At 39.7% G+C, this 64,045-nt stretch overlaps 1 protein-coding gene and 1 long non-coding RNA gene across 6 annotated transcripts; one reads left to right on the top strand and one right to left on the bottom strand.

Annotated features, from left to right (window-relative positions):
- Nucleotides 1-25,864: 25,864 nt before the first annotated feature.
- HAS2 (hyaluronan synthase 2) lies at nucleotides 25,865-55,206 on the bottom strand. Of its 3 annotated transcripts, XM_055116892.2 has the most exons (5): nucleotides 52,009-52,348; nucleotides 50,161-50,343; nucleotides 42,461-43,087; nucleotides 30,868-30,969; nucleotides 25,865-28,774 (listed from the first exon to the last, which is right to left on the bottom strand). In XM_055116892.2, the coding sequence occupies exons 3-5, from the start codon at nucleotides 43,085-43,087 to the stop codon at nucleotides 27,845-27,847; spliced, it is 1,659 nt and encodes a 552-aa protein (XP_054972867.1). In that variant the 5' UTR covers nucleotides 50,161-50,343; nucleotides 52,009-52,348; the 3' UTR covers nucleotides 25,865-27,844. The 3 variants fall into 3 exon arrangements, with proteins under 3 accessions (XP_054972867.1, XP_003820540.2, XP_054972866.1); XM_003820492.8 differs by lacking the exons at nucleotides 50,161-50,343; nucleotides 52,009-52,348 and adding an exon at nucleotides 54,632-55,206; XM_055116891.2 differs by lacking the exons at nucleotides 50,161-50,343; nucleotides 52,009-52,348 and adding an exon at nucleotides 52,785-52,940 and having other exon boundaries at nucleotides 42,461-43,110.
- On the top strand, nucleotides 53,073-59,170 carry LOC103786421 (uncharacterized). 3 transcript variants are annotated; one of them, XR_004673056.3, is made up of 5 exons: nucleotides 53,073-53,144; nucleotides 54,963-55,220; nucleotides 56,352-56,499; nucleotides 57,121-57,265; nucleotides 58,014-59,170. It is a non-coding gene; the product is annotated as an uncharacterized LOC103786421 (long non-coding RNA). The 3 variants fall into 3 exon arrangements; XR_612151.5 differs by lacking the exon at nucleotides 53,073-53,144 and adding an exon at nucleotides 53,482-53,984; XR_010113017.1 differs by lacking the exon at nucleotides 53,073-53,144 and adding an exon at nucleotides 53,482-53,928.
- Nucleotides 59,171-64,045: the final 4,875 nt, after the last annotated feature.

The following is a 64,045-nucleotide window of genomic DNA, read 5'->3' on the forward strand; positions in this document are numbered from 1 at the left end:
GGAGATTTCTAAAACCCTCTTCAAACAGGGTGGGGACACACTGATTTAAAACCCTTCAAATCCTGGGGATTGAATTGCAGAAAAGGTCAAGAGCAGGGATATGGGAATCTCTCATTTGCCTTTTGAAGCCTGGGCTCAGCTGGAGTTTTAAAGAAAAGAAAAAAATGACGCTTTGCCTTCTCTTTTCTCTTGGGTTTGGTAGACTGGACCTGAGGACAGTTTGTTCTGAGTGTGGGTTGGGAGTAGAAGTTAGACACCCAGGGTGGTTTAAGTTGCTCAACTGAATGTGGAATCTATCTCTCTGTCAGAGACAGCCAGTGGATGGACTGCCCTGCCTGGGTAATTAGCCAGGTTGTTGAAATAAAAAGCTACATCCAGCAGCAATTCGCATAATCCCAACCCAGGTACTCACCTCCCAGGTATCTCTCAAATGCATATAGCAACAGCTGTGGCTGAGTTTTGATACTGAAGTTTGATGATAAATAAAAACACTGACCCCACATTTTATAAGAACACACTCACACTTTTTTCCTCTTTGTTATTTTTCATTACGTGCATAGGCTTGAGCCAAGCTTTTCTGGGCTTCAAGAGTGTTTCTTGTTTTGCTTTTCTTCTTTTCTTTCCACCCCTCCTCCCCCAAACCTGGCACTCTGAGTATTGCATGACAGAGTTGATTCAGAAGCAATCTCCAAGCCTTCTACTTGGGGGGCCTCACCAGGCCTAAATGAAAACAATCATGGCAAGCCCTGGGGGAATCCTAAAGTTTGGGAACAAGCTTTTAATGAGGGCAGGCTTCCAGGGAGCCTCCTCTTTGTCATAAGGAGCTTCGGGTACTCAATTAGGTGTCCCAGAACGCTGTTTTCCCTGCTAAACCTCCAGAAAGCTGTAGGTGTTACATATGGCTCCTTGATTCTTTTTTTTTTTTTAATCCAGAGCTTTATTTTTATTCCAAAAATGAAGACTGTTAGATATCTTTAAGAAACCTCTTTTACCTAAGCAGTGAGCTCTGAACAAATGGAACTCTTGACTGCAGGAGCTAAGACAGACAGCGTTACTCCCTTCCACAGATCATGCCTCACTTACTTCCACTGGCTCCTTTTTCCACAACTCCTAGGCAGGGACCAGCCCGTTTGGCTCTCTGTTCAGAGACCTGGCTTAGCGCTGATGTTTGTGTACTGCTTCTAGCCTTCTGACACGCAATTCATTTTCAGGATGCTCCGACCATGTCTCAGGCTCACAAAACAGCTTGGCATTAATGAGAATTGGTTTAAGAAGACTCTCATGTATGTATGTATGTATGTGTGTGTGTATATATATATATATATATATAAAGATTTTATAGATTACCTCATTCATTTAAGCTTTTATTCCCAAAGCTCTCTATATAATTGATAAAGACCTATGATTACAAAATATCCTTTACAAGCCCCTTTTCTTGTCTGTTTCAGTTTTTCTTTTTTTTTTTTAACCTCAAACATGGGTATTAGAGTCAATATTTTCAATGTTTCAATGTTCCTTTTTTTTTTTTTTTTTGAGATGGAGTTTCACTCTTGTTGCCCAGGCTGGAGTGCGATGGCGCAATCTCTGCTCACTGCAACCTCCAACTCCCGTGTTCAAGCGATTCTCCTGCCTCAGCCCCGCAAGTAGCTGGGATTACAGGTTCCAGCCACCACGCCTGGCTAATTTTTGTATTTTCGGTAGAGACGGGGTTTCACCACGTCGGCCAGGCTGGTCTCTAACTCCTGACCTCAGGTGATTCGCCCGCCTCAGCCTCCCAAAGTTCTGGGATTACAGGCGTGAGCCACTGTACCAAGCCTCAATGTTCCTTTGAACCCTGAAATGATGTTTTTATGATTGATAGTTTAGTGCCTCTCTCCTACAAAGGAATTTCCCTAATCCCATGGGAGAAGTATAATAATATAAGCAAACACAGCAAGCAAGGCAAAGTTCTTACAATTCTTCCTGATTCCTGACTAATGATCAATTTTATAGGACTTTTTAACTTCTAAAATATCAGGACAATTACTCAGAAAAATATGACCATAAGAGTGCACAATGTTAATGTGTAAGATGAACAAAGAAGAATATTTGGAATTTTATTATGAAATCCTGGTCATTAATAGTGGTAGGCAGTCTGTGACTTGAAGAACAAGGATCTCTTCCTTGTTCTTACCCCCTTTCCAATTCTCTCCTCTCAGTGGGTACCTTCTTTTCCCTTTCTCCCCATATCCTTCAATCCTATCGTTTCTTTTCCCATCCTTCAATGATAGTTTTAAACAATACTATATCTAAGTGTTGGTGTGCTTAGCACTGTTCCTGAATAAGATACTTTACTGGCCACTGATTTATTGCCTATCAGCTCCAAATTCACCCATTTTTTCCTGCTCTGTGAAAATGGATGCAGGACCTCTAAATATTTTTTCTTTGCAGACTGGTATAATTAAGCTCTGTCAGTAGAGGGTGTTATGCCTCAGTAGAGCCATTCCAGGAGGATGGAGGTTGGCTTCCTGGTTGCAGCGTGGTCCTCTTGGAAGGTCCCTATACAGGACTTTTTTATTGCTACATGTTCTCAGTGAGCATCTTCTCCAGTGCCCAACTCTGCAGCACAGGCAACTTCTCCAGCATTTGGCTGCTACAGAGCATGTGGTTTCTCCAGCACCAGGCTCTAGCATGCTCTCTAGTATCCTTCTCCTACAGTGCATGTCAGCCAGCAACACCCATCATCTAGCAGCTTTCCCTAACATGCCTGTTGGGTGGTTTCATAGTGGGGTGGCTTTGGGGTGATACTTTCCTGTGAACAGCTTTTTAGAGCACCCTAGAGCAAAGATTTCTGGGAACTTCTGGAATTGTGATTTCTAGCAAGTCCCATAGGATGGCATCACGGTGACTTTTGAGCCACTTAGTGAAACACAGTCATGTCCTCTCCAATAAGAGCAGGGCCTGGTGGGTGAGGGAGAAATGCTCTTTCTTGGGCTCTATATGTGACTTTAGGAGAGATTGCTCTGAAATGTCTATTGTTTACAGTTTTATTTAACTTTCACTAGTCTATCCCTCATTATTCCAATCTCCAGTTATAGCTAATAGTCATTTACATTAATTTTTCCCTGTTTAGGCTGGGCATGGTGGCTCATGCCTGTAATCCCAGCACTTCTGGAGGCCAAGGTGGGCGGATCACCTGAAATCGGGAGTTCAAGACCAGCCTGACCAACACAGAGAAACCCTGTCTCTATTAAAAATACAAAATTAGCCAGGCATGGTGGCGCATGCCTGTAATCCCAGCCACTCAGGAGGCTGAGGCAGGAAAATTGCTTGAACCCGGGAGGCAGAAGTTGTGGTTAGCTGAGATTGTGCCATTGCGCTCCAGCCTGGGCAACAAGAGCGAAATTCCGTCTCAAAAAAAAAAAAAGATTCCTGTTTAAATATTTATGTGGTTTCTTTCTGGTTGGACACAGTCTGATACACATATCCCAACCAAAAAGAGGACAAATTTCCCCAAAGTAAATTTTAGTCTTATGCAGTAAGTAAGAAATACATAAAGTAGAGACATGTATATAAGAAGATAATGAATTATAGAACTGAATACATAGTTAAGTCAGCAAGAAAAAGAAAACAAAAAAGATCCCAGCCTTCTTTCTCAATTGGTTATTCTCTTTTTGGGACAGGTTCTAGCTCTGGCACCCAGGCTGACATGAAGTGGTTCTATCTCAGCTCACTGCAACCTTTGCCGCCTGAGCTCAAGTGATCTTCCCACCTCAGCCTCCTGAGTAGCTGGGACTACAGGCGCATGTCACAACACCTGGCTAACTTTTGTATTTTTTGTAGAGATGAAGTTTCACCATATTGCCCAGCTGGTTTCAAACTCCGAGGCTCAAGCAATTCACCCACCTCAGCCTCCCAAAGTGCTAGGATTATAAGCATGGGCCATCATGCCTGGTCTAATTCATTTTTCTTCATCTACCTTCATTGCTTTGATAGTCTCAGATAATCCTATAACTTTACACAGTCCCTATAGAAATAACCCCCAAATTTATATCCCCAGCTTCAACCTATTTCCTAAACTCCAACTGCCTACTAATGTTGAAGTCAACATTTTTAAAGTTAAACTCTTCATTTTAAAATTATTATATATTAACATGTCATTGGAGGAAATAATACAGAGAGATCTTGTATCCCTTACCCAATTTTCCACATTCCCCCAATGGCAAAAACAAGCAAAACAGTAGTACAGTATCACAAACAGAAAATTGACATTGATACAATCTACCAATCTTATTTAGATCTCCCCAGTTTTAATGTGAGATGGTTCTCTACCTGGATGTCAAATGGAAATCACAAAATCAACACGTCTGATCATCTCTCCAAAATAGAATCCCCACGATCTGCCCTGTCTCCACTAACAGCAACTCCATCCTTCCAGTTGCTCATAACAAAATCTTAGGATCATCTTTTTTTTTTTTTTTTTTGGTGGAGTCTTGCTCTGTCACCCAGGCTGGAGTGCAGTGGTGCGATCTCGGCTCACTGTGAGCTCCGCCTCCCGGGTTCACGCCATTCTCCTGCCTCAGCCTCCCGAGTAGCTGGGACTACAGGCGCCCGCCACCATGCCTGGCTAATTTTTTTTGTATTTTTAGTAGAGACGGGGTTTCACCGTGTTTGCCAGGATGGTCTCGATCTCCCGACCTTGTGATCTGCCCGCCCCGGCCTCCCAAAGTGCTGGGATTACAGGCGTAAGCCACTGCACTCGGCCTAGGATCATCTTTGACTCATTTCTTTCTCTCACAATCCTCACGCAATAGGTCAGGAAATACTGTTGATTCTACTTTCAAAGTTTATTCAAAATCTAGTTTCCCCCACTTTGATACAAACATCTTACTCTGACCATCATCATTTGTCAAGTAGATTGCAGCAACAGCCTCCTAAGTTGTCCCCCTGCTCCCATACTTGCCGTTCTGCAGTCTCTTGTCTACACAGTAGCAAGTGTTGTTGCCACAGTTAGGGAGTCAGTGTATTAGGGAGGTGAATATGGTAATAAAGAGGCAACACAATGGATTCTTGAGCTGAGACTGTTCTGCACCTTGACTGGGATGGTAGACACACAAACTTATATGTGTGATAAAATTTTATAGAACTAAATATACAGAGACACAAGACACACACACACACACGAAAAAGTAAAACTGGGGAGGTCTGAATAAGATTGGTAGATTACGGCTGGGCGGGGTGGCTCACATCTGAATCTCAGCACTTTGGAAAGCCGAGGCGGGTGGATTACCTGAGGTCGGGAGTTCAAGACCAGCCTGGCCAACATGGTGAAACTCAGTCTCTACTAAAAATACAAAAATTAACCAGGCACAGTGGTGTGCACCTGTAGTCCCAGCTACTTGAGAGGCTGAGGCAGGAGAATCACTTGAACCCGGGAAGCAGAGGTTTCAGTGAGCTGAGATTGTGCCACTGCACTCCAGCCTGGGTGACAGAACGAGACTGTCTTAAAAAAAAAAAAAAAAATTGGCAGATTAGATCGCGTCAATGTCCATTTCCTATTATATGATAACTCAAATTTTGCAAGTTTTTACCATTGGGGGAAGGGCAAAAACTAAGTAAAGGGAATGGGATCTCTCTGTATTATTTCTTCCAGCAGCATGTAAATCTACAATTATCTTAAAATTAAAAGTTTAATTTAAAAAACGTTGAGTCCCCCCAAAAATATTTTGTGGATGACAGGTGATCATTCCATTCATCCCGTTATTGACTCTCAAATTACCTTTTTTTTAGAAAAAGGATTTGTCTTGTCGGAGGAAAGAAATTTCTTGACTTTTCCGAAGTAAGAGAGATGAGAATTGATTGATCTATCTTGCTCCACAAAGGATTTTTCTGCTTTATAATGAGGGAATTTGCCCATGTTTGGTTGGTTGTACTTCTGAGTTATCCTTGTTTAAACTTGCCTAGTTTCATAGAAAGGATTCTTAGATTTGTATTCAGAAAACCTGAATTCAAGTCTAGGCCATGGCACCAATTTGCTTTGCATCGTTGTTCAAGTCAAGGGTCCTCATGATCCTTAGTTTATTCCTCTGAAATTCAAGAAGATGTGGAGATAAAGAATGACAATGGTGGCCGGGTGCAGTGTCTCAGCCTGTAATCCCCGCACTTTGCGGGGCCAAAGTGGGTGGATCACGAGGTCAGGAGATCGAGACGATCCTGGCCAACATGGTGAAACCCCGCCTCCGCTAAAAATACAAAAATTAGCTGGGCATTGTGGCAGACACCTGTAATTCCAGCTACTCAGGAGGCTGACGCGGGAGAATTGTTTGAACCTGGGAGGTGGAGTTTGCAGTGAGCTGAGATCACACCACTGCACTCCAGCCTGGGTGACAGAGTGAGACACTGAATCAAAAAAAAAAAAAAAGAGAAAAAAGAAAAGAAAAAAAAAAAACAATGGCATGACAATCTCTCTGGTCCCTCCTACATAGTCCAAAGGTTATGACTCTGGACTTCTCAGCCTGGCACAAGCATTCTAGATGGACACAAATAACCCTCCACACCTTGGCTTTGAAGAAAACAGCAGGAGGTACCATGCTTTACTTTTGAGATATAGCACAAATTTTTACAGAGCAGGGTTGAGAATATCATGTCACCCAAAATTTTTATTAAAGTATACCTAACAGTTTCAGTGAAGTAACTGCAGGAGACCCTGAGATTTATTCCCAAGGCTTGGCTACAAAATGTCATATTTTGTTGCAGGTTAAGGAGTTTTAGGTTTGTTGCCTTTTGGAGTAATTAAAAATTAGTATCATAATATAACTTCTTGAGAAAAGAAAATTAGGAAAAATTATGGCCGAGAAACAATTTAAAAAAGAATGAAATGGACATTGTGTTTATAAACTTTTGAATGTTGGATAAAGTCCTAAATATACAGAGATAGCCTAGAAAATCTTATAAGGAGAAGATCTGCTGATGAACAGAGGAAAATTCTGTCTGAGAATAGGAAGACAGAAAAAATATTAAGAGAAGGTCTCTTTCAGGAGAGAGCAATTTTTATCAAAATATAGATATGATACAAACTATATATGAGAATATATGAGACGAAATATGTGAGAATCACGTGGGCCACCGTTAAGATGCACAGATGCCTGAGGCCCATCTGGGATCTATTGACTGAAAAACTCTAAACACTGGAGAATTTGCACTTTTTTTTTCTTTTTGTGACAGAGTCTCTCAGTGTTGCCCAGGCTGGAGTGCAGTGGTGCGATCTTGGCTCACTGCAACCTCTGCCTCTCGAGTTCAAGCAAATTTGCACTTCTGATGAGCACAGTATATTAGATGCAATTTCTATTGCCCTGCTTTAGGACAGAGACACTCACTCCCCTAGCTGCTAAGAGTTTGAGTGTTTTTAAAAGACAGTTGAATGACTCTCCAGGAATTCCCCTGGGCTGAAGAGAACTGTGTTGTTCAAGGCTGAGTTTTTCCCCTGCTCTCCACCCCAGAATAGCCTTTGTCTAATTACTAGTTGTTACAACAGGTGGGGTACAAAGACATAGCACCATTGTCTAAATTTAAGACAACTCTAGAGGGCCATTTCATCTCTAGGACCCCGGAGGGATAGGCTGAGGCCTCAGTTGCAACTGTATCATAGCTCAACTTTTTCTTCTGCCTGTTACTGCTTCCCTCACTATCTTAAAGGTGTTTTTCCCAAAAGCAATTCACAGTAAGCCATCTGCCAAAGAGTCTCCATCTCAGGGTCTGTTTCCTGGGATACTGAATGCAAGGTACACTATAAATATTTAGCACTATTGCAGGTGCTCATGTCTAGACTTCAGGAAAAAAAAAAAAAAGCAATGGCAACAAAAGGCCTTAGTCCTGAACTGTGTTATAAAAGGCATTTTTAATCTACTTGGGCTGCCACCTACACTCTTGGGTTATAAAAAGGGAGCAGCAGCAGAGCCAGTAGAAAAGAACACAAAGAGCATGGTGACTGCGCCTGTGACAGCAGAATGATTGGCTACAGGAAGCATCAGCAAGAGCAAAGCGACTGAGAAGGACGCAGAGATGGCAGCCTTAATTGAGCAAGAGCACAGCATCAGAGATAATCCAAGGGGCTGCCCTGCATAGCATCCACCTGACATAGGAGGAAGGGATTTGGGCAAAATCTGCAGGGCTAGAGTGCTGTAAGGAGTAGAGTTAACAGAAGACAGAGGGAATTGGCTTTCTAGATGTCACACGCACTGCTTTACCAAGAGACTCTTGTTCTTTTTTTTTCTGACTGTGGGTTTACCCATAGAGTCTGTGATAATATGTGAAATTGACATATATGCAATTGTCTGCTCATCCTACCTCATCTTCTATAATAGATTCTGCTCCCCCATGGAGAAGAGGGTATTCCTACATCATAGGCTACATCTGCTCAGATGGGGATGGGGAGGGTTATTGAGCTGAGGTGGGCCAACCACACTTTCTTCTTCAATGTCTTTAAATTTCCCTCTGTTGTGCTGAAGTCCTATTAACCTCAATAGGAAAGGCATCAGGTTGAACAGGCCAAAGAAGAGGTGCAGAGCCAGCAAACAAGACATAGGGTTTAATTAGGGGCTTACATACAGAAAAGAGAGTCCAGTGGCAGCAGCTGGACAGGAAAACCACCTTATGCACAGAAATTGTCTACTGGCCACAGGCTGGACCACATATCTGCCTCCCTACAGATCAGCGGTGGCAGGCTGGATGATATAATCGCATGGCCCAGTGGCGGCAGGCTGGGCAGGGAAACTGCAATCACTTGCAAACAGCATGCAGTTTATATAGTATTTTCACTTGACACCCTCCCTTTAACAACCTCCACCTGGCAACCTTCACGCATCCCAGAACTCAGGGCCCCAATCCACTGTATGGCCCATGTTCCACAAGAAGAAACAGGAGCTCAGATGTTCCTCATGGACAAGGAATGAATCGAATCCTCAGGTTGGCCATGCCTGGATTCCCTAGCTCAGAACACACATTCAAATGCCTCTGCCATACAGCATCATTTTCAGGGTATGCTCAAGCTACTGCTATCAGGTGCATTTACACAACACTCTCTTTATATAAATTATTTGTGCTTTGTTTCCTCTAACTTGAAACCAAAGGAATTCTGATAATATGCTGGGGTCGAGATACAGAAGGAACGTAATATTCATGGAGCACTACTGTGTGCCAGACATTCAAAAGGGATTAAATTTGCTAGCTAATTATAGTCTAAAGTAATACTAAGACATCTGACACTGAAAATAATCATATTTGGAAAACATGGCGAATGAGCAATATTAAATAATCCCAGCTCAGATCAACTCAACGGGGGAGTAAGTTTCCGGATTTGTCATCCTCACTCATTAGGATGCATTTCAAAGCTCCAGCAAAGCTCCTCACTGAGGTTCTTTCATGATCCAAATGAATGATTGTAAACACCTGCTCTTAAGATTATTCAGCCCCCAAACATCCTTTTAGTTCTTTGTAAAGTGAAACTTCAAATCTCAGTCTAATTGCCATTCACATCTTTGAACAGATCTACAGCACATTAAATGAGAAACCTTTTGGCCCTACAGTGTGTCTCCTGCAGCTTGTTTTCTTACGGAAATGAAATTGTTGAAGTAACAAGTCTTATAAAATGTTAGCCTTGCCATTTAAATGTCTGCTGTCTAAAACGCACAGATCCCTTAACCAACAAGGCAGAATATTGTGAATTTGGGCACTCAATAGAAAAACACAGCCGAGAGGCTGGGCGCAGTGGCTCACGCCTGTAATCCCACCACTTTGGGAGGCCGAGGCGGGTGGATCACGAGGTCAGGAGTTCAAGATCAGCCTGGCCAAGATGGTGAAACCCCATCTCTACTAAAAATACAAAAAATTAGCCAGGCGTGGTGGTGGGCACCTGTAATCCCAGCTACTCGGGAGGCTAAGGCAGAGAATTGCTTGAACCCAGGAGGTGGAGGTTGCAGTGAGCCGAGATGGCGTCACTGCACTCCAGCCTGGGCTACAGAGCAAAACTCCATCTCAAAAAAAAAAAAAAAAAAGAAAAGAAAAAGAAAAACACAGCCGAGAAATCCCTATGATCAAGACTTGACTAAATTTTATTTAAAATATTTAACAACAGTAACAAATCTTTATTTTTTGCTCTTTTGTAAAATAAAGGGTTCGGGCCACTAGCTAACATTTACTAAGCACTGTTTACAAATCTCATGTAATTACTGTGGTAGACTGTTGAACATGTCAATGAACTATTGTACCCTAAACTATGCATATCCTGTGTGTAGTCCTTGCACATCAATTCTGAACTTGGTCATATTAATTTATTTGGTTAGCTGTACATGAGCAAGCCTGAGACATGCAGAGGCTCAATAATTGCTTGTGCACTAGGTCTTTTTCTCTTAAAATCTTCTGTCCCCCTCTGAGAGTCCCTCAAAGCTACCCTGTAAAGAAGTTTGGCTACCGTGATGTTATTATATATTTGTAGGTTTTTGTCCACAGTTCCTGGCTCATAACTCCCACAGCCCTTATTACATTCTTTTGTTATAATGTTGGGTGTCTTAGGCCTCAAAACACAGGATTACTCTGACCTTCCTCTATTTTTATTTTACCTGCCCCAAGACAGGACTCTAATCTTCTCCCACTTTTCTGAGTATGGATCTTAGGACCCTCTCTAGAGAGAGTCCCGCCCTATACACTGGAGAAAGGAACGCTGACATCATGAGATTTCCTTAAAAATCCAAGAGGACGGTTGGGCATGGTGGCTCATGCCTGTAATCCCAGCACTTTGGGAGACCAAGGCAGGTGGATCATGAGGTCAGGAGTTCAAGACCAGCCTGGCCAAGATGGTGAAACCTTGTCTCTACTAAAACTACAAAAATTAGCCAGGTGCGGCGGCAGGCACCTGTAATCCCAGCTACTCGGGAGGCTGAGCCAGGAGAATCCCTTGAACCCAGGAGGCGGAGGTTGCAGTGAGCCGAGATTGCGCCACTGCACTCCAGCCTGGGCGACAGAGTGAGACTCCATCTCAAAACACAAAACAAAACAAAACAATCCATAAAGCCTGGATTCAGAGAGCGTCTGGATAGCTGAGCACATGGAGGTTTCTGGAGGCTGGTATCCAGGGAGGGCGTGGCAGCTCTGTGCTCCTTCCCTCATACCTCACCCTACATATCTCTTTATCTGTAGCCTTTACGATATCCTTTGTAATGCACTGATCAACATAATTGTTTCCCTGAGTTCTGTGGGCTGCTCCAGCAAATTAATAGAACCTAAAGAGGGGAGGGGGGCATAAGAACCCCAACTCAAAGCTGGTAGGTCAGAAGTTCTGGAGGCCTGGATTTTGACAGGTGTCGGGGGAAGGGGGGCAGTCTTGGGGACTGAGTCTTCCACCTGTCGGATCTGACACTATCTCTAGGTAGGTAAGTGTTGGAAAGAATGAGAGAACACCAGCTGGTGTCCACTGCTTGGTGTGTGTGGGAAAACCTCCACACATTTGGTCACAGAAGTCTACTGTGTTGATTGTTGTGGTGTAAGAGCAGAGGAAAAACACAGTTTGGATAGTTTTTTTCCGACTCAGCTACTCTGCTGGAAAGAGCACAGAGAGGGGAGAGAGAGAAATGATGCTGATGACGCCTGGCTAAGAAATCACTGTGATCAAGACTTGGCTTGATTTGTTGTGAGAAAGAATAAATTGTTTTTGTTGTAAGCCTCTATGTTTTGGAACAATTTATTCTACACAATAGACCCTTAAAATAACCTTCATTATCCTTGAAACTAATACTTTTATGGTACCTTTGACAAATGCAGAAAGTGCAGCAGAGAGCTTACTTAGCTTGCCAGTGATAACACAGGCCGTAGGTGAAACAACCAAATTTCACACATAGGCATTCTGCTCCAATCAGTGTGCTATATATTATTTATCTAAAATAAAGATATTTCTATTCATAATATTTAAAACATTAGACATTTGCGAATACTTACTATTAGCCAACACTGTCGTACATCTTCTAAAACACACTTAATCTTCACACTAATCCTGTGAGGGAGTTTTTTATAGATGTTCGTTGTTTTGAGACTCCCATTTTTTGAAAGCTTTTTTTTTTTTTGGTAAGAGGACTCCTATTACCTTTTGGAGAATTGTCTCCTTTTTACTGTATACAGAATTAACAGCAATGGCTATTAAAGAGTCCTGCCCTCCCTTAGGCAAAAGTTGGGCACGTGACCTAAGCTGAACCAGTCAGAATCTCCCTTGTGAGAATTTGAATCAGGAGTGCAGAACAGCGCAAAGACAGAAGCACAGCTGAATCTCATTCACTGTAGGCGGCAGACGTGGGAAAGCCCCCAAATCAGAACACGAATCCTCTTTTAATTACCCACAGCTACAGTATTTCCAACCCTCTTATATTCCTGCCTGGTTCTCTGATCTTTGCTCTTCAGTACAACCCTTCTCTGCCTTGGTTGGTCAGTTTTGCTCTGTTGCATTCAAGAAATAAATTACTTAAAGATGAGGAAAATCAGTCTCATTGAGCCTACATAACTTGCTCAGGGTCTCACGTCTTACAAATGGCAGAGTTGGGATCATAATTCATCTCTTAGCTCAAAGCCAATGTGTTTAACCACACTAATCTTAGATGCATCAGCAGTCTTTTAGATTTTCCAAGCCACGTATTGTTGGATATATAGATCTGTATGTTGTTTGATAATTGAAAAGTAACATAAATGAATTTCATTATTTTAATACCCTGTAAAAATGTGTTTTTTGAGATATGATTTAATTTAATGCTAGTAGCATTTATTGAAGAAAGCATTTGTTTTTTGGTGTGTGTGGGGGGCGGTTTGTTTGTTTGTCTGTTTGTTTTTTTGAGATGGAGTCTCGCTCTGTTGCCCAGGCTGTGCAGTGGTGCGATCTCGGCTCACTGCAACCTCTGCCTCCTGGGTTCAAGAGATTCTCCTGCGTCAGCCTCCTAAGTAGCTGGGATAATAGGCACCCACCACAGCACCCAGCTAATGTTTGTATTTTTAGTAGAGGCGGGGTTTCTCCATGTTGGCCAGGCTGGTTTCAAACTCCTGACCTCAGGTGATCCGCCTGCCTTGGCCTCCCAAAGTGCTGGGATTACAGGTGTGAGCCACCACTCCAGGCCTGAAGAAAGCATTTGTAAAGATGGTTATGGGAGATTGGAAAAAGTGTCAGAATGAAAAGAATAAATCTTTTTTGAATTCTGCCTTTATGTGTTAATGGACTTTGGGAAAATCTAATACTTCCAAATGTCAATTCCTTCATCTTAAAATGAGGTTATTTATACTTAACTTACAAGCTTGACGGGATTAAATGAAATCATATATTTAAAATTGCTTGTCATTTGGCAGTCACCCAACCTACTTGATATTTACTTGTTATTGACTTAGAGAGCATTTTTCTATTTTTTTGCTAATCCATCATAAATGATAAGATCACTCATTCGTTCACTTGATCAACAAATATAGCCTTCACTCCGTGAAAAAGCATTTCATGTTGATAAAGTATGTTTACAAAGATGAATAAGACATAGACTTCCGCGTTGAGCAGATCACAGTCTATCAGAGAGGGAACATGAGAAAGTTTTGAATAATTAAATATAATGTATTAAATGCATTACTGGAAAATACAAGTGATGTTTGGAAATAAATAATGGAGTTACTGACTCTTAGTGACCACCAGAAAAGCGTCTCAGGAGAGGTTGATGTTTCACCTGGGCTTTGTAGGATAATGAGATAAGGTGAGTGAAGCTTAAATAAATGAATTAAGCTTGGATTAGAGTGATCAGCTGCTAGCTAATGTTTACTCCAAATCTAAGCCTCCCTTCACTCTACCATTCACATCTGTTGACTTAAACAGAAAAAAAAAAAAAACTAATTTGTTTTATCAGTGGGTTTAGAGTGAAAAAAAATAAGTTATTTTCTTATTCACAATGGTAGAAGGGAAGAGGGAATAAAGCTATAGTTGTGAGGACCCGTATTTATCTGACTTCAGAAGCTCAGCTGGGTTAGATCAATTCTGGAGAAATATTTCAACCTTTACACATAGATTCTCACCCAGTCACAGTCTGTAGACTATCCATTATCTGCTCTAGAAAGGAAATGACTCAAGCATGGGAAGGAAAGATGGAAAATACCTATGGCATCATTGGATTTGTCCCTTGCCAGATACTATAATTTCTGTGGATACACTTTCTTAATAAGACCTTGTTTAGGCTGGGCTTCTATCCATATAGTGAGATATGAGCTCTATATGCCCAGAAGTCATGTTCTGAACAGTTTGGAAATTGGCCATCTAATGGGGTCATAGCAACATAAGCAACCTCCGTCATGGTCCTGGAAGGTCAATGGAAGTTCTCAGCTCTCTTTGTACTTGCTAATCTCTATGTTCCTTCTGCCAAAATTCTACTTAGAAAAGGTTATTGCTGGCTACAAATCACCATCCGGTGCCTAGATTACTGGCAAAGTGATGTGGGACTTCTCCCGGGTAGTGCTTAAAAATGAGCAAGCAGTAACTGTGGCCATCAGTACACAGAGAATTAGTGTATTTCTTTTCTTTTTTTTTTTTTTTTTTTTTGAGACAGAGTTTCTCTCTTATTGCCCAGGCTGGAGTGCAATGGTGTGATCTTGGCTCATGGCAACCTCCGCCTCCCAGGTTCAAGCGATTCTCCTGCCTCAGCCTCCTGAATAGCTAGGACTACAAGCATGTGCCACCACGCCTGGCTAATTTTTTTGTATTTTTAGTAGAGACGGAGTTTCTCCATTTTGGTCACACTGGTCTCGAACTCCCGACCTCAGGCGATCCTCCCGCTTTGGCTTCCCAAAGTGCTGGGATTACAGGCATGAGCCACTGCACCCGGCCCGAAATTAGTGTATTTCTTTTCCTTACAGTATCTTCTCCCCACCAGATACTCAAACTTGAAAAATATTATCAGATATCAAAGAGAGTTACAACATTTAAAATCCTGGGTGTGAGCTTAAATAAACATTCATGTAGTATTGATTAAAACATTTTTAAAAAAGAACAGATAAAGCTCCAGTTCCACAGTCTGTACATAACTAAGCCATACATTTTTAAGTATTTATTATACTTGGGTCTAACTTGTAGGGTAAATTGTTAATTTGTGGAAATGAATATCGGGGAAAGGGAAAAAAAAGGCTTCCTTTTTCCACTTTAAAATAACAAATAAGCCATTCTTTAAACCCTTGATGTCCTCTGTGGCCTGTCTTATGATTCAATTTGAGGTAAACAGAAACAAGGCTTATCAAAGTGAGGTATTTGGCACCAATATTTTATACCTGCATATATTCAGCCATATTCAGTTAGTATTTTCTTCATGTCAAACAATGTTCTGGAGCTCTTTGAGATGTCCCTGTTCTCTGAATTTTATACTCTGGGAGCTCAAAGAGACAATAATCAAGCAAACAAATAAATAAATATACTAATTTCCAACAGCAATGCTTTGAGAAAAATAATATGATGATATGGTAGAAAGTGAGTGGGGGACAGGATGTCACTTTAGACTGCATGGCCAGGAAATAACTCTCTGAAGAGGTGAGCTCAATAACAAGAAGAAATCAACCATGCTATGTTCTTGGAGAAGAGCACTTTAGGCAAATACATAGCAATGGTTAATGGCCCCTGAAGCGGGAACAAGCTTGTCTTGGCTGAGGAACAGAAAGGATGCCAATGTGTAATGTAATAAGGAAGAAGGAGAGAGGTGCAACAGGAAGTCATGGAAACATACAGAAGGCAGATCATGTTGGACCTTGTGGAATATGGTATTCTAAGATAAGATGTTTGAAGGCTTCTAAGCAGGTAAGTCAGATGCTCTCACCCTGGCTGTTAGAAAGGTGCAAGAGTGGGAGAAAGGATAGATGTCTGACAATACAAACAAGATGCTGGTGGCTTGTCTGAGCATGGTGAAAGTGATGAAGAGAAGAGTCCACCAGGACTCAGCCCTTATCTGACCTTCATAAGGTAAAAATCTTGATGTGTCCTAATGCTCAGAACAAATCATCGTAACTCAAATGTGCAGAGTTTTTCTGAATTCTCAATGGCCTTTTCCTTCTATTATTATTACTAATATTATTATTTAGTCTCAATAGACTCCCTATGAGGTTTGTAGCAGGGGACCTCTTATACTTTTCAAATTGAGAAATTGAGATATTCACCAAGAGTCAACCAGAACCCAGTGAAGCCAGGACTGAAATTCAACTAATGCCAACATCATGCTTTTCCTACTGACCCACCTACCATATTTTAGACATTCCAAAGCGCTTATTTTATCAGATGTAAAATTTTCTGTATTAAGTGTTATTCTGGATGTCAGAAGATACTAGACAATTACATGAGTTTAACAGTTCTGTGTCTGAAGAGGGTGGCCACCTATGCTGAGAAAAAAAAAACAACAACTCTGTATAGAAGCCTAGAAATGGGTGACTTAACATGCAGTTTTGAGGCATGGGCGCGGTGGCTCATGCCTGTAATCCCAGCACTTTGGGAGGTTGAGGTGGGCAGATCACAAGGTCAGGAGTTCGAGACCAGCCTGGCCAACATGGTGAAACCCCGTCTCTACAAAAAATACAAAAAATTAGCTGGGCATAGTGGCGGGCACCTGTAATCTCAGCTACTCAGGAGGCTGAGGCAGGAGAATCTCTTGAACCCGGGAGGCAGAGGCTGCAGTGAGCCGAGATCACACCACTGCACTCCAGCCCTGGCGACAGAGTAAGACTCTGTCTCAAAAAAAAAAAAAAAAAAATCAGTTTTGAGAGGTCAAATTGCTTAGTATTTGAGTTATATATCCAAGCCCTCAGTGTGGTGTTTTGATGAGTAAAGAAAGCATAGGAAGAAAGGAATATTAATGAAGTTAGTTGTTTATGAGAGAAGGAAAAAGTAAAATTTTATTAAACTCCTATGACATGGTAAGTATTTTTCCTATGTATTTTTCATAGGATATTTTGATTACACAATAACTCTGAAAGATGAGTGTCATTTCCTTTATTATTCAGATAAACTAAGGCTCAAAGTGGTGGTGTAGTTTTCTCAAGTTTATACAACTGAAAAACAGCAGAGCAGCAGTTTGAATGCAAGTCAATCTGCAACCAAAGCCCAAGTATACAGTGAATCAGAGCTCCAAACTTGTCTGGCCTTATACACTTCCAAAATGGGTAATATGGCAGCAATTTGTTTTGGAGCAAGAACTTTAGAATCTCCACTTTTTTAATATGTTATGATACTTCCTAATGGAGCTGAATATTTTAGGTACTGTACTGTACTACTCAGAGTGGCCTTATATTTAAAATCTAAATATCAAAGACCTGTAATCCTGAAAGCTTATAATTTACAACTCCTTTTGAAGGGAATGGATTTAAGCATAGCCTCTATATGTCAGGTTTAAGATTAGAGAAGCTGCCCAGAAATTGCAAATTAGAGGTTTTCTGCATTATAAAGCAGGCCTCAAACACTTATCTGGATGAAAGAGAGCCAGATGCTGGCTCCAGGGTATGTAACCCGTAGTGAAGTTAGAACCCAGGAGCTAAAAATCAAATGGATTGCAGTGTACTTACTTGAGATACTTGCAGTGTACTTACTTTTTCCTCTCTCTCTCTTTATACCTTGCTTCATTCCTGAAACCTTTGAAGCAGCTGAATTGGACCAAATGGCTTTTAAGTTATCCACCTACGATGATTCCACTAATAGCTTCATAAAACAGCCATTCATTTTTGATTCCCAAAGATCCTTTTTCCAGGATTTTTATTTTTGTAATACTTGCATCTATTTTTTTTAAATTAGAGACACATTACATGTTGTCTGGAGAGACTAATTGTTTACTTATATGACATACCAGTGCCTCTGTTCATTCTGAGAGTAAGGCATATATACTGTGATTCTAGCCTCACCTCGTTAAAAAAAAAAAAAAAAAAGATTGTATTTGATTTTGTTACTCAACAATCAACACAATCTAAGACAGAGAATAAAAAGCAAATTTTCCCTTGGTTTATAAAGCAATAGTGCTTCTTTTCCATCAGTGCTCTCATATATTGCGAGAGTTGTTTCAAAGACTAGCTAACCCACTAATTGTACATTTTCCCAACATATAAGGATTAAACTCCTTGTTGCCCTGAAAAGCAGAATTGAAAGAAATCACTTAGATTTGCCTAAGCTATAGTGTGGAGAGCTTTCTGACAACAGGTGGGTACGTTGAACTCTTTAGAGAAGAGCCTGTTTCTGTAGCTGGTAGGCTAAGCCAAATGAACCTGAAGGTTTCTGTCTCTTAACCCTGTGGTCCCCACACCTGGAGCTGATTACCCAAATAAGTAGGAGGTTAAGCTCTGAGTGAAAACAAACTTTTCTTAATCCAGTCTATCATGAGAACATTTGGACACAGGAAGGGGAACATCACACACTGGGGCCTGTCATAGGGTAGCGAGGGCAGGGAGGGATAGCATTAGGAGATATACCTAATGTAAATGACGAGTTAATGGGTGCAGCACACCAACATGGCACATGTATGCATATGTAACAAACCTGCAAGTTGTGCACATGTACCCTAGAACTTAAAGTATAATAAAGAAAGAAAACAAATTCAACTTGTGATGTCAGAAAATATATGCCAGTGTCGCCTGAACTATGTTCTGCAGAATAATAATGTTAATCCAGATGTTAACCGACATCCCGGTGGAAAGAGTATCATAGTCATGTAAGTGTGGGGATTTCTGTATGTGATGGGCCTTTCTTGTAGATTCATAAAGCTCATCAGCATATTAAAAGTTTCTGAGAATTTATACAGCGAAGAAATATGTGGTTTCTTGGGAGAGATAGCATTATGAGATATACCTAATGTAAATGATGAGTTAACGGGTGCAGCACACCAACATGGCACATGTATACATATATAACAAACCTGCACATTGTGGACATGTATCCTAGAACTTAAAGTATAATAATAAAATTTTAAAAATGTGGTGTTTCTTAAACATGCCTGAGATTAGAACTCTTTTAATTAATGAATGATCTTTCAATATCTTGGAGCACTGATGTTGCAAGCACTCACTGAAGCAACAGTTTTTCCTTTTCCAAGCGCAAAACCTAGTATATAGTAGACACCTAACAAATATTTGTTGAAGATCAAATAAGTGCATGAATGAACGAAATCATATAAAGTAAGGATATATATTTATATGCATACACTTGTAGTGTAAATAATTTTTTTTCCTATGGAAACAAATAACATGATCCAACCCATGATTACTGAACTCCTGCTTTTGGGGAGATCCTATGCTAGGTGTGGGGGGGACCAGGATCTAGGACAAGATGATGATCACACCATGTTACATGTGGAAGAGAGATCACCAGGGGTAAAGAAAACATGCTATGCAATACAGGTGGGACGGGGGGTCAGGGAAGATTTCTGGTGAAAATGGTATCGAATTGAGTCATAAATGACAAGGTAGAGTTAGCTATGTAAAGAGGTGATTTCATGAATCTATATGATATGCATGTATAAGAAAAGCTTCAGATGTACTGCATTGTAATACAGCTTAATAGCATATAAAATACACATTAGTATTTTATGATTTGAAGGTAAAACATTGTATCAGAAATGCCTTTGTTCAATGAGAAGGCTAGGTATTCCAGGAAACCAGATAATATGAGAACATGTGTCAACAGTACTTGTCCAAATTACGTCAAAGAAAAACATGAACCATTAAACAATATAGGAAATGTAGCACTTGGCATTTAAATTAGTAAGTTAAAAAAACAATTTTTGGAGTGGGGGGAATCTGTCCATCCTCATTATAGAAGTTCTAGTGAACTCTACTACTTCACCTTTCTCACAAATGAAGAACAGCCTCCTGCCCATACTTTTTTCTTTTCCAACACTGATGTATTTCTGTCTCTAGCCTCTCTTCATATCGTAAGTTATAAGTCGACCCAGGGATGAAGGAGTTCCTTACAGCTAAAAAGCTAAGATTTTGACTTAAAAGAAAAAATAACTCTGACTCTGTGGGCATTTCCCAACCTGTATTGGGAGCTTTATTCCCTCACGCTTTTATTCTGTTCACAAATTTATTTTGAGTTCCTAATCTGTGACACACTATGTGCTCAGATCAGAGCATGCAATGCTGATACGATTTTACACAGTTCCTTTCTTTCTTTCTTTCTTTTTTTTTTTTTTTTTTTTTGGAGATGGAGTCTCGCTGTGTTGCCCAGGCTGGAGTGCCATGGCGCGATCTCAGCTCACTGCAAGCTCCACCTCCCAGGTTCACGCCATTCTCCTGCCTTGGCCTATCAAATAGCTGGGACTACAGGCACCTGCCACCACACCTAGCTAATTTTTTTGTATTTTTGGTAGAGATGGGGTTTCACCATGTTAGCCAGGATGGTCTCAATCTCCTGACCTCGTGATCCACCACCTCGGCCTCCCAAAGTGCTGGGATTACAGGCATGAGCCACTGTGCCCGGCCTCACACAGTTCCTTTCATCATCCAGCTTATCCTTTACTGAAAGAGACAGATGTTGAACAAGGAGTCATAGAAACAAAGGAGTCATAGAACAAGGAGTCACAGAAACAAAACTAAAAAATAAGCACTAAGAAATTTCATAAGAGAATATAATAGAGAAACAAACCTGGCAATGGAAGTCATGGAAGACTTCCCCGAGGAAATGAGGATTGAGCTGAGGCTGAAGGGTAGATAGGAATTCACTACACAAAGGTGGCAGTGGCAGGAAGTGGGGTCAGGAAGAGCTTCTGGAAACGACCACAGTAAAGTAAGAGCATGGCTTACTTTGAGTTCCTTTAAGTAACTCTTTGAAGGAAAGTGTAATTTCTTATTTCTGATAACTTTTAATGTGCTGATGAGCTTTATGAATCTACAAGAAAGGCCCATCACATAGAGAAATCCCCACACTTACATGACTATATTTCTTATGCCAAGCTGATCTCGAACTCCTGACCTCAGGTGATTCGCCTGCCTCGGCCTCCCAAAGTGCTGGGATTACAGGCATGAGCCACCATGTCCAGACTTCAAATTTACTGTCTATAGTCATGTCTCACTCTTGGTTAACTACAACCTCCACTTTAATTAAATTTGTTAATTCTGATATCTGATATCTTATTTCTGATATCTTATTTCTGATTTCTGCTTATCCTGCAGCCAAATGCCTGGAATACTACCAACTTTCCTAAAAGAATATTTATTACTTGGGTCCATCCATCCTTCCTGGTTCCTTCATGTGTTCATTTACTTATTCCCCATTTTTTTTTTTTTTGAGACTGTCACCCGAGCTGCAGTACAGTGGCACGATCTCGGCTCACTGCAACCTCCACCTCCTGGGTTCAAGCCATTTTCCTGCCTCAGCCTCTCAAGTAACTGGGATTACAGGAGCCTGCCACCACACCCAGCTAATTTATTTTTTTGTATTTTTAGTAGAGATGGGGTTTCACCAGATTGGCCAGGCTGGTCTTGAACTCCTGACCTCAAGTGATCTGCCCGCCTCAGCTTCCCAAAGTGCTGGGATTACAGGCGTGAACCACTGCCCGGCCTATTAACCTAATTTTATTGAACACCTGACTGTGCTAGTTACCATGGAGGATTCAAAAATGATAAAGACATAGACTTAGCCTCAGAAACCTTTTCGTCCACCAGGTTGTTATCATGTGCACTAATACTCATAAAACAAGACAGAAGAAAGTCTGGACTGCATGACAGAGATAAAAATAGAACGCTAAGAGTGAAGGTAAATAAATCATTTTAAATTGAGGTATTGGGGAAAGGATATGCTAGTAAAATGAAGAATATGGAAGAATTTTGACAAGTAGATATGAGAATGGGGGAACAGTGAAAAGCCATTTAAAATTGAGAGCAAATACCCTCTAACAAAGATAAAGGAGAAGGGCAAAGCTGAAAAGCCATTTAAAATTGAGAGCAAATGCTAACAGAGGAGAAGGGCAAAGTGTGTTCAAGAGGGAGCAAAAAAATCTAGTTTAGTAGGACATGAAAAATAGTAGGAGTAAAGGACTGCAAGGGAGAAAATAGATAATCATCAGTCTTGAATAATTTCTTACATATTTAATGCTTTTATCTTGTTGACAATGAGGTGAAGTTAAATCTTTGTATTCAGAATTGGGCCTTAGAATGATAATTTTAACAGAAATGCAAAGAATCCATTGGATGAAACAGAAATGGAGAATAGAAAGGTAGTCAGGAGGTATTTTCTTTCTCTTTTTTTTTTTTTAGACGGAGTCTCACTCTGTGCCAGGCTGGAGTGCAGTGGCGTGATCTTGGCTCACTGCAACCTCTACCTCCCTGGTTCAAGCGATTCTCCTGCCTCAGCCTCCCGAGTAGCTGGGACTACAGGCATACGCCACCATGCCCAGCTAATTTTTGTATTTTTAGTAGAGACGGGTTTTTGCCATGTTGGCCAGGCTTGTCTCGAACTCCTGAGCTCAGGTGATCTGCTCGCCTCGGCCTCCCAAAGTGCTGGTATTACAGGCGAGAGCCACTGTGCCCAGCCATCAGGAGGTATTTTCAACAGTTCAGGTAAGAGATTTAAAAAGTCTTAACAAGGATGAGAGATGAATTTGAATGACATGGCAAAGGTGGGATCAAATGACTATAATAACTAGCTGGTTGCGGGCTTCTTATACCAAAACAAAAGCTGAAGAGAGTGCTTGGGTAATTGGCAAGAGGCGATGACCTGAGAATGTAAAGCAAGAGGCAGCCTTGGAAGAAATACAATGAATGTGGTCAGGTGACTGGGAGAGAAATACCAGTGTATTACAAGCATGCTCAGGCCAAATCGTAATTATAAACACAATTGTTTCTGTGAGATCTTTGAAACCAAACATCATAAAGTGCCTTATTTTATGACAATGTTAGAACCCTGTCCAAAAATTCCATGGGTGTGTCATCTATCAAAAGTAATGTAAATATCTCATTCTAGTATTTCTCCCAGTTGTGTTATGGTCTTCTATCATCCATCTTCAAATTTACTTGCTTTTTTTTTTTTTTTTTTTTTTTTTGAGACAGTCTTGCTCTGTTGCCCAGGCTGGAGCGCAATGGCGTGAACTCGGCTCACTGCAACCTCCACCTCCTGGGTTCAAGCAATTCTCTGGCTTCAGCCTCCTGAGTAGCTGGGACTACAGGCATGAGCCACCATGCCCGGCCTTCAAATTTACTATCTATAGTCATGTCCCACTCTTGGTTAACTACAACTTCCACTTTAATTAAATTTGTTAATTCTGTTTAAAGGACCACATATTAAAAGCACACCACTATCGCTGTATTCATGTTCTTTTACCTGAAAAATCCTTAATTCCCATCCAAGTTTGCACGTCTTTAAAGAATCAACCTAAATACCAGGCTATCTTAAAACCTGTCATTATGAGGCTAATTGTACATGTTCACCTTCTTCTTTTTACATCCCATGCCACTCTGTATAAAGAGTATTATTCTATTTTACATCAAATCCCAGTGTAATTACCCTCTTACTTACAGTGTAAATATCCCTCTTACTCAATTGTAAGCTCTTTGAGTATAGACACAGTGTACACCACTTCATTTCTTGCCCATGACAGGAACTTTTTTGTTTTTTTGAGACAGTCTCACTCTGTTGCCTAGTTTGGAGTGCAGTGGCATGATGTCCACTCATTGCAACCTCCACCTCCCGGGTTCAAGTGATTCTCGTGCCTCAGCCTTCAGAGTAGCCGGGATTACAGGCATAAGTCCCCATGCCCGGCTAATTTTTGCATATTTAGTAAAGACGGGGTTTCACCATGTTGGCCAGGCTGGTCTCGAACTCCTGACCTCAGGTGATCCACCCGCCTCGGCCTCCCAAAGTGCTGGGATTGCAGGTGTGAGCCACAGTGCCCAGCCTATAACAGGTACTTAATAAACTTAGTTAAAACCAGATATCTGCCAACACCCATAAATTATATTAAAGTAGAAAAGTTCAATGGGAGAATACAATATTTGAATGAATAACTATCTTAGAAATGATATGCGGTTTGAAGGGAACAATATAAGATACTAGATTAGGGCAATGCTTCTCAAACTTTAATGTGTGTAAAAGTCACCTGGATGGGAATCTTATTAAACAGATTCTCCAGAGAATTTGATTCAGTAGGCCTGGGGTAAAGCTACGAACTTGCATTTCTAATAAATTACCACATGCTGCTGATGCTGCTGGACAGTGGATAAAATACTGAGTAGCATTAGTTGAAGGGGCAAGCTTCATGTCATAATGTCTGGACCTAAATTCCACCACTACAATGTACTGGCTTTATAATATTAAGTTACCAAATTTCTTTAAACTTCACTCAGCTTCCTCGCTTAAAATGGTAATAATAATGGAACTTCTTGGGACTGACATAATAACTAATCTATAAAGCATGCTTCTGGTAGTGCCTAAAACATAGTATGTGCTCAAAAATTAGGTGTCAGTGTGAGTACTTAATGGTACAAATAGGTCAACAGATTTCTAAAGAGCGGGGGTCATTAACTATGGGCTGCAGGATATATCTGGCTTGTTGCCTGTTTTGGTAATGCTGGTGAATTAAGAACAGTTTTGTGGGTTTTTTGTTTTGTTTTGTTTTGTTTTTGAGACAGGTTCTCATTCTTGTTGCCCAGACTGCAGTGCAGTAGTGCAAACACAGCTCACTGTAGCCTCCTCGACCTCTGGGGCTAAAGCAATCCTCCCACTTCAGCCTTCTGAGTAGCTGGGACCACAGGCAACGCCACCACACCGGGCTAATTTAAAAAAAAAAATTGTCTGTAGAGACTGGGTCCTGCCATGTTGCCCAGGCTAGTCTCAAAATCCTGGCCTCAAGCAATCCTCCCACACTGCTGGAGTTACAGGCGTGTGTTACCATGCCCAGTCCTAAAATGTATACTTTAAGGCTCTTTACATTAAAAGATTGTCACCAAGTGACTTCATCAGTGAATTATTAAGTTTAGAACCATCAATATTTCTGGATTATCTGACAATAATGTTCAGTGGCTATAGTTTATAATGTAGCAGTACAAAAGTAATGAAGGATTCTTAGAAAACAGATAACACAAAAGAACTGGGAAATAAGATGAATTTGAGGGATAAGAGGTAAAATGAGATAATTACTATCAAAGTTCCTCTAATCAGAAAATGCTGTTAGATGTCCCAACCCACTTTTTAAAAAGTCGATATTTATTGTCTTTTTTTTCCTGATTATAAAAACATATTTATAGTATTTGGAAAATACAAAAACATATACAGAATATAGATCAGTCATTCCCAGTATTAGAGATAATCATGTTTAAACATCTTCACTTTTATAAAATTGGGATGTTACTGTACAAAATGGTTATTTTTTTAATGTGACATTTCTCCAAAATCCACGTGTTCTCTGAGAACATTGTGTTCAATAGCTAATGATGTCCCATTTTTTAGAAATGCCATGATTTATTTAATTATTGCCCTCATCATTTGATTTTAGGTTAAGGTTTTATTATTTCTGAATAATGGTGAAATAAACAAGCTTGCTTATCATATTTCTGCATATCTTTGATTTTTTTCCTGCTATATGTTACTATAATTTTAAAAATTGTCTAAATTTGTGCTGCTTTCAAGGGAAGCAGAAGAAAGAGAAGATTATAGACAAGGGTAATGATAATTAAGCAGTCTCTCTCCTCTCTCTGTGGTTTTCCAGATTTCCAAACCACACCAGTTTTAGGGATTTCTACCTAATAATAAGTAACATTAAATGACATATTCTTTTTTACCAACCATCATTTTTTTTAAAACCCCCCTTCCTACATTCATACCATTATAATCAGGAAAACAAAGTTCCCCCTTCCCTTAGAAAAAAAGGCAATAATCTTATCAAAAATATTTTATTTACAAAAAATTAATTATACTATACATCCTATACTGGAAATACATTGAATAATTGCTAAAATAAATACAGGCAATTAATTCAACTTTTTATAAGAATGAGAGAATTTGACATTTGAATGTTATCAAAGCTTAACTTAGAACATAAATAGTTAAAAAGGCAAACTCAAGTTTTCATCTCATTTATTGGCATGGTGTGTTTTGTTTTCCACAAGCTCTCCAATCAGTGAGAGTCTTGAGTTTCAGATGTACCTTTTTGTACTCTGAAGGTAGGATGTGCAGCTTTTTCTTAGGCAGGATAGATGTAACATAGATGACTGCATAAAAAAGAGGCAGAAAGGCAGGAAGCCCATTTTTTTTTAACACTTCTCCATGTGTCTCTGCCTCACCATAATGCTGTTTATTCAATTATTCATATATTCCGATTGTGTTTTCAACACAGGTCTACACAGCACCAGCTACAAGGCAAGGTCAATCGTGTAAAAAATAAAACTGGATAATGGAGGCCTTGTAGTAACTAAATTAGCCAAGTTCAGAGTATTTGGTTCAACAATTTTTATATGTGCCAATCATTGATATACTTATTAAACCTTGATGTCACTTCTACTGTGTAGACATTTTTATACAGGTCCAGAACAGGAAATAGGAAGTGATGATCTGTGTAATTCAGAAAAACAAAATTCCTCATTTGAAAGTAAAAGAGGATAGATACTTGGTGATTCTATCTGCCAATTTTGAATTTATATGTTTTATAATTTATCCAACTCACCCGTGTAAACATTATACTAACATGTAAAGTGAACTGGCAAGTTGAAAAAAAAAAGACAGGCAAAACATGTTCAATGTATAGGTAGGACCCAGTAAATTCAGGCCACAGAACAAAACCGTTGATAAACTGCATTGTATGTGTCCAAAATTACACAGATAATTTCTCCACTTTCCACTTGACTTGTCTGGGAAAACACTGCCAGAATCTCCAAAGATTATTCATCTTTGATACCCATGTTTTGTCCAGTGCTGGATGCCTACTGTTTTCTTTCAAAGACTATCATTCCCTTTTTTTAAAATCTTATGAAAAAATTGCACTACCTTTGGCCTTGATTTTCAATGATTTTTTTTTTTAGGTACACACGAAAGTGTGCATTTTTACTTCCAAAGTGTGATAGGTATATTGGCCTTTTCTAAAAGAAATAAAAACAAAAAGTTAAAATATTGAAAGTTTAAATACTTCTTTCACAGAAATAAACTATTCAATTTTAAAAGGTAGAGAGAGAGAAACATTTTATTCTTTCTATCATGAACATCAGTCAACCAAGCTTCACATTTTGGGCAGGATTTTTTAAGTATAAATTTTTTAAGAACTTATTTTATTTTAAAAAAGGAAGAACAGGCTTATTTTGGCAGAGAAGTAAAATAGAGAATATGCAAAATTTGTCTTAAGATTGGCATACAAAATTTAAAAACACAGTACAATTATATCAAAATACAGCACAGCCAACGGCCTTTAAAACTTCCTTTGGCATTTCATTTGGTAAAGTTAAAAAGAAAATCCTTCCTAAAAAAAAAAATTATCATCTATCAAAACAGTCCATAAGTTAGGTCGTATAGGTTGAAAGAACTTTTCCTTGAGTTTCCAAAATCCTTTTCTTCCATGATAACCCACATAAAGCATGGCTAGTGAGGTATATAGGGCAAAACACTTTCAGGCGGATGCACAGTAAGGAAAAAGTGCATAAACAAAGAATTCATCCCATTTTCATAGAAATAACAGGTTAAATCTGAGTTTCTTCTTGTTGATGTATTGTTTTACTTTGGCAGAATGAAAATAAACCCATATAAATGTCTTTGTTCAAGTCCCAGCAGCAGTGATATGTCTCCTTTGGGGGCATTATCTGATGCCACAATACTGTACAGCCCCTAGAGGAACTAAGGTGTTGTGTGTGACTGCAAACGTCAAAACATGGAAGATCATACATCAAGCACCATGTCATATTGTTGTCCCTTCTTCCGCCTGCCACACTTATTGATGAGAACTACATACAGCGTCAAAAGCATGACCCAATAGCATGCATAGAGCAACGTTCCAACAATTAGAACTGTCTGTTTGGATTCTGAAAATGGCCTTTTAGACTCCTTATAAATGGTGAAAATCACACCACCCAGGAGGATTGTAAACCAAACTGATACTGGAATGAGTCCTATGAAATTAACAACAATGGTTTTCCTTCCTGATGTGCCCCACCCAGCTTTGTTTATTGTTGCAATTGCAAACATCTTGGCGGGAAGTAAACTTGACATGTATAACACTGAGTAGAGAGACATGAAGACCATGACGATATTTCCTCTAAGGCAGCTGGCAAAAGATGATTTTATGAGACCTACTAGCTGGACAGTTAACAAGAAGAGGAGAATGTTCCAAATTTTACCCCGGTAGAAGAGCTGGATTACTGTGGCAATGAGAAAGAAAGGAAAGAATCCAGTGATAATCGCTTCGTAGGTCATCCACAAGTGATGTTTGTGAAACCACATTGCATTGTACAGCCATTCTCGGAAGTAGGACTTGCTCCAACGGGTCTGCTGGTTTAGCCATCTGAGATATTCTATAGGTGTTTCAGTAAGGCACTTAGATCGAGCTGTGTATTTTGTTGCATAGCCCAGACTCAGCACCCGGTTCGTGAGATGCCTGTCATCACCAAAGCTACATTGGTTGCCCATAAATTCTTGATTGTACCAATCTTCCACAAACTCATGCAACAAGGAGTTTCTGTACATTCCCAGAGGTCCACTAATGCACTGGACACACCCAAAATAAGACTGACAGGCCCTTTCTATATTAAAAGCCATCCAATATCTTACACTGCTGAGGAATGAGATCCAGGAATCATACTTGTTTAAAATCTGCAAGAAGAAAAACATAAGTAATAGGTAAGCTTTAGCTAAAAATTCCAGCAAAACCTGTTCCATCCTGAGGTTACTACCTGGAGTAATATTTGTTATTTTATCCTCCCATTTTGGCTTCGTTCCTCTTTTTGGCGTGGTTATTTTATGTTTTCTCTGATTCTCTGATTCTGTTACTATTTGTTATGCTGTATGCATGTGTTGCAATTCTTTGATGGTGAATATTTTTTTCTATTTCATCCTCTACCCTCTTTCTGCTATTCTTATTCTGTTTGTTGTGTTATCATATTGAGATATTTACTTATTTATTTATTTAGAGATGGAGTCTCACTCTGTCACCCAGACTGGAGTGCAGTGGCGCGATTTGGGCTCACTGCAACCTCCGCCTTCCTGGTTCAAATGATTCTCCTGCCTCAGCCTCCCAAGTAGCTGGGACTACAGGTGCGCGCCACCAGGCCTGGCTAATTTTTGTATTTTTAGTAGAGATGGGGTTTCGCCATGTTGGCCAGGCTGGTCTTGCTCCTGATCTCAGGTGATCTGACTGCCTCGGCCTCCCAAAGTGCTGGGATTACAGGCGTGAGCCACTGCGCCTGGCCAAATTGAGATTTTTTTTTAGGCTTTAGTTCTCAATCCCTAAACTCTTTTCCCAGGCACTCTTTCATAACACGTAAGATTTGAACGTTTTTAAGTTCCAGTTCCTCCTGTGCTGGTTAATTTCAAACTGATCCTATCCTTGGCTATTACTTTTCCTCTCCTTTATCCACACTTTTTTTGCAATAGCAGCAATAGGAGAGTTTCCCATGGCCTTCCTGCAAAATTTGAATCGTGAAATAATGCTTTATATAAAGGCTATTGAAAATTATCAGCTTTTTTTGGCAAGATTTCTACATTCTCTCCTCTGTCTCAATTTTATGGATTTTGCCAGCTTCCTTTTTTTAAAAATCACCAGGCTATTTCTTTGTCCCTTCTAATGTAATTTCTTTGCTTTTGCTATCAAACTACATATATAAAATGGGTTATATAGCATGATAATATCTAAATTTTAAAGTCTATTTTCCATGTGCTTTCTAACCTTTTGCTAAAATCTAACCTCATATTTATTTGCAAGGGAATCTTATTTTAATCCTCACATATTTTCACATATACATTTTTCCATCCCACAAACGTCAAATTACCTCCATTGATATTTGTTTCATTAATTGTTTCTTCATCAATAACAAATGATGGACAATACTGGAAAACCACTTATCCATTCTTTGCCTTTCTCACTAGTATAAATTTGAGTCTCTGTTTTTTTTTTAATTATTCCTTTTTGACTCAGATTTTTTTTTAAATCAACCACATATTGATCATCCTTTAGGTATATAGGTATAAGATATATATCAATTTCTTACCATACTTCTATTTCTTTTTCCTTTTTCTTTTTCTTTTTTTTTTTTTGAGACCGGGTCTTAACCTATCACCCAGGCTGAAGTGCAGTGGCATGATCTCGGCTCATTGCAACCTCCACCTCCCAGGTCCAAGAATTCTCTTGTCTCAGCCTCCCAAGTAGCTGGGACTACAGTTGCACACCACCACGCCCAGCTAATTTTTGTATTTTTAGTAGGGATGGGGTTTCACCATATTGATCAGGCCGGTCTCGAACTCCTGACCTCAGGTGATCCACCTGCCTCGGCCTCCCAAAGTGCTGGGATTACAGGCATAAACCACTGCGCCTGGCTCATACTTCTATTTCTTAATCCTTGTAATGAAATAATTTTTAGCAGAACATGAAATATTAAGTTATGGCCCAAAGGTATATGGTGGAAATCATTACACATTTATTTTAAGTTGCATATAACTTATCAGCTACTACAGAAATGGGTTATACCCCAGGACTAAGCAAGAAAGTTCTAAATTATATTTCAATTTACATAGGAAAAGAGGCAGTGAAGCAGATCCAAGGCACATTTTAATGTGTCTCAAGCACCAACAACAACACCTGGCACAGAGTTAGTGTTTAATAAATGTATGTTCAATGAGTCAATGAGTAAAAGTGCTCTTAAAAGTATTTCATGCAAAACAAACAAACAAACAAAAATGAAGCCATGTACCTGGACATCTCCCCCAACACCTCCAACCATGGGATCTTCTTCTAAAACTTTTACCATCTCCACAGATGAGGCTGGGTCAAGCATAGTGTCTGAATCACAAACCTGCAAAGAAGCAAATGAAAAATGAGTTAAAGAAAAGGAAGAACTATAAATACATTCCCTGTAGTCAAAATTTCACATACATACTGTGTCCTCATCTTACTGTCACAAGGCCTCAGTAAGCAAGTATCATGATGATAACAGAGGCCTTGTTATATCATGGCCAATACAAAGAGCCTATTTTTCAGCAAACTCAATATTTAAGTTAATGACATTGCTGGGTAGAACAGCTGAAGTGATGTGCTAAGTATGACTTGTAGCGTGATCAACTTGTCCCAGTTTGCCATAGATGCTCCCAATTTTGTCAATGAAAGTCTCACATCCCAGGTAACCCCTAGTCCTGGCAAACTGTAATGGTTGGTCCCCCTAGAGGTCTGTTTAAGAAAAAAAAAAAATGTTTTCTTGTTACCTTCAATAAGGCTTTTAGGCCTTTTTGTCTTTCAGGTCTGAATGATAAGAAAATTCTATGACATTTTCTTAAGGGAGACATATTTAGTAATGATTTTACCTTTCATTTTAATACGGTAAATAAATGATAGGAGAGCAATTCTCCTACATAGGATTGTATAATTCTAAAGCAATAGTGTAGTTCTAAAGATTGTATAGTTCTAAAGTCCATATGACCTGGGCTTAGCAAATGACATTGTATCAGGAAGGGGATTTGCAGGACCTTCAACACCTTTTTATTCTAAAGTATTAAGTGTTCATCTGGCCCTCTGAATTTAAAAGTGGATATAAATCACTTTAAGCTATTCTAGAAATGCCCATTGTTGTTTTTAAACACAATCTTTCTATGAGCCAAAAAAAAAAAGCAAGTCTGAAACTAGACCAACCACAACTTCAAGAAAATTGTTGGAATTAGTTTATAACTGTGTATTCCTAATAGATATTTCTATTGGAGTCTCAAGGGCACAGGGCTATAAACTGTGCTTTTCTTTTCAGACTGATTTCCAAATCAACTGAAAAGTTAAACAGAAAAATAATAAAGCAAATGGAAAACCAAACTATTACCTGTATGCTTACAAAGCTGATATGGAGAATAGGGCTTTATATGTGGAAAAGTGGGCTTCATAATTCTGAGTAATTCCCAGAACTACCCAGTCCCAGAGAGGGTCTCAGTGGGACTAGCCTCCTGCAGATACAGTGTATGTCCCTTCAAAAGGTACAGCTGATACCTGTTCCTGGGGGGATGCCCACTCCCAAAAGCCAGGCAGAAAGAGCTGGGCTTCCCCTTATTCCTTCCACACTCACTAATAAGATTAAGTCACTCCTTTTCTCTTAGGAAAGGAATGAAAACAGCTGAAAAAGGCTGATGGGTTATACCTGCCAATGGAGCTTCCTCCATATGATCAGAGAAAATCAGAAATAGAAAAAAAGTAGGAAAAAAAAGTCCCCATCTCCCTATCCCTGCAACATTTACTAATTGGACATATTATTTTCTGCTAAATGCAGCAAAGTCCTAACAAATATAAATTGATCAGAATTGTCATGTGATTAATCAGCTTGATATCCCCATTCAGACAATGAATGGCATGATTGGCAGAGACTGAGTATTTATTATCTGCTATTCCCATTATTCTGCCATCAAGTCAGACTGTACTGGTTGGACTGAATCAAGATTTAGCCAATTTTTTTTAATATCAAAATAAATTATTTAACAGTTCTGCAAACCACTCTATAAACATAGTATTTCAGCCTGAGCAACAAAGTGAGACCCTGTCTCACAGAAAATAGTGTTTGATATACCAGTTTTGAATTTAAAAAAAAAGGAAATTAACCAATTAGTAGAAGCATAAAGTCTCAGAATTAAAGGAGACATTAGATACATGTAGCATGAGTCCTTCACATTAGTAACTAAGGAATCCCAACATTTTTAAAAGCATCTAGGCTGGGTGCAGTGGCTAACACCTGTGTTAGGAAGAGCAGAGGGAAGCTAAGGCGGGGGGATTGTTTGAGCCCAGGAGTTTGAGACCACCCTGGGCAACACAACAAGACCCCATCTCAAAAAAATAGTAAAATAAAATAAAAAATAAAATTATCTACCTCAATTTTACTACTAGCTTTTTTTCTGAAAAGGTTTCATGTTAATGAAGAATGCTGGTGAAAATAGCAATTTAAATGCATTATTGGAAATCATAATGTGTGGAGTATATGGGGCATCAGAAGGTGAACCTATCACCCTTCTAGGTTTAATTATAGCAATTTTGGGGTTAACTTCTGAATTTTTAAAACTTTATTCTCCTTATTTAGAAGAACTCATTTTCTAAATGAAACCCTATTGACTGTCTTTTTGTCGTTCCATTTAGGTTCAGCATAGTCTCACTTATTTTAAGAAAAAAAAAATTAGGCAGAAGCTAGGCATTCGCTTTTCATTGTAAAAAACAGGATTTTACTGACACCTGGGTCTGTATCCAAGCATCTCAAGCCTCCAGAACCTAGAAGAATTCCCCCGAAAGTGATGTTTTGCCTCTCCCATGCCCTGTCTATCCCTGGTTTGTATGTGGCTACCAGGTGGGCAGGAGGTCTGTGATGAGGCTAGAAAAACATGAAGGCAGAAATTCTAACTCATCTTTAGCCTCCAGCATCCTGAGTTTATTACCACACCCACCTCTGTTGACTCAAGCTGGAAAAGGTAAAACCAGGCTAAAATAAGACTAAAAACAACAGGAAGAGGGCAATCCAGAGTTAATGTTCAAATAACTCCGTCTGCTTGTGAGCACAAGCAAGCCAGGAGAACTGGCTCTTTGAAATGACTACACTGGAACCAAATTTATGATGTTCTGCATATTTAAATTGGTCCCTGCCCCTCCCAATTTCCAATAGCAAAGTGCCAGAAGTTCTCTGAGAGAGATTGTTCACATGGTGAATTTAGCTGTATCAGAAAGGAAAGCTCAGAAATCTCTTGGGAAAGGGTTTATTATCATGGGATTTAACAGCTTTAAAATTTTTCAACTACTGGATGCTGTTTGGTGATAGAATGCCAGCTAGAAAGCCATGGTCTTTGACAGTTTGTGAAAGCATGTGTATTCATGGACACAAGGGAATTTACTCAGTAGGGTGTAAAGAGCATAATTTTAGCCCTTCTTAAAATCCATACAGCAAGAACAGGCTTTCTAGCCATCTCCTCACTCATCGGTAACAAGTATGCAATTTCACGAATGTCAGCTATTTAGCCCTGGATTACAATCTGTGGGAGACATGCACCAGTTCAAGGAGAACTGAACCTCACATAAGGAAAAACTACAGGACAGCATTTGCACACAGGAAAGAGAACAAACTGAAACATCTTTTTGGCCACACTAAGTGTATCAGTGTAATTCGTTGAAACCACATGATCACTAGTTATAAGATTTCTCACCAGGAGATATGGAAATGAAGCAAGTCACCAACTTTTGAGTAAATGAAACATGTCAAGAAGACATTATTTAGAAGAACCAGCCACCTCAGTCTTAACCACAGAATCATCCACTAAATTGCATAAGACCATCACTCTTCCTGCCTCACTACTCCAGCCAAGAGTTAATTCCCTCCATTTCCTCCCTATCTAAAACAGGGATTGGCAAACCAAGGCCTACTGGTCAAGTCCAGCGGGCCACCTGTCTTGATATGGGTCATGGGCCAAGAATGGTTACACATTATTCAATAGTTGAAAAAAAATCAAAAAAAGAATATTTTATGACACATGAGAATTATATAAAATTAAAATTTTAGTGTTCATAAATAAGGTTTTATTGGATGCATGCTGTATCAGAAAGGAAAGCTCAGAAAGGCATGCATCCACCCTTGCCTGCTCATTTACTTACTATTTATGGCTGCTTTTCACCCTGCAACAGCAAAATTGACTAGTTACAACAGAGACCATATAGCCTGCAAAGCCTAATATTTACTATTTAGCCTTTTATAAGCAAAGTTTGCCAACCCTGGGTTCAAAATAACTGGATACACGGGGAAGGTTCTGCTTTCTTACAAATAACAGTGAAGTTGAGATTAAATATGTTTGAAGCCCAATTTTAATTTAGTAGATTTTGCAAAAGCTGTCTCCATCTCCCTGTGTTAGGAAGAGCCTGAAGTGTAGGATATTAAAAAATTAGATTTTCTTCAGCCAAGATTTTGCCTATTACAAGAGCAAGTACCCATGAAATCAAGAAGCCTTAAAGTCTGAAGTCCTGTAACTTACTACTTCTATAACCTTGAATGAGCCATTTGCCATCATCATGGGACATTTGTGAGACACTGCAAATAAAAGTACCTTGTAAATTACAAAGGACTGTAGAGAAGTATTTCCATTAGTATAAGGTAATAGTCTTCAATATTTTATACTTTCTTAGTAAACCCACACCTAAAGGATTATGTCAATTATCACAAATAGATGGCTCAGTAGCAACAATCACTAATAGGAACATAGGAATTGATTACATATACAGAATCTCTTACCACATGAACAAACTCAAATTTATCTGGAAGCATCTACAGCATTCCTGTCTGTTCTAATTTATCTCACTAATCTTAAAGTTAATTTATCTCACAACAATCTAAATAAAAATCTCCTGTAGAAATACTGTTATCTCTTCTACCAGATGCCTTGATCCAAGTCTAAAATGCCAAATCTCCATGTTTTACTTTTAATGTCTTTTTTTTTCAGACTGATGGATCTCCTCACTTCCTCCCATACCACTTCAAAGGGCATTGACAGCTAACACAGCAAGAGAGAAATCTTAATTACTCTGGCTGCCTCCAATGAGGAAACAGGTTGAAAATAAATCAAAACTCTTTTGAGAAAGGCTTCACCTTTTTCCTGCTTGCAAGGCTTAACCCTTCATCTTAACCTTCACCCTTCATCTTAACCTTGACTCTTCATCTTAACCTTCACCCAATGAGACTATCTCTAGAATGTGTAGCATTTGTTCTTGCTTCCTCCCACAACTTAACCCAAAAGTAAATAGAAATTCTGCATCACCCCCCCCATCCCAATTTCTCTAGTAAAAAGGGGTAATGGCAGGAACAAAAAATTCCACAAATACCTACTTAGTAAATACAAGATGCTACCATTCCCCCGCAACTCCTACCAGTACAACCTCAGAGCAAACACACTACTGAAACAAACAAACAAAAAAAGTACTATATAAGGCCTTGGAATCAAATTCATCTGGATCCCAATCCACCATTAACCACTTATGTAAACTCGGACTCGTTTCTTCACTACAGACTCCTTACCTCCTAAGCTTCCATTCTGTAGGTGAAAAATATGGATAATCACATCTACCTCATAAGTTTGTTGTAATTAACTAGCGTTAATAAGATAATGTATGTAAAGCTGTTAGTAATGGCTAGCTCACAGTAAATGCTCAATAAATGGAACTCATATATACTAAAAAGTGGGCCACAATACATGCAAGATTTGGGGGAAACAAAACAGTGAGGACAGAAGTTGACTTTATAAAGATGGAATATTACATACAATTTAAAATTTCTCATACAACCAAAAAAAAAAATCAATCCAAAGCTCTAGTGCATGTTCATTAATAATATTACAACAAACTTCTAAGACTTTATCAAGATTGTATAACTTTATTTTTTAATCTTGATTTTCTATTTATGTGAATTCTAGATGAATAGAATTTATATATAAACATATAGCTAAGTTAAGCAGCCTCAAATTAAGCAACAAATACAAAATCATAAAATCTAAACATTTTAGAGCTACAAAAGCTTTTTGAAATTAATGAGTAAAACCATTCCAGAAAAAAAAAAAAATAGTCCTCAATGAAAACATCATCTTTCTTTTGTGAAAGGAACGGGGGATGGGGAGGAGGTTCTTCCCTTGTAGTAATTTGGTTTATGGTACAGGATCTCAAATCTAGCCAACAGAAAGCCTTTACATTATAGACACCTGTGCAGTTTGGTACTTCTTTGTAATTCTTCTTAAAAGGAATTAGGAATATACAAGCCTTCCTTAGTAGAATGAATTATCCAAATTATTATAAAATAATTCCTGCCTTCAGACAGCCAATCTCTTCCAATTATTAAAGTGAAAAAAAGGAGTCATTTGGTTATTCTCTTTTCCTTTTTAGGAAAGTTGAAAATGAGTGAAAGTTATAAAAGGTGCAAAACAAAGGTGACGAGCCAGCTGGAAAAGTGAGAAACCAAATGCTGTCACCTCTAAGGCTTAAACTATGAAGGACCCTTATTCCAAATGTTTGGAATTCTCATTCTAAAGAAGGGAATCAGGGAAGCTCATAATGGTGCCCTTAAATCAAGATTTATATTCAAGAAGCAATCTGGGGGGAAAAGGCAGATTAAAAGTGAGAGTGAGACACATGATAGTAACCAACAAATGAAAATTCTGATATCCCTTTTTCTTTTGATCTTGCTCTAGCAGAGCTTCAGTATTTGCTAGATATAATTAAGATGTCAGAAGAATTACACCAATACTGACTTAAGAATCTTGAGCTGAAAGACATCTTAGAGATCATCTGGTCTACTACCTCAGTTGATGATTCATTAAGGCCAGGACCATAGCAGGTAAACAACAAAGTTGGGTATAGAATTCAGATTTCCTCATTCTTATTTCAGTGAGCTCTTAGTCTTAACCTCCAAAATGAAAGATAAAAATAAACTTACTATTCTCAATACTGGCCCTCAGAATATTTCAGTTGCTCAGGCTTTCTATACAGAACAAAACAGGAACCAGTCAAATGTCATACACAGTTGATTATCATTATTTATGGTAGTTGTATTACATAAAGTTGCCAGGAACACTGAACTGGAAAATACTGAAAATGTGCTTCTAGCAGAAACACAGGGCTAGGTTCCTCCGAACCTCTGGCCACAACATTTTGACAACATATAATCTTGTTTTATCTGTGCTTCTGTTTATATGTACCTTATTTAATATACATATAGTTGGTTCATTAATATTGAACTCATGTCCAACAGCACGATATCTCATGCCTAAAGGAAATTCATCTCCATGAGGTGTATCACAGTCTTCTTGTGCTTAGATAGCATTTCAGCATTACAGTTCAAGGCCATGTTAAAGAGCTACATCACCAAGGAAAAGCACAAAAAAGGGAAAAATGTGGCACTAAAGAGACCATGAAGAGGATAATTGTTTACAGTATAAAAGCTGAAACAAGAAGCCAAAGCATCACCTTGTCTGACCTCAGCTGGAACATGCACATTGGATGACTCAAATTTTTTGCCACTGTGTGCTTGTCAGCAAATGACCACCTACTGACTGCAATTATTGATTTTAGGGTTACAAGTACGTTTTACTGAGTAGACAAATTTGCAAATACAGAATCCAGTAATAATCACAGTCAACTCTACTGTTAGGAATAATAAAGCCTTACATTTTTCCCCAAAGAATTCTGGATATGTAGAATGCTGTGAGATTAAATCAATAGTGACATTTCCTCCTATAATCTTCCAGCTTAGAAGATGTTCATATTTGTTATATATTTTCTACCTAGGAAGTCCCTAATGCAGACGTCAGGGGATACTGTTTTATGTTTTCCTTTGTCTCATAGACTGGTGGCCACTTGAGTGGTAATACGCATGTTCAGTAAGAGACAGGAATAAAGCAATTATATAATCAAGACATCCGGCTGGGCGCGGTGGCTCACGCCTGTAATCCCAGCACTTTGGGAGGCTGAGGCGGGTGGATCACGAGGTCAGGAGGTCGAGACCATCCTGGCTAATACGGTGAAACCCCATCTCTACTAAAAATACAAAAAAAAAAATTAGCCGGGCGTGGTAGCGGGCGCCTGTAGTCCCAGGTACTTGGGAGGTTGAGGCAGGAGAATGGCATGAACCCGGGAGGCGGAGCTTGCAGTGAGCCAAGATAGCGCCACTGCAGTCCAGCCTGGGCGAAAGAGCGAGACTCCGTCTCAAACAAACAAACAAACAAAAAAGACATCCAAATATATTTTACGTTTTCTGATAACACTACATAAAAAATATAAAACATTAACATAATCCCAAAGTGTTCTAAAAACAAGGGAAAAAACAGAAAAATATACATTGGAAAGTGTCAATCAGTTGGGCATTTGTTTAAGATAATTTTAATTTTGTTCATTGTACTTTTTTAATACTATTAAAACATGCTGCCATAAGCCTGTGTTACTTTTGTGAATAAAAAAGCCAGTATAAACACTATTTCAAAGAGGTACAAACTTTTGTCCAACATTAAGCCATACTCAGAACAGGTCAGAATCTATCCATTTTAAAAACAAAGTTTCTCTAGAAAATACATTGATTCTGAATTTTGAAGATCTTTGTCACTCTTAAAAAAAATTCATTCCCTTCAACTTTTTTTTTTTTTCCATTTTTTGAGACAGGATCTTTCTCTGTTACCCAGGCTGGCATGATAATGGCTTAGTACAGCCTGGACCTCCCAGGCTCTAGCAATCCTACCTCAGCCTTCCGAGTAGCTGGGACCAGAGACATGTACCACCAAGTCCAGCTAATTTTTTTTTTTTTTTGTAGAGATGAGGTCTCCCTAAGTTGCCCAGGTTGGTCTCGAACTCCTGGGCTTAAGCAATCCTTCTGCCTTGGTCTCTTAAAGCACTAGACTTACAGGCGTCAGCCACCACACTGGCCCTCTTTAACTTCTTTTCTCAATTTATTTTTTCCCTTCCTCTGTTTTCTATCTTCTTTATCTCTGAAAGTACCCACCAGCATCATCAGATAAATTTGCTACCACACTGGGTTTCTCTGTGACTAGTGACTCCCCTTACTGTTCTATGTCAGCATTAATTATTTGAACAGCTACAGGGCCAAGAGAGCAGTCGGTAGAGAAGACTAGAGATGAAAGCTGAGACAGAGTTAGAGCTGGTAGCTGGTAAAGCTTTATTCCCAAGGAGACAAGAGGAAGCAGGCCCAGTGGTCTCAAGAGCATAGATCAAAAGAATAACTTTGAGACAAGAAGTGAGGTTGGATACTCTTGAAACAGTTTAAGAAGAGAGTAAAGATGATCTTGACAGCATTCAGAATTAGTACTTTTGACTTTCTCTTTAGTAGGAGGCAAGGTCATCTGTTAGTAGTTAAGCAGAGAGGAGTTTGGATAGGGTTTTGGGAAAGTGGTGAAGGTATGAAATAATAGGCTATGAGAGCAATAAGCAAGGCATCTATTCAAGACCAAGTGAAAAGAGTGCTGAAGAGTGCCAAGGATTCGGCTGCAACTGGAAACCAATCCTTTTGGCCATCTCTCTCCACAGTTAAGCAGAATTCTCCAGCAAGTTTGTAAGCATGGTCAATTTCTTCCCCAGCCCCCATTTTCTCTTGTGTATTACCACCTGAACTTTGCTTCCTTCTTTCCCTAACCAGCCTGCACTCCAAGTTCCATCACTTGTAATGCTTAGCAGCCAACATCTTCAAACCCTTTTTCCCTTAGTTGTCTTTCTGTGGTTTCTGCTTTGCAATTCTCAAATCCTGGGACACTTAGAATAGAAGATGGGAGTGGTTAGTATTGTGAATTGAACCTTAGGAAATTGCCATTTTTATAGGTCACACATGGTTAAATATCAGGGGGTTTACTGAGGGATGAAAAGATGGAATTACCAGTTTCAGAATGCTAAGAGATTTGTACTCCTGTGTGAGTGGAACTGGCTGAGAGTCCCAGGAGGCATCAGGGCCTAGTTAAAAGCTGCTGGTCGGGTCAGTGTATCTGGAGACTTCCCCTATCTCAGCCTGGAGGAAGAAAAGTTCTCAAGCCTGATTAGGGCTCTAGCAGGAGGCCTATTCTAATATTTCATATTTTGTATTATTTTTTTCCTGGACAGGCACAGCATAAAGTTGCCAAGGATACAAACAAAATTCAAAACAAAAATGATGGGAGAAGCGGGTTTGGGAGGAGCATGTTTAAAGAAAAGGAAGAAAAAACCCTCATACAATGAGGCCTTGATTAGAAATGACAAATGTAGCAATTGTTTTAACTAAAATTAAAGACAAAATATCAAAACAGATGTTTTCTCATTTAAAGCCCAGAACTTCATTTTTCATATCCTCTATAAGTTCCCAGTCATCCTTTCCCTTTGAAAATAGCCTATTATCCTCTCATCTAAGCCCAAAGTTGTACTGTGTAAATACCAAATGTCCAAAGATAACTGAAACTACCTTAACTCGGAAGTTTTACCTTTGAGAAATTAGGAGAAACTTGACAGAGAAATGCTCCCAACTGTCTAGAAGGGAGATTAACATAATGAAGAAATGTCTCTAAACTCTTCAGACATCAACTGAAATTAGTCATATGGTGGCAATTGACAGGTACTATAATTTGAGCAAGGACTAAATGATAATAAACAACAATACTCATATAAAAAGCTTTAATTATATCAATGATAACATCATAAATAACTTTTGCTAAACACTTGGAATACATTAATTTATTCTATCCAGAAACTGAGACTCAGAGAGGTGGTCTTGCCCATGGTCAACCAGCTAGTAATCTCTATGATTAGAACTTTGGTCAACTGACTCTAAAGCCAATGTCCATTCCTATCTCACTACCTGACAACCACTAGGCATGACTCTGTGGCAGTAAAGGATCCTAAAGAATAGGATGCGTCTTCTAAAAACTAGAATTTCACTAGAAATTCTAGAGGAGAGGAAGAACATCCCAGTGCCTTTCTTAAACCAGAGACATTTTTCCCCTCTCAATACCATCATGGCCAAAATCTAATTATTATAAAGTATCTGCAGAAAATTAAAACTGGAAACTCACAGGGACCCTACTAATGTTCTAAAGAAGGAAGCTTCAATGAGAACCAGGAGAGGAGAACCCCTATAGTGAGCTTTCAGGAAATTAATGGGAGACACAGCCTGTCTAATTTTCATGCAGGCAAACACCATCACAAATGCTTTCAAAGGTCAAGTTGCAGTGAGTGAGGTAATGCTGTTTGGAGAGTGAAATAAACATTACTTTGCTTTTGCTCGAAGATTTTTTTTTCTCATTTTTTGTTTTTTTCCTTCTCTCAATTTTAATTTTTTTTTTTTTGCTCTTTTAAATGAAAATTGTTCTCACCACCCTCATTTTGCCTCATTTTGCAGTCTCTGCGAAAAACATTTTATAGCCTCCCTTCAGCCTGCAGATTTTCTCAAGACCCTTCTGCTCAGGCAGACACTATTTTCTTACAAAGCTGGAGAGTTTTAGAGTGTGGAAAATGATGTTGGATTTGACTTGGCAGAACCAAGGGGGCAGAGAAGGTAAAAGAGGGGGAGAGAAGGGAAGGAAGGGTCTCCTGTCAAAATAATCCTGATTTTTAACCAATAACACAGCACAAATTAAGCATTTTCATAGATAGTCTCAACAGTTTTACAAGATTTTTTTTCCCTTTTTCAAAATGTGCTTTCAACAGTCATGCTGTTTTCAAATGAACTGAAAGAAGTACTGTGTTCAGAAGGGACAAGGATGGGCTATAGCATATGACTGGACAGATACAAAAGCGGCTTTATTTAAATGTATGTTTGCCCTGGCAGTAATGTGGAGACCTACCTGTACATAATCCACACTTCGTCCCAGTGCTCTGAAGGCTGTGTACATGACTTCTCTTTTTCCACCCCATTTTTGCATGATGCAGATACTTTTGTTGGACAAGACCAATTGCGTTACGTGTTGCGAGCTTTCTTTATGTGACTCATCTGTCTCACCGGGACCCTTTTCGTGGAAGTTGTTCTTCCAGATATAAGTGGCTGATTTGTCTCTGCCCATGACTTCACTGAAGATGTCCATCATGTAAAGGTCATCTTCTGAGTTCCCATCTATGACCATGACAACTTTAATCCCAGGGTAGGTTAGCCTTTTCACAGATTGCAAACATTTCCTTAAGTAGTCTGGATCTTCTTGATAGGCAGCGATGCAAAGGGCAACTGTTTTGTTCAACTTTATGGGGGTTTCTAGGGATTTTTTCATTTTTCGGTGCTCCAAAAAGGCAAACAGGCTTTGGATGATGAGGTGTGATGCCAAAAAGGCACCATACAGTCCAAAAGAGAAATAGTAATTATCCGTTTGGATAAACTGGTAGCCAACAATATAAGCAGCTGTGATTCCAAGGAGGAGAGAGACTCCAAAGAGTGTGGTTCCAATTATTCTCAGGATACATAGAAACCTCTCACAATGCATCTGTAATATAATCAGATGATACTCTTGGTTAACCATGATTGTCCCACACTTGTTTTATACCTAGTATCATGGGGAGAGTATTGGACTAGAAGCATTCAGGAGTTTTAACACTCAATTTCTCGCCCAACTCATTGTGTGACTTTCTGCACTTCAGTTTGCTCATCTGCAAAATAGGGATAAGGATGCCCTTCTAGCATACCTCAGAGGGTTATTTCAAGAGTCAAATGAGATGATGGTACAGCATATTACTGAATGCCATAATGTTTTAAACAAGTACTGCATACATTGCTTTAATGTGTTGTATCACTTGCCTAAGGCTGTACTCTATATATATGTGGTCATAGCCAGGCAGGGACCCTGAAGTTTCTAACACCCAAAGAAGTCATTCTTCTATATAGTCCCCTCACCCCTTGATATTGGCCAGTGAAAAAAATCCACTGGAGATTTTGCTAAATTTCTCATGTGTAATTTAATCTCACCTCCAATGTGTATTCTTCAACTTACATCCTTTCCCTGCAGCCAGCTGAGATTGGAGATCAGGATAGTGGATTCTAGTACTAGCTCATTAACTAACTGTGTGACCTTGGGTGAGTCACCATACCTCTCTGGGTCTCAGTTGTTTTGTAAAAATATCTGTTAAATGAGGGATTTTAGAATTGAGTATTTCCGAAGTCCTCACTGACACTAAAAATCTTCCATCCCTAAGTACCCTGCATAGATGTCTATTAAAGCCCTATAATTCTGAATTATACTCCTTTGTTCCAAAGTCTCTCTCCTCCATCCGCCATCATGAATACTAGATGATTAGATCCTGAGCATCATGAACCTTACTGGAACACGGTAAACACAATAAATGTTTGTAGAAATAGTGAATAAATTAAAGGACAAATAACATCATGATTTATTTCAGCAAGTGAGTTTCCATCCTGTTAAAAGCCATAGCACATTAGACCTGAAACAAATTTCCACTCAGTAATAGTCAGTTTTGCAGTCATCCCTAAATTTTGTCTATCTCCTGAAAAAAGTTTTAAACAACTCAAGGACAAAAGGACCATTTTTCCCAAAACATTTGTATTTCCCAAAGGATTTGTATTTCCCAAAGCATTTCCAATGCTTAGCATTAAAGTGGTGGTTGGCAACCCTTTTTATTTCATTTTTTTCCTCCTGGAGTTTTATTTTCCTCCTCTTCCAAGGATGAACTATCAAAGAAGATATAATTGGTATAAATGCAATATCTTCATCTTTAGTCATTCGCATCCATTTCTGGGCTTTTCTCATATTTACATATATTTAGTGCTTAATCTTTTTCTTTAATTCAATTGATTTTTAAAAGCTAAGTAAGTTTATTTTAAATAGAAACTTAGACTAAGCAATTACCTTTGCAAAATCTTTTGCTTGATGTGCTATTTATAATTTCGTAATCCACATGCAAACTTAACACTGACTGTTCACACAGTATCCTCTAGGCTATCAACAGCTGCATGGCCACCACGTTGCTCAGCTCCAAGAGGCACCATTCACACAGTCACCTGCTATTCCCTGCAATTGTACATTGAGAAGATCCTAAGGGGATCTGCACTGTACTTTCGGGAAACCTTAGTGTGGCTTCTTACCAATTGTGTTACCTTTCCTTCCTGAGCATAGACTTGGTATGGCCAAGTCATTCCAGGCTTTGGAAATCTGAGATATGCCACTTCCAGTAAGATCTTTTAAGAAAGAGAATATACCTCCTCTCATCTCTCTGGCCCTTCCACAGGCTTGATACACATATTAACAATGTTTTAGGGAATTGGAAAGCCCCAAGATAGATGGAGCTTGGTCCTTGGATTGCCATATGAAAGGGAGCCACCCACCAAACAGGAATACCTGCCAAGGACTCTTACGTTAGCACAAAATAATTTCTGGATTTTTGTTTGTCCATTATGCATTTGGGGCTTGGTGTACTCCACTAGTATAACTTAAATAATGCAAAGTGCCCTGGAGATCAGGATTCTAGCTTGCGGACGTCACTTTTTTATTGTTGTTAAATGGAAATAACAGAATTTGTCAAAGACCCCACAGGGCTGTGGTGAGGAGCAAAATGGAACAGTGTTTATGAAAGTGTTTTTAAAAACCAGAAATGCATTGCAGCTTAAAGGATCAGTTAACCAGGAAGCGAAAAAGCAAACACAACAAAAAGAAAATTGGTGTTCCACTTCTAGCAACTATATGGGACACCATAGCGTGTAATGTAGGAGTCTGATAAATGTAACCTTAACCCAAGTGGAAAGTTTAGACTGTTGGGGAATGGTGAAATGCTGAGTTTTCAGTGAAAGGCAGGCAAGTACAGCATCTCTTGTTAATTAACACAGCTGAGGGGATGCTGAAAACTCCCACATGGTACATTAACCAATGCCTAAAGGTGCTGGGAGCACCAGACTTGGAACTTGTCATTTCCAAGACGTGAGTCATTCTCACAAGAGTGAAAAATTTCAAGGGGACTAAATCACTTTGCCAGGGAGAAGCTTAAGTGTGTATTTAGCTTGTGTTTAAAATCACCATAGCCAGCAAAAGAACTGCCTGCCATTCTTTTCCATTATTCACATTTTCCTTGCTTTTATCAGCACACGTGGACATAGAGAGTGTTGACATAGCATCTGCTGGCCACAGCTGAAGTGGGAACACCCTCTTACATCATAAGACTCTACAGAATGTCCTTTTGAAGCTTGGGAAAAGTACTTTACTAGCATACCACAGCAACGTGGCTAGAAGTGAACCTTTATATTTCTGCAAGATATCTCAGTGTTGTCTAGTATGGCACACACAGCATCTTGGTACAGACCAAAAGGCAAAAGGCACATTTTAGAGCCAGCTTTGCTGAGGGAATACATTGATCTCAGGGAATGACACATAGGACGTGTTTCTTTATAATTTCCCCTGGGCAATTGCATTGATACGGGCACCATGTGTTAGACTTTCTGAGACAATCCCCAATTCAAATACTCTGTTTCATAAGCATACTCTCCTTGTCAGACATATGACTGTATAGTTAAATTGGAAAATAGAGTTAGTTCAATCCTAAATTATAAGTACTTACTACTAGGTAGAAAGATGATTTTGAAATCTATACTCTCTAAATATTTAAAATTAAAATTTTAATTTTTCCCCCAGTATGAGACTTTGGCCTACTAATTGATACCAAATATTTACTAACTTGTGTTCTCCAGAGAATTAGGCCAAACCAAGTGTTAAAGAACAGCTTGCTATACTATAATGTATATCATTATATATATCTCCACAAAGTCAATGGAGATATATAATCTGTTTTCACTAACGTGTCCCAAGGACATAAAACACTGCCCAGCTTATAGCTGGTGTTCAGTAAATATCTGTTGAATGCATGAGTGCAAATTTACTCATCATCATCATCATCATCATCATTATTATAATGGTGGCTAACATTTATTCATCATTTATTAGGTTTCAGGCGGTGGGGCAAGTTTCTTTTTTTAAGCATAATCTTATTTACTCTTAATGACTTTGGGTGGTAAGCACATTATTAATCTCATGTTACAAATAACTATGCATATAATAAAGAAACCAAGACTCTGGGTATTTAATTAACTTGTCATAGTCAAAAAACTAGGAGTTGGATCCACACAGTGGCATAAGGCCAGATAATTATTCTCAATAAATTTGCTGAATATATTTGAATCCTCATGACAAAATAGGTGGCATTCTTTTGTTTCTGGCTAATAAAATGTCATCATATAAGGAAAGATTAGAAACAAACTCTGAAAATTGTTTCCCTACCTTTTTTTTTTTTTTTTTTTTGAGACGGAGTCTCGCTCTGTCACCCAGGTTCCCATGCTGGAGTGCAGTGGTGCAGTCTTGGCTCACTGTAACCTCCCCTTCCCAGGTTCAATTGATTCTCCTGCCTCAGTCTCCTGAGTAACTGGGACTACAGGCATGCACAACCATGCTTGTGTAATTTTTATATTTTAGTAGAGATGGGTTTCACCATGTTGGCCAGGCTGGTCTTGAACTCCTGACCTCAGGTGATCCACCTGCCTCAGCCTTCCAAAGTGCTGGGATTACAGGCATGAGCCACCACACCCAGCCTGAAAATTGTTTCCCTACTGTTATAGAAAATGGGAAATTGGCACTCACTCAAGTACAGACACAAGGCTAGCCAATACTGAGATTTCGGGCTCATATATTTTCTATGTGGAAACGACCTAAAGAGACATGAAAAGTGGTTGTTTCAAAGGAAGAGGCTGGTTCCATCTGTGTAATAGCAATTCTGCTCCTAATGCCAACAGCCAAAATCCTGTGTTACCATAAAAAAGGCACTAGTGTTCCCGCTTCTTCCACCTGTGGAGCAGATATACAGCCTTGCTGTTGGCTCATATACCCCAGTGGGACTCTTCAGGTCACTGGACCTCGAAGCCATTTCCTCTGCCTTGACCTTTTTGTATTAAGCAGAGAGTGAAATGTTGGATGAAAGGAGAGTAACATCTACTCTCACTGCCCCAGTTCAACAGTGAGAATTGAGTTCAATGGAGTTACCCTAGTTTTTGTTTTTTTGGTTTTTTTTTTTTGAGACTGAATTTCCCTCTTGTTGCCCAGGTTGGAGTGCAATGGCACGATCTTGGCTCACTGCAACCTCCGCCTCCTGGGTTCAAGTGATTCTCCTGCCTCAGCCTCCCAAGTAGCTGGGATTACAGGCATGTGCACCACGCCTGGCTAATTTTGTATTTTTATGAGATGCAGGGTTTCTCCATGTTGGTCAGGCTGGTCTGGAACTCCTGACCTCAGGTGATCCACCTGGTCTCGAACTCCTGACCTCAGGTGATCCACCCGCCTCGGCCTCCCAAAGTGCTGGGATTATAGGTGTGTGCTACCGTGCCCGGCCAGAGTTACCCTAGTTTTCATAAAGTGGTCCTTCCATTTTGGATCTGGAAGAAGCTGAAATGAATTCAAATTTATTGAGTCAGCATCTGGGAAAGACTACAATTAGGTCTGATGATACCTCTTCTGGGAGGCCTTAGCTTATCTGTCCTTCTAAAGCAACTCCTCCACCCTTGCCCTCTCTTCACCCCCTGCCATGCTCTCTCCCCTTAACCTGCTTGATTTTCTAAGTAGCATATATATATATATATATATATGTATGGCCGTAGAGTATACATGCACATACTCTATGGCCAGGGGGGCTTGTGTAGTTCAATTATTTGGTTTGTCCTTGCATGAAAACCAGGGCTTGGCACATAGCAGGGACTCAATAAATACATTTTTAATAAATAAATAAGCCCATTTGGACTCAGGCAGTCAATGTAGACTGACAGACACAGGTCCTACCCCAATCTTTACTGCAGAGGCAATGAATATGTAGTAGAGACAACCAAGCCCTTAAGGGTACCCCTCAAACAGTCTTTTTTTTTTTTTAAGAAACCATCTCCATAATTTTTTACCCAGATGTCTAAAGGCAATGGTTATGGGGAGTCCCAGAACAGGTCTAGAAGGCCTTTGGAAAGCAAAGATAGAAAAGGCAGATGGTCCTCAAGAGCATGTACAGGGATTGCAAGTTGCAATCTGAGCTATCTTATGAGCTCAGGGTTCAAGTTTGGGGCATCAACTTTTATCATCTTGAATTCCAGTACCCTTACAGTGTTTATTGTCTATTAATCCATATGCTGCTTTATATTTTGGCTCCAATGACTTGTGAGCATGTGTGCATGTATGTCTTGTCTCTTCAACTAAATAAATTATCTAGTATTAACCAGATTAGCAAATATTTTGAAGTCAGTTATACTAGTGTTCAAATCCCAGCTCTGCCATCTACTATCAATTTCAGAGAATTTGACCTCTGGAACCAGACTGAGTTGGGATAGAATCCTGGCTCTTCCTTTTAGTGGCTGGATGACCTCGAGCAAGTTATACAACACTTGTCATCTTCAGTTTCTCCATCTATAAAATGGAGCTAATCATATTGACTCATAAAATAGATTATGAGATTTAAAAAAGGAATCTAAGTACATATTTTAAAAAGAAATTATCAACAATTAGATCTTAGTGATGTTAGCTTCCTGCCAGTAACTACCTAATAACCCTGACTCTCCTTCCATTTAACCCATTACTTATGGGTTAACAAGTAATAACTATGGCATGATGAAAAGAATAGGAGGACTGGGAATCAGAAGAAATGGATTCAAGTCTGCACTCTGCCTCATATTAGCAACCTGGCTCAGACAAACCGCTTGAGGGTTCTATGAATAAGTCATGTGTCCTTGGACAATTCAATTAATATTTTTGAACTTAAGTTGTAAAGTACACTTGCGTCTCTTCATCATTGCGTCTCTTCATCCACTGAAGTCTAAGTTCAGTGTCTTTTCAACTTTTGGCCAAGTATTTAAACACACAAAGGCACAAAAGATGATGAGACATTTAAAGAATGTTTATCTAATGAAGGCGTGAACTGGTTCTAAAACATAGGCTGTCTTTATGCATAAACTCATGTTGTATGGGAGAAGGGGCCATAGGCCTTAAATCATATGCATGATAATTAGAATTGGGAATATTTATCTAGGTTGGTGACACTAGCAAGGATAACAGAAATCTGCTTCTAAGCAGACATACTCAGGTCAGGTGGTAGCTATCTGCTGGCTAAGAGTGGATTAGGAAGGTATGGTGAACAAAAGGTTAAAAAGTAGTAGTTCCCAAATTTTGCTATATATGCAAATTACCTGCAAAGCCATAAAATTTACCGATCTGTGGCTCCCACATTTTGAGTTCATTGATATGGGCTATGCCCAGGTCATCACAAGTTTTAAAATCTCCTCCAGCAATTCAGCTATATAACAAAGTTTGGCAACCACTAGGTTAAAGTAAAATAAGACTTTCATGACCTCATTCACATTGATACCCATCCCTGATGTGTATTCCCTCTGCTACTGTCCCTAAGTAGAAATCTGAGATAGGAGGACCCAAATGAAGTCTCCCCGCAGCAGTCTTCACATTACAGCACATTACCCCCTGGAACACAAATCATGAACCCTCCCGACTCCCCCTCCCAACCTCCCTTCTCCCCTTCTGACCTTCTCTTCCTCTCTGGCTTTGAAGTCTGCCTTTTTCTCTCCAGTCCCACTGCAGTTATCCTAGCAAAGACCCTTGAGCCAAGCTTCCAGGGTTAGTATACAAGCCTTTTTTACAGGACTTGTCACTCCAGCGGTGTCTGGGTTCAGAACTGTAGGTTTCAGATTTCTTTTCCTTTGCACCATCTATATTAATAAATTATTTTTAGGATGTGTGTTCTTCCAACTGCTCTACTGGTTCCTGAACTTCACCATCCTAAACTTAGTTCACAGTGTAGGGGAAAAAAATTACCAAATGACTTGACATGGAATCTTAGTTTTATATGTACCTACATTGGCTCCTGGGAATTATATCTATAGGTCAAAACCCTACCTACAGAGCCAAATGTAGCACAAACGCCAAGTCTCTTTAGGAAATCTTTACTGATCTCTTTCAATCAGATGTGACTTCTCAATTTGAACCCCCATAAAACTTGACTAGTGCAGCTGCAGCATAAATTAGCATGAATTCAATTCAAAGGCATTATATTCCAAGAATTCTTGGATTAAATTCCATCCACACCCCTTATTAATTCACTTTGAGTGAATTGCTTAACTTTTCTGAGGCAAAATTCTTTTACTTATAAAACTTTCTTTGCAGATTAGGATTAGATATATGTATGTAAACCATCTAGTTGAGTGCCTGAAACATACTAGACATGTGATAAACAATAGCTGTTGTTTCTTATGGGCCAGATCATATTTTATCTTACAGTATATTTTAAAATTTCATTAAATACACTTTTAACTCATTTTTTAATTATCTGCAGTACAGATGTATTCAGTTAAGAGGCATTCATTAATAAATTTACTTAATTTAAATAAGAAAATATTTAACAGTGTGGCCTTGTTATATTTAATTGACTCTCATCAGTAACATTCTCCTAGATTGTGGGAAAGGCAGTATATATATGAACTCCACATGACTACCATTCAAAATAGACTTTTTTTTTTTTTTTTTTTTGAGATAGAGCCTCATTCTGTCACCCAGGCTGGAGTGGAGTGGTGAGATCTTGGCTCACTACAACCTCCACCTCCCGAGTTCAAGAAATTCTCCTGCCTCAGCCTCCCGAGTAGCTGGGATTACAGGTGGCCACCACCACACCTGGCTAATTTTTGTATTTTTAGTAGAGATGGGGTTTCACCATTTTGGCCAGGCTGGTCTTGAACTCCTGACCTCAGGTGATCTGCCCTCCTCAGCCTCCCAAAGCGCTGGAATTATAGGCATGAGCAAAATATGCTTAAATAATTTAAGGCTGTATGCAGTAGGATAATACTCTACACAGATTGCTGCTAGAAGGGAAAGGATAAAATACCAAGTTGGGGTGATGGAAATGAGTTCTCTACAGGTAGCTGTCCCTCCACTCCGTTGGCATACCAGCTGCCACCAACTCTGTCATTGACAGGAACACGGCATAGGTTTGCATGGATAAAAAGAGAACCCAGAAGGAGACATGGGGGTTATGCTCTGTCCTCTCATTACTTTAACTCAGGGATCACACTTCATACAAGAGCCAGGAAGCTAATAATGTAACAAACTACTTGTTCTTAGACTTTGAAAGTAAATGTGTAATATAGCTTTGAAAAAGGGTATGTCTACCTTGATCCATAGACAAAGGATTTTCCCCAGAGTGCCAACAACAGGAAATAAATGAACCAGTGACAAGTAAGTGTTTAAAAATTCAAGAAAAAAATTTTTTAAAAAATCTTACCTAGTAAGGAAACCATGTATGGGAAAGTATTTATGAAATTCAATACTATGGGGCTATATTCTACAGACCTAACAAAAATGAGTGGTTCCAACTAACTTACTTTCTAGTAACAGTTTCTTATTCACTTGTTGCACAATTCCCAATTTCCAGGAAGGTAGCTGACTAAATATCTTTGCTTTATGGAAAGTGACATTAGAGTTTAATGCTAGTCACTGATTTGTTAAGTCCTTGAATTTTTATAAACTGCATAACTTTCTTTGATAAAAGGATTCGACTCCGGGTACAGTACAAGCAACTCAGGTAATATGCATTTGTCAGCACGTCCACAATATATTTTTCTATTTACCTGACTCAGGTGATATCTAAGAAAAAAGAAACAGGGGGGATGATACTTTAGTTACAATATTTTGTTCTAGAAATGTCCACTTAAAAATCAGAATTATCTGTCCCAGAATTGGAAACACATACAAAACATAATATATAAACGCAACAGGTAACTTAAAGTGTTAAATTGTCATTGAAAATGTAGAAGAATCGCCAAACTATTGGGAAAACTTTTGGTGGAGTATGATGGGTAGTCAAAATACAGTACCTCAGCTGTACCGTAACCTTATTAAGCTCTAGAAAAATGTGGTGAAAACTAATTTAATGAATGAGTCAACTTGCACACATTGGAAGGAAATAAAAATTTAGAATTTAAAAGTTCTTTTCAATTCAAGTCATAGAACTATAAAAAAAATTGTATCTACAAAGAGGTTGATGGACTTGGATCTATGGAAATACATATTTTAATTTTAAACCTGGCATCGTGAATGTAAATATGTGTTGACCGTTAAAAGCTTTATTCTTAAAATAACCTTTTTAAAAAATAATAACCTGGTTTAATACCGCCAGAAGTACTTATCATATGCCTTAACCGCAGTGAGAAATCTGAGCCAAAGCCTTGGAATGTACAATGAGCAGTGAAGTTGTCTCCCTCTTAACAAGCAGCCTCACTCCTTCAGCAAAGCCCATCTACCAACTTCCTTCTCTTTATTCTAACACTGAGCTGATGGTCTATATATACTCAGGCCTCCAGTTGGGGGAAGCCCTTGGTGGCCAATCGGGGCTTCCCTATCTATTGCGTCACACCTCCCCCCTGTGTGTGACGTCAAAGGCAATCCCAGCCCAGACACGTGGGCGTCGCGTTTCTGGGCAATTGCTCCTGAGACCCAACAGGCAGCAACGGTCCCAAGGGTGAGGAAGTGGGCAGGGAGGGGCTGATGGGGCTTCTACACGTTCCCTCCCGTAGCTGGGCTGCTGCAGCTCGTTCGCCCCAGAGGCGCGCGGTGTCCTTGGGTCCAAGTATTCAGCGCGGACGTTTGGGGGACGGAGGGAGAGGCGCTAGGGGAAACTGGCACCTAAGACTGTGTAATAGGACCCGGGTCTTGCAAGCCCTCCTCCCCAGGCACCGCCCCTGTGCTCCCAGCGCCTCTTTGCAGCTTTAATTATCCTTTCAGCGCCGTTCCCCCGCGGCTGCGTTTCCGTGGTCAGAGGAAAAAGGCTCTCTCGCCTCCCGGTTCTCACCCTCATACAGACCCTCCTTTCAGACCCGCCCTCCTGTTCACAGGGACCCATTTCGGAGCCCTGGCTCACGCTGGGCGGGAACTGCCGTGACGAATTCCGCCCAAGGTGTTGATTATCCATCCCAACCCAGCCTCTGGCTTCCCTCCCACCTCCACCCCAGCTCCCACAGGCCCCTCGCCCCCTTCATCGGCTGGGCGCTCGAGACGGCGCCCCCAGATCTCCCACCGGGCAGTGTCCCCAGCTGCAGCTGAGGAGAGAAGCGCCGGCGTGCGCGGTGCCACGTCGGAATTGGCTCTGGGGACGCTGCAGCTGCCGAAGCGCAGCGCGCGGTCCCCACGCACGCCCTGCCTCCGGGCGGCCGGCGGGCTGGCCAGGCGAGGAGAGGAGGGATGCGCGCCCTCCTCCCGCTCCTATCTGCGGGTGCCACCGCCTGCGTCAGGGACCCCTGGCCCGAGTAAGGCTTCCGGAGCCGAGCTGAGCCCAGACTGACGAGCCTGACACTTTAATGGGGTGCGGGAAGTGCAAAGGAGGGGAGGCCCGGGAAAGGGGGGAGTGGCCGAGAGGGGATGGTAGCTGCGAGGAGGTAGAGAAGGACCCTCCTTCTCCAGGGTCCCAGCTTGTCGGAGCTGGAAGCCCAGATTGCTTAACCCTTTGCATTCCCAGCAAGAAGCGACTTTTTCACTTAGAAGTAAAACGCGCTGGGCTATTCCAGTTTTTCTCCCCACTGTGTGTGTGTGTGTGTGTGTGGGAAAAAAAGAAGGGAAGGGGTGGGGCGGCTGTGCAGAATGCATTTTCCTTACATTGGGAATTCTTGTTTCCTAACTCTGGAGCCCCTCTGCTGCTCCGGAAGATGCAAAATGGAAAAGTACATCTGGGGACGTGCAGCCTTCCCCAGGCAGAGAGGCTACCTGTGTCCCCAGAAAGGCAGAGGATTTCTGGCGAGAGCCGCAGAGATGGGAAAAGAGGGCTATGTTGCTAAGCCTGACAGTGACCTGAAATATTCCCTGATCTTCAGTCTGTTGGAAATTTTTAAACTTCCAACTTTTCTATCGAAACTGGCTTAACAATTTTAAAACAATTATATGGATAATGTCTTCCTTCTCCCTGGCCTGTTGGAGGACCTTCATCCTTCACCAAAACGCGCCAGTGTAACGTACCTTGTTCAGCTCTTAGTCATAAAGTCGTCCTCAGCCTGTCTGTGTGGTCCCGGAGGGTCGGTGGCGGGCAGTTTCCAAAATTGAGGTAATAAGAGATCAGATGAATTTGAGACGACCGGCCAAAAAAAATAAGAAATTTAAAAACAACATTTAAAAAGGATAGGGGAGTCTTAAATGTTTGATTCTTCCCCACTTTAAAAAATAATTTCACTAATATTCTCTTTATGTTTCCGTTGCACTTCAGTCTAATTCTTAAAAAAAAATTATGCTTTAAAAATAAATTAACTTTTCTTTTTTCTTTTCTTTTTTTTTTTTTTTTTTTTTGCTTCAGTCTTTCTGCCCCCGATAACAGAAAATCTCTTTTTCGTCTTAAAAAAAAAAAAAAAAAAGCCTGTGGAAGACTCAGCAGAACCCAGGAAGCGCAGAATTGGGAGAAAAGTCTTTGGCTGGGGCTGTTTCAAGTCTCTGGTTCAATGGGCTGCTCGAAGCCAGGACTGGGTAATTCTTTCCAGACGTCTTGACTTCTCCTTCCTCGCCGTTGTTGCCTTTCTGCCTCCTCCAACTTAAGGGGGTCTTAACAAGTGAGCTGGTGGGTGTTTTAATAGGGCGGCGGAGGGAGTGGGGGGGTGAGGGAAGTGGAGAGGGAGGTGTGGACTGGGGAACCCTGAGGGGAGGGAACTGGGAGCGCGGGCGGGCGGGCGAGCGGGAGGCGGGGAGGGGGAGAGGGAGAGAGAGAAATTGGCCATTCAAAGCCTTCTCTGAGCTACAGGCCGGTTCTAAACTCCAATGAATTCAATTAACTTGATTGCCAACGTGTGCAGAGAAATGCAAGACACATAGGGGGCCACCACCTGATTCCCTACTTTCCTCTGGCGGCGGAGGTGGGAGCCCTCGCCTCTTGGATTTCCCTGAACTCCCGCGTTACAAGTTCCCTCCAAGCGATAAACTCCCTGTTGCGCTGAAGTAATTTGTTTTAAAGCCAAATGGTGCCCTTCAGCTAAGTAACCGACCCAAGGAGGAACAGTTGGGAGGGGTGTGTGCACGTGTGTGTGTGTGTGTGTGTAAGTGTGCGCGTGTGTGTGTGTACCTGGAGCCTTCGACAGCCGGCTGGGACTCTAAAAAGATCGCGCTGGTCCACCACTTGTTAACCCTTTCTTCCCGCCAACTCAAAAGTTTCTGAGCTGACGTCAAGTGTCAAAGCCTTTCTCATAAAGAGGTTTCTGCCGTGGGTGGGCGGAAAAAATAGAAAAGTAATTATATGTATATTTTTGCTCAATCTGGTCTCCTAACGTAAACATACTCAAACAGCGCGCTTTAAAAATAAAATAATAAAAATTGTTTTCTGGAGGACTTATATTTAGCCATCTTGAAGGAAATGGCTTAACTGGCTTTTGCTTTTTGCAAGCCTTCTGCAAAGTTGACGAGTACAAATATGTCTTGCTCGGAGATGGCCTTTCCTCGTCGTTTTCACAATGCCCCAAGGCTGGGTAGAGTTCGTTTTTTGGTTACTCCTCCCCCCACCACCCCGCCTCCTTTCTTTCTCTTGGTCCTTGCCAACAAGCCTGCTGATGACTGAAAATGGACAGTAGGTGGCACTGTTTAGGAAAAAATGAGAGTGACTTTACAAATTAACCAACTTGGTCTTGGGAGATTGCGCTGAAATTGTTATAGGGTAAAACAGATTTTTCTTTCTTTCTTTTTTCCTTCTTCCCCTTCCAAGGATCTTCTGAGGGGTGGACTTCTTTGGAACTCGACAGGACCTTGAAGACTGGGTTCTTAGTCCTTATCACATATATGGGCTATAATGAATAAGTCTAAACAGAAAAGTCGAATAAACTGGAAATGATGCTTTCATCACGTCGCACAAGGTGTAGTGTTGGGGGATGTGATTAGAGGTCAAGCATTTTAGTGCAATACCAGGTAGTCAGCCATCCCAGTCCCCAGGGGCTGACCTGCAAAGTACTGCGCGTTTCCGCCCCCTTCCCACCCCCACCACACAGCGGTTACACCTCTGGGAAGCATTACCTTGGCCTGATGACTTCACGTTGCTCAGGGGACCCCACTGATTTCCCCCAGCAAACCTTCACGCTTCAGCCTTTGTTTGAACTCCGCCTTAGGTGGTTCAACTCTTGGAGAGACTGGCTTAAATTTCAGATCACAATTTCATCCCACTTAATCAGACTCGAGCTTCCTGATTCAGTTTTTTGGTAGTTTTCAAATGCTAAACTATAATTTTAAATATATCACCTAACTTCTGTACTCTGACATATAACGTGGATTAAACTGATTTAGAGGTAGAGTGGAAATTGTGGGGTGCCAAGTGTCTAGCTGTGAGGCCCCAGGGGGACACTTAACCTTCCAGCTCTAAACTTTCATGAATATGACACGTAATGCGGGAATACCTATTATTGCTTACTAGCATTTAACTGTGCTGTGCTAATAGTTCAAGCAAGAAGCACATTTACTAAAACTGGTTTTCTTTATTATAGAAAAACACATTTGTTGTTTCTCGCCTCTTGTAATTCAAGACCCATAAGACAAAAGTAAAATGTTCTCTGACTGCAAATGGATGTAAAAACTGATTATACAGCTACACATTTCTGTCATCCTCCAATCTCTACCCCAAAGAAAGAGGTAAGAGACTAATACAATGTGAAGCCAGAGATGAAAGTTATTTGAAAGCAAACTTTCAAGTTTGAGAGAGACTTCACATTCAAATCCTATCTTTGATGTTTGCTGTTTGTGAGATCCCAGGAGCATATTTTACCTCTCTGGATCTTCATTTCCTGGTTGATAAATGGAGAAAATAGCTACAAAGTGGTTTTGATGATATAATGTGTTAAATTGTATTAAGAGCTTAGCTCAGTGCCTGCAACATTGTGGGTATTCAGAAAAATATTAGTACTACACTCCTTTCCTTGCCTTCTATTCCTTAAATTATTCTTGGTGAGCATTAACCATGGTTTCATTCTAGGTTCTCTTATTTGACCTACTTCAGCTTTCTACTGTCCCCTCACTCTTTTATTTTTATTTTTTATAGAGATGGGGTCTCACTATGTTGCCCAGACTGGTCTCAGACTCCTGGGCTCAAGCAATTCTTCTTCTACCTTCCAAAGTGCTGGGTTTATAGGTGTGAGCCACTTTGCCTGGCCCCTTCACTCTTTTAGATTGACTTAGTCAGTGCCCATGAATATATCCCAGACATTCACATTTAATGCAACTTCTTTTCTGAGTCTCAGGCCAAAATTACAACTATCGGTCATGGAGTACTGATTCACAAGCACCAAATTAAGAGACATTAAGATCCAGTTTCACAAATAAGCTATGGCAACAACCAATTGAATAACATTAGATAATTCACCCTTAGCTTTCTATCTTACAGGAGCTGTTTGGATCAGAAGATGACATCTTTCACCCATCCCTTTCAGGTTTTGATATCCTAAAATGTACCTTATGGAACCCATACCTGTTATGTTTTCACCTGTACAAGGCAACAGAGAAAACATGGTAGTTTTTACTTGAGTAGATGTGACTTAGCAATATGTTGTTGCTGACCTCCATCCCACAGCACAAAACATATGTTTATATGTCTGAGAGACAAAGTATCCAGAACAAGGATTTACTACCTTCATAATCCTCTGTATATGTGGTTCTAGAACTTTTGGTAAAGAAACTCTTTATACTCTTATTAATTATTGAGAACCTCAAAAAAAGTTTATATGTTATATGTATCAATATTTACCACATTAGACATTAAAGCTGACTTAAAAAGTTAAAATACTTAAGTCATTTGAAGTAATAATAAATGCAGTTACATACCAACTTAATAACATTTTGCGAGAATAGCTATTTTTCAAAACCTAAAGTGAGAAAAGTGGCAGTTTTCCATTTTTGCAAATCTCTTTGCTGTCTAGCTAATAGAAGACAGCTGGATTCTCCTATTTGCTTTTGCATTCAATTGTTTTGATTGAAGTATATGAAAAAAAATCTGGTGTCATACACATATATAATTGGGAAATGGAAGAGTATTTACATAGGCTTTTTTAGATATTCTTCCTTTATACTACATCAAAACTTGATAAGTTGCAATGTTGTGAATTGGCCCAGGGCTTGGCCCTCTGAAGATTTGCTGAAAATCACTGACATGAAGTAGATTAATAGGATACAAGGCATATACATTTATTTAATGTGTATACACAGCGGCCTTTAGAATGAAGACCCAAAGATACAGAAGAAATTGTCTGTTTTTATGCTTAAGTTTAACAAAGAATGGGCAGCTGTGTAGAGATAGGATAGGACAAAAAGGGCATAATCTAATGCTAGCTGACTGAGTGAGGAAGCCCAGCAAGGCCTGTCAGTGTCTCCTCAGTATGAGTGAATTTTGTGTACTCTGATAATACATTAAAATCTGTTTATGTACTCTGATAACACATTCAAATCTGTTGTTCTGTTTTATACTTTAAATGCATCTTTTATAACCATTTATGAATTTGTAATATTGTGTATTGATTATCTAAAAAATACAGGTCCAATGAGTTATTTTTATTTTTTTAATTTTTATTTTATTATTATTATTTTTTTTTTTTTTTTTTGAGATGGAGTCTCACTCTATCGCCCAGAGCTGGAGTGTAGTGGTGTGATCTCGGCTCACTGCAAGCTCCGCCTCCTGGGTTCACACCATTCTCCCACCTCAGCCTCCCGAGTAGCTGGGACTACAGGCACCCGCCACCACACCCGGCTAATTTTTTTTGTATTTTTAGTAGAAACGGGGTTTCACATTGTTAGCCAAGATGGTCTCGATCTCCTGACCTCATGATCCGCCCGCCTTGGACTCCAAAAGTGCTGGAATTACAAGCGTGAGCCACCGAGCCTGGCCAGGTCCAATGAGTTATGCAGATTTTCTAAATGTTGACACATTTCATTTTTGATAACCCAAAAGATCACAATCATTAATATTACCACAATCTCATCCAGCATCTTCAAATATTAAGAATCTGTCATGCCCATTGTGGCAAATACAAGTTCCCCAAAATTCTAGTTTTCTCTTGAAAGCTCACATATTATCATTAGCAATAAATACTGTCAGTTGCTTGCATTGTAGTGACAGGTTCACTTCATTCAATTAAAAAAAAAGGCTTCCAAATGCCCACATTTGAATAATAGTAGTTTGTCTATTAATTATTCTTTCAAGTAAAAATTATGTTCCATGATAAAAGTGGCCAGTTAGTTAAGGCTTGCAACTCAATCACATGAAAGCTTTTCCTCCAGATAACCAGGGTAGCTTGGTGTGCAGCAGACTAAAGATGTCTTCTTTACTGTGTCCTTTCTGTTTCTTCACACAGAATGTTAAAAAGCCAAATACTCAAGGATTAAAATTTAATAAAATTAAAACTATTGGCTGTACGTGGTGGCTCACACCTGTATTCCCAGCATTTTGGGAGGCTGAGGTGGGTGGATCACCTGAGATTGGGAGTTCGAGACCAGCCTGCCCAACATGGAGAAACCCCGTATCTACTAAAAATACAAAATTAGCTGGGCATGGTGGTGCATGCCTGTAATCCCAGCTACTCAGGAGGCTGAGGCAGGAGCATCACTTGAACCCGGGAGGCGGAGGTTGTGATGAGCCAAGATCGCGCCATTGCACTCCAGCCTGGGCAACAAGAACGGAAATCCATCTCAAAAAGAAAAAACAAAAAACAACTATTTACTGCTTTATCAAGGATCTTCTTAAATGAAACTTGCCATTTATTTCCTAGTGACGGCTTGGGGGTAAAGCATGTGAGAATGACTGCTAGTACAGTTTGCTACCACTGACTATTTTCCAGCTAAGGCACTATCAGTTTTGCCCATCATTGTCTCTGCATCATCAATATAAATGTCAACAAAGTGAAAGATTAAAGTGCCTTAGAATTAATATTAAAATCATTTCGATGCCCTGAAAGGGCTTCAGGGTCCCCCAAATATCTACAAACCACATTAGAAAATACTGGTTTGTATTAAGCATACCAAATGCAGTAGTGTACAAATCTGATTGTTTTACTTTGAGAATATAGACAAACTTTTGCACATTGAGAAGATATCTAGCAATAAGAACAGGAATATTGATAGCAACTCTGTTTCACGATGCATGGTTATAGGAACTAGTAATGCTTAGTATGACACAGAAGATTCAGAGGACGCAAGAGACACTGGGAAACTTATATGTCTTGGATACACATGTGAGATTTAGCATATGCCCTATGATCCCAAGACTGTCTGTATAACACTGGGGATTAAAACACGACATATTTCAGCTCTGCAAATGATGGAGTCTGACTGTGTAAAGATGGGAAAGAATTAATCTGAAATTTAGTTTTCTATTTCCAGTTTGCGTGAGGCAAAGGGATTTCCAGCATCTCATAGAAATTGGACTACTTGCCTTTTAGTGTTAATTCCAAGGCTGAACTCCCATGGCTCTAGAATTAATGTGGAGAAAATTTTGAAGATGGTATGGCTGTATTAATGATGGTCAGTAGATTTTAAAATGTGAAGAGACAGAGATCTAAGCATTTATCAGACACTCAAGAAATTGGAATGAACAGATTGGAAGAGATTAAAACACTCATTGATTCATTGATATAAATAGAGGAAGATCATTTTATTTATCGTTGTAGTTTTTGAAGATTTCACTATATCAGAGTAGTAATTTGTCAATCTTTGATCCTTTCGAATTAGACCCTGAATATTATTTGAGTTTTTTGTTTGTTTGTTTTTTGAGATGGAGTTTCACTATTTTTGCCCAGGCTGGAGTGCAATGGCTCCATCTCAGCTCACTGCAACCTCTGCCTCCTGGGTGCAAGCAATTCTCCTGCCTCAGCCTCCCGAGTAGCTGGGATTACAGGCATGTGCCACTACACCTGGCTAATTTTGTATTTTTTAATAGAGACAGGGTTTCTCCATGTTGGTCAGGCTGGTCTTGAACTCCCGACCTCAGGTGATCTGCCCACCTTGGCCTCCCAAAGTGCTGGGATTACAGGCATGAGCCACCGCGCCTGGCTTGAGTTATTTTTTAAGGATTTTCAAAGTGGAAATGAAAGGAACAAAAATCCAAAAGTCATGGAAAACTCTTTATAATCATCTCTCAATAGTCCTTTCCATAGATGAGGAAATTAGCTTTAAAATATTATATGACTAAAGCTGTACCCTAAATGGTAGGTAGGTATTCAAAAGTATTTAAGGTCAATAATTGTGATCTGATTGACAACAAAATCATCAAATATAGCCATCTGGATCACTTACTGAAAAAGAAAGTCCTGTATTTTTGAACTTTACATTATATCGCTGAATAATTATGTAGGAGCAAAGTTTCATATTATTGAACAATTTAAATCTTAAGAATTATCTCCAGATTCATGTGTGTTTCAGATCTAAGGGCAGAAAGTTATCTTACATAGCCTAAATAACATGTTTATCAGTTGTATTTTTCTGGACCCAGATTATAGAAAAGGACAAAACTATCCTTAATTTAAATGTTAGCAACTTCTGTCAAGAAAAGTTTGTGCTTTACAGGACAAATCAACAATAGCAGAAAGTGCTACTCAAGGGGAAGGTTTGTAATCTAATCGTCCTTTAACATTTTAATGGCCTTAATTGTAATCCCTAAAGATAAGATTTTAAAATGTGTGTGTGTGTCCGTAGCAATTGCTAATAATCTCAATGGGGGAAACAGATTAAGATCTACATTATAGAAATAATCTTCCTTGGAAATCATATGGCATTTTATCTTATTCCTGAAAAGCTTAACAAGCTTTCCAGCTTTTTATTTATTTGTTTATTTATTTATTTTTTGAGATGGAGTTTCGCTCTTGTTGCCCAGGCTGGAGTGCAATGGCGCGATCTCGGCTCACCGCAACCTCCGCCTCCCAGGTTCAAGCGATTCTCCTGTCTTAGCCTGTTGAGTAGCTGGGATTACAGGCACCCGCCATCATGCCCAGCTAATTTTTTTTTTTTTTTTTTTTTTTTTTTTGGTACTTTTGTAGAGATGGGGTTTCACCATTTTGGCCAAGCTGGTCTAGAACTCTTGACCTCAGGTGATCCGCCTGCCTCGGCCTCCCAAAGTGCTGGGATTACAGGCGTGCGCCACCACGCCTGGCCTCCAGCTTTTTTAAACCCCAAAAAGATGTGCTTAATTTCTGGAGACTGACTTGTTTGTTATTAGAGTGTGTAGTTGTTCAGCTTTTCTAGGTAAAAGAATCTTCTTTGATAATTTGGGATAAAAAGTGACTCTGTTCCCAAATTAATAAATATGCATTTGAAAATTTTCTCACAATTCTGGGGACATTACAAACTGCCATCCCTCAGGCATGTTCATGGACAGATTAAAAAGCCTCTTGTCCGATAGAAATATTGTGCGGTCTTTGGAAAGACTAAGAAATCCAAAATCTTCCTAGTTAATTAGAAAGTAAAAAGCTTAGGAAACTTGTATTTTCATCTACAACATCCCTAAAGGAGAAGTTCCCAAGCTTCAGAGTACTTACAAATTTAAAAAGAAGACAAAGGGAGAAAAAAGTTAAGCCAACTTTAATTTTTTTCTAATGATTTACACTAATTTTCTTTTGATGCATCAATTTGAGAGAGAGAATATCAAACTAAAGAAATCTTAGTCATTTGGGAGAAAGCTAAGAAACTGGGAATAAAAGATTTTTCAAGAATCCATTACATTTCCCTTTTCCCAGGTATTGACACCTGATTTTATATTTTTTAGGAGAATAAGAAAATCCAAACTCTATTCCAAGTTTTCAAATTACGAAGCCTGTTGTTCACACACACAGGTGGCTGAAATCCTTGTCGGGGTGGAGGGGACCTAAACCAATTCAGTAAAGTGAGACTTCCTACCTTTATCCAAGAGAAGTGTTAGCTCCAAGACCCAATTAGTAGAATTATCATTCCAGTTGCAAATCCAGGGCTGGTACTGTCGCTATCAGTCCTAATAATGCAATTATTCCAATTCCAGGGCTGGTACTGTCACTAGCAGTCCTAATAATGCCATTAAGAAGTGCAACTCCAGGTATTAGTCACATCCTGCCTACCATGGAAGCCATAGCAGGGTAACTTGAGGATGAAAGCAAGCAATTGAGAAGCTTACCAAATACATTATATTTTTGTGAATTATAGGTGTGTTCTCTCTCATAGCATTTTCTTTCTAGTATTTTAAGGTTTCCAAGTTCAATCCAGATCAGTGCCGGATTGAGAACTTAGTGTTCAATGATTCCAACTACATATTATGTGTAGGCAGAGAACCAGGACCTAGTTTGATTTTGTTCCTGACTCATCTCTTGCAAACAGCACCTGTTGTTTGTTCACACCAAATTTATCAGGCTTCTAATTAAGCAATTGTTTGTTTTGAAAAGCCAGGTGGCTTCAAGAATCAGAGGT

Source organism: Pan paniscus, chromosome 7 (assembly GCF_029289425.2).
Source record: "Pan paniscus chromosome 7, NHGRI_mPanPan1-v2.0_pri, whole genome shotgun sequence".
Taxonomy (NCBI): domain Eukaryota; kingdom Metazoa; phylum Chordata; class Mammalia; order Primates; family Hominidae; genus Pan; species Pan paniscus.

Coding starts and splice junctions, on each gene's coding strand:
- HAS2 (XM_055116891.2), bottom strand. CDS start 52,815: ATGATAAGTACTTCTGGCGGTATTAAACCAG. Junction 30,970..42,460: donor GAAGTGTGGATTATGTACAG/GTAGGTCTCCAC, acceptor GCTTCTTTGCAG/GTTTGTGATTCAGACACTAT. Junction 28,775..30,867: donor GTGTTGGGGGAGATGTCCAG/GTACATGGCTTC, acceptor TTCTTCTTGCAG/ATTTTAAACAAGTATGATTC.